The sequence below is a fragment of the Callospermophilus lateralis genome, chromosome 1 (genome assembly GCF_048772815.1).
Source record: "Callospermophilus lateralis isolate mCalLat2 chromosome 1, mCalLat2.hap1, whole genome shotgun sequence".
NCBI lineage: Eukaryota > Metazoa > Chordata > Mammalia > Rodentia > Sciuridae > Callospermophilus > Callospermophilus lateralis.
This window is the reverse complement of record NC_135305.1, coordinates 7,098,098-7,167,539: the sequence shown is the minus strand read 5'-3', so window position 1 is coordinate 7,167,539 and position 69,442 is coordinate 7,098,098. Positions and strand designations below refer to the sequence as shown.

General features: G+C 49.1%; 3 protein-coding genes across 10 annotated transcripts; all 3 read left to right on the top strand.

The window, feature by feature from the left end:
• The first annotated feature begins 16,142 nt into the window (after nucleotides 1-16,142).
• Repin1 (replication initiator 1) lies at nucleotides 16,143-21,255 on the top strand. Of its 7 annotated transcripts, none has more exons than XM_076832006.2 (3): nucleotides 16,143-16,273; nucleotides 17,036-17,162; nucleotides 18,535-21,255. In XM_076832006.2, the coding sequence occupies exons 1-3, from the start codon at nucleotides 16,235-16,237 to the stop codon at nucleotides 20,250-20,252; spliced, it is 1,884 nt and encodes a 627-aa protein (XP_076688121.2). In that variant the 5' UTR covers nucleotides 16,143-16,234; the 3' UTR covers nucleotides 20,253-21,255. The 7 variants fall into 7 exon arrangements, with proteins under 7 accessions (XP_076688121.2, XP_076688115.2, XP_076688152.2 ...); XM_076832000.2 differs by having other exon boundaries at nucleotides 18,532-21,255; XM_076832023.2 differs by having other exon boundaries at nucleotides 16,192-16,273; nucleotides 16,965-17,162.
• Nucleotides 21,256-25,259: 4,004 nt separating this feature from the next.
• Nucleotides 25,260-43,778, top strand: Znf775 (zinc finger protein 775). Of its 2 annotated transcripts, none has more exons than XM_076832045.2 (3): nucleotides 25,260-25,343; nucleotides 34,713-34,794; nucleotides 41,385-43,778. In XM_076832045.2, the coding sequence occupies exons 2-3, from the start codon at nucleotides 34,764-34,766 to the stop codon at nucleotides 42,977-42,979; spliced, it is 1,626 nt and encodes a 541-aa protein (XP_076688160.2). In that variant the 5' UTR covers nucleotides 25,260-25,343; nucleotides 34,713-34,763; the 3' UTR covers nucleotides 42,980-43,778. The 2 variants fall into 2 exon arrangements, with proteins under 2 accessions (XP_076688160.2, XP_076688170.2); XM_076832055.2 differs by lacking the exon at nucleotides 25,260-25,343 and adding an exon at nucleotides 25,511-25,645.
• A 10,281-nt stretch (nucleotides 43,779-54,059) lies between these two features.
• On the top strand, nucleotides 54,060-58,590 carry LOC143379449 (uncharacterized). Its single transcript, XM_076832067.2, has 2 exons — nucleotides 54,060-54,876; nucleotides 56,417-58,590. The coding sequence occupies exon 1, from the start codon at nucleotides 54,060-54,062 to the stop codon at nucleotides 54,669-54,671; it is 612 nt and encodes a 203-aa protein (XP_076688182.1). The 3' UTR covers nucleotides 54,672-54,876; nucleotides 56,417-58,590.
• The last annotated feature ends 10,852 nt before the right edge of the window (nucleotides 58,591-69,442 follow it).

Sequence of the window (69,442 nt, the reverse complement as noted above, 5' to 3'; positions counted from 1 at the left end):
TGTGCCCCACTCGCCTGGCTCTTGGTTAGTCTTAATGCTGCGTGCTGAGGCTCTGGTGCTTGGTGACCAGGAGCTTGGCCATGGCTTGCAGGGGAGACTGGGGCTGCAAGGACCAAGCTGTCCTGTAAAGATGGAGCAATGGTGAGGATTTCTGGGGCTAATAAGATTCCACTTTTAATTACAAAGTGTGATTTCATTGATTCGATTATTTAAAAAGACAATAATAAAACTAGAAATTAAAAAATTCTTCCCACTTAGCATTTTAAAAAGCAAAATACTTCAGGGGGCAAAGGATTCTAGATCGAATAATTGTCTTTCCCTGGGTTTTTGCCATCTCCAGTCTCCTGTCCATTTTTTTCTCTGAAATTCTCAATCGGAGTTGAACTTGGAGACTGATTTCTTGTTGGGCACAGTGGCACATGCCACAGAGGCTGGGGAGGCTGAGGCAGGAAGATCACAGGTTCAAAGTCAGCCTCAGCAATTTAGTAAAGCTCTGAGCAACTTAGCAAGACCCCCTCTCAAAATAAAAAGGACTGAGGATGTGGCTCCGTGGTTTAATGCCCCTGGGCTCTGTCCTGAGTCCTGGAAAAAAAAAATTAATGAATAAAAGCTCCATTATGCTCCTTATTTTGCATGTGGTTTTGGTTTTTCACTTTGAACACCACATTCCTCAAATGCCTGATAGAGAGCTTCCTGGGAGATGGGGTTTTGCCCACTGGTGGGCCTGTTACAGAGTGATAAGTAATAAGCCCATTGTTTGGTTCTGTTTGTTTGAATGTTCCAAATATCAGCATGATTTATTTGTCTTTTTTGGGGGCCAATACTGTTACCCAAAGGAGAATCCTCTGAGCTTTTGCCACAGCTGGGTTATTTGGAGCCAAGTAGTGCTGGGGGCTGAGCTCTGGGGGCTTGGGGACTTTGGCTTCACCCAGGGTTTCCTTTGGGCCTTTTGTCCTGCCTGATTCTATTTTTGCAGAGGAAAGCCCAGGTCTCCTGCAGGGGAGGTGGGGGTCGGGGGGAATGCCTACCATCCTACAGCCAGAGTTCAGTGGATGGAATTCTCCTGCTTGCTGCAGACCCCCTCCTCCCACTGCAGGAACTCCGCCTTTGCTTAGTCACCCTTGTTCCTTGCTCACTACCTTCTCTTTGTGGATTGATACCATTTTCTTCCTTTTATGGTAATTTTAATGGGGCTTCAGGAGGGAGTATGGATGAATACATGTGTGTATTGAACCATGTGTAACCAGTCGGTGAGTAACTTAAACAGACAAACTATTACTCTTTCTCCTGGGTGCCCCACCACACAAAAGAAATCCCTCCCTAAACTTTGGTGCCTTGCACTCAGCCCCATTTGAAAAGTCCTTTTTCTGTGTGTGTGACATGATAATCAGAGGTGCTTTGGAAACGAGAGTTGCACTGTTAAAAGTTAGAAATTACCTCATTGAAATTAGTCATCTGGATCTTCTCATTTATACACACACGCACACAAACAAGAAATCCAGATACAATTATTATTTTTTCTTTCTATTTTCTATTTTGCAATGCGGGGGTGGGGGGGTGGGATGAGTGGGGGTGGGAGGGATTGAACCCCAGCCTACTGCAAGCTGGCAATGATTCTTTGGCTGAGCTACAGCTGTAGCAATGTTTAGTATTTGAATGCGACAGGAAATGAAATTCAGATCTTACCAAATGAATGTACCTTAACATGAATATAACAACACAACACACACATTTAACATTTTAAAACATGCAATTACATTAAAAAATTCAACAAGGGGCTGGGGATGTGGCTCAAGCGGTAGCGTGCTCTCTTGGCACGCGTGCGGCCCGGGTTCGATCCTCAGCGCCACATATAAACAAAGATGTTGTGTCCGCCGATAACGAAAATATAAATATTAAAAATTCTCTCTCTCTCTCTGTCTCTCTCCCCTCTTAAAAAAAAAATTCAACAAGCTTATAAAATGAGTTTGCACCATTAAAACATAATAAAAGGGGGCTGGGGAAATAGCTCAGTCAGTAGAGTGCTTGCCTTGCATGCACAAGGCCTTGGATTCAATCCCCAGCACCATCAAAACAAAACAAAAAAACAATAAAAGTCAGCGTTATGAGCGGAAAATACTCCTGTAAATCAAAGTGGTCTGCTTGCTGGTACCTAGTGGAATGCTTGTAGATCCCCGCCTCAGCCCATGCGAGCTTGTCAAGGAACTACCACCAGGTGGCGATGCTGAGCACCAACCAAGTCCTTCACTCTAGGGAGTTCTGTAGTTTTTCAAAAAAACCAGGTTGTGGGATTATTTTCATTACATACTTGGGGCAGCCTATCGTCACTTATTGATTTGTGATTTAACCCTAAGAACTTCCCTCTTAACGGCATTCTGGCCACAAATCTTTCTGATTTGGTGCCTCGTTTCACATGCCACATATATTTGTTAGAACTATCACCCAGTAAGGAGCGTAGGCATTAGAGCAGCATTGGCTAGCAGGAGTCGCTGAGGGCAGTCTAGATGCTGCGAAATTAAATGCTTTTTAAGTGAAATCTTTTAAAATTAATTTTTATTATATTACTAAATATACTGTCATAAAATAAATAAAATGCATAAATTTGATATGTTAATTTAAAATTAACCTTAGTATATTATTTGTTGAATTAGCTATTTATTATAATGCTGGAGATCAAACCCAGAGGTTTATACACTGCCAGACAATCACTTGAGCCTCCTGAATGTAGTAATTTAATAGAATGTTATTGTGTAGTCGTTAAACGTCACATTGTTGTAATTGTTTTTTTTTTTTTTTTAAAGAGAGAGAGAATTTTTAATATTTATTTTCTATTTTTCAGCGGACACAACATCTTTGTTTGTATGTGGTGCTGAGGATGGAACCTGGGCCACTCGCATGCCAGGCAAGCACGCTACCACTTGAGCCACATCCCCAGCCCATGTTGTAATTGTTAATAATGCCTTCTTAAGTCCTACTGAGAAGACATTCTCTTCTCCTTTCTTAACAAAGTGAAGGCAAAGCCAAGCAGTGTGGCCTGTGCCTGTAATCCCAGTGACTCAAAAAGCTGGTGCAGGAGGATTGCAAGTTCAAGGTCAGCGTGTACAATTTAGTGACAACCTGTTTCAAAATAGAATAATAATGAGGGGGCTTGGGAATGTGGCTGAGTGGCAGAGCACCCCTGTGTCCCATCCCCAGTACTGGGTGAAAAAAGTAAGTGAAGGCAACTGTTTATGAGGACAATGTAGATTTCCTGGCCAACTTGACTGTGACCTGGATTTGGTCTTGGAAGCAAATCCAGAGGGCACAGAGTGAATCTAGGGTGACACCAATTCTTTCAAGTCACCAAAATGGTTCTACTAGAGGAGAGTCTGGGCAGGAATGAGCTACAGTTGGAGGTTTTAGTTGTTTGGTAAATGAGTACAGATGGTGTTCATAAACACCTGCCACCCACAGGAAACAAAACAGTCCACAGTGCACCTGCTTCTGCTATAACTCAAAGACTGCAGAAATTCCGTTTAGCATTTCCAAGACAAACTGGGCTTTCAGTAATGTTAAACCAAGAATGGCTACACACTGGCTTCTAAATCCATTTTGTGAATTAAATGGAGGAGACTATAACCAGATCCCAGTGGAAAGAGACATGGTACTGTAATGATAGGTGGAACTTTTTTTTTTTTTTTTTACAAGGCAGAAGCCTGCTGTGAAAGTGAGGCAGTGTGGAGAACCTCCTTCTAGAAGGATTTCAGATATGACACTCAGAGTAAAAGGTAAAAGGCACGAGTTTATGAGAAGGGATAAGAAAGGGAGAAGGGAGACACTCTAAAGGGAGAGTGGGTTCTCTCAGGGAGGAGAAGGGTGGGCTCCTGCTCTTCAATTGTATGGAAGTCCCAGGGAAGCTTCCAGAGTCCTGCCAATCCACCTTCTGACTTTTTTGGGGGGAGGGATAATGGGAATTGGACTCAGCAGTGCTTAATTACTGAGCTACACCCTAGTCCTTTTTATTTTTTATTTTGAGACAGTGTCTCATTAAGTTGCTTAGGGTCTTGCTACGTTCCTGAGGCTGGCTTTGAACCTGAGATCCTCCTGCCCCAGCCTTCCAGGCTGCTGGGATTACAGGCATACCCCACTGCCCCTGGATACCTTTTGACTTTTGGCTGACAGCATAGGAAATGCATGGACTGCCTCAAAGAGATGCTGTGTTGCTTACCGGAGAAATTGATGCCCCCTGTTTTGTTTTTTTTTAATATTTATTTTTTGTTTTTCTGGCGGACACAACATCTTTGTGTGTATGTGGTGCTGAGGATCGAACCCGGGCCACATGCATGCCAGGCGAGCGCACTACCACTTGAGCCACATCCCCAGCCCAATGCCCCTTGTTTTTTATCTCAATTTTCTGCCCCCTTAGTTTATTGCCCTTTGAATAGCTCTCAGCAAGCTTTCTTTGTGAGAATCATGGTGTTTTAGTTGCCAGGATAACTGAGGGTTGTGACAGATTTGGTGATGAGGGTCCAGTTAGTCTAGCTAGAATAATGTTCCAGACAAAACAACATGTTAAGTAAGGTCCTGACACCTAAAATCAGAGCCCTTCAAGGAGGAAACTTAGAGTTCAACATTTCATCCAAGTTCCTGATTTTTGCCTCACTCATGCATGTACCGATTTGAATTTTCCTCTATGCAAACGTGTGACTAGCTGGATAATCCCAGCAGTTTAGGAGGCTGAGACAGGGGAATCGCAAGTTCAAGCCAGCCTCAGCAATTTAGCAAGACGCTGACTCAAAATAAAAAATAAAAAGGGCTGGAGATGTGGTTCGGTGGTTAAGCACCCCTGGGTTCAATCCCTGGTACCAAAACAAAAAATGTGTTGCTGCTCCAGGGTTGGGGCCTTCCAGGAAACTGAGGCAGCTCAGAGCACCTCCCCCCGCGCCTTGGAACTCTGATTCTTGAGATTGAGTCAGAAAGATTTCTGACACGGCTCAGAGAAACAGGCATTGGTTTATTAGAAGGAGGGGAAAGGGGCCACTCAAGGGAGAGCGTGGGTCCTCTCAGAGGACAAGGTGGCGCACTACTCTTGCCCTCCAGTTTTACTGGGAGTCCCAGGGAAGTTTCTAGAATCCTGCCCAAGTCCACCTTCTGACTTTTGACTGACAGCCTAAGAGCTGCATGAATACCTTCAAGAGAAGATGGTGTGGTGCTCATAGTTTTTTTTTTTTTTGTGTGTGTGTGTGTGGTGGTGGGGTAAGGGATGGAATCCAGAGGTGCTCTACCCACCCCATTTTATTTTTGATTTTGAGATAGGGTCTTGCTTAGTTGCCCAGACCAACCTAGAACTTTATATCCTCCTGCTTCAGCCTCTGGAGTCATTGAGATCGAAGGAGTGCATCTCTGTGCCCAGTCTGCTGGTGTCTTTACGACAAGACATAGATTTGCAATTTAGAGGCCTGCACCTGCTGAAGTTCAGCTCCCCCTTCCCTGTGACCTGGGAGGTTCGGTTCTACCTTCCTTGATGATTTCATCTCAAAGAGATGGCTCCTAGTCCTCAAGAAGGACCTCCGTTAATGCAGCCAAAGGCTTATTTAGCTTAAATTTTTTTTCTTATGTATTACTTAAATGGACAGAGAAGATTTCATAATCATGTGGATTTTAAGTTTTCTAAAGTAGATGCTTTAGCCAAAAGGGGTAGAGCTAAGAGTGTCCTTTTTTCACCAGGGAAAATCAAAACTTGCCTTTCTTATTTTTTTGCTTGTATTTGCCCTTACAATTATCCTGAATTATCTGGGTGAGCCCTGAGTGTAATCCTGTTTGTCTTTGAGAGCAGACAGAGGGAGGTTTGAGGACAACAGAGATCAGAGTGGCAACAGGGGGGCGCTAGATGCTGGCTTTGCACATGGAGGAAGGGCCATAAGCTAAGGGCCACAAGGACCGAGGACGTGGCTATAGGGCAGGAGGTTGTATGGGGTGGCAGCTAAGGGGGTGTGAGTTTGCAGCTATTGGGTGCCAGGCTGTAGTGCATACATGGGGCTATGGAGGCATGCGGATGCAGTTGTAGAAGCAAGAAGGCAAGGAAAAGGACCGTCCCCACAGCCTCTGGAGGGAGCAGGGTCCAACAGAATCCTTCCTTTTGGCCCAATGAAATTGACTGTGGACTCTGAGCTCCAGATCTGTAAGAGGATAAATGTTAAGCTTCCAAATTGGTGGTGACTTGTCACAGCAGCCCCAGGAGACGGGGAGATACTGTGAGGAGAGGAGACTGAGCCAAAATCTGAATCCAGGGCCAGTGAAGACCAGAAGACCTGGAGGGAGATCACCTGGGCAGACGCATCGACTCCAAGGGCCCCACAGTGGCTGGGGCCGTGTCCAGCAAGGATCAAGGGTGACCTGGATGGAGTTAGAGAGGCCAGTTAGTCATGTAGACTTTACAAGTCCTGGAAGCCATTTGGATACTATTTAAAATGTCATGGGAGCCATTGAAATCCTCCAACCAGGAGAGCCATCCAATCCAATTCATATTTAAAAGGATCAAAATGACTGGGTACGTGGCACATGCCTGTGATCCCAGTGACTCTGGCAGCTGAGGTAGGAGGATTACAAATTCAAGGCCAGTGTAGTGAAACCCTCAGGAATTTAATGAGACTGTCTCAAAAAAAAAAAAAAAAAAAAAAAAAACCAAAAAGGCCTGGGGATGTGGTTCAGTGGTAAAGCACCTGTGGGTTCAATCCCAATTGAAGGATCAAATTAATTAAGTGAAGACTAGTGGCCTCTTTGGGTCAGAGAGGAGGCAGGGAGACTGGAGGCAGCTGCTGTAGAAGGCCAGGTGCTAGAGGCTGCTGTTGACCATGTGGCAGCTGCAGACAGCAAGAGACTGAGCAGGAGTGCTTCACAGCTCCAGGTACCTACATACTAGTCTCCTCTGCAGGAAACCTGAGCTCTCTACCTGGTACCTTTCTGAACAATTTTTTTTTTTTTTTTTTAAGCAAAAGATAGGCTCTGGGAACTAGATATGCAATGGAAGGGTGACTTGTGCCACTGAGTTGTGAAGATTGACATTTGATCTCAACCCAGGGCTTCTCTTTCAGCATTTGTCCTTGCCATGCATTATGCATGTTCTCATGCATTTAAAGCTATTTTAAGAACTGCAGAACTAGGAGCACTTTGATCTTTTCCTTAAGAATTTTCATACAACCTTGGAAAGTTAGGAGCTTAGTCTGTTCTCTATTGCTATAACAAAATGCCTGGAACTAGGAAAATTGATAGAGGAAAGAGGTTGATTGGCGGGGGGGTACTGGGGATTGAACTCAGGGGCACTCAACCACTGAGCCACATCTTCAGCCCATTTTTGTACGATATTTAGAGGCAGGGTCTCACTGAGTTGCTTAGTTCTCACTTTTGCTGAGGCTGGCTTTGAACTTGAGATCCTCCTGCTTCAACCTTTCAAACCATAGGGATTACAGGCATACGCTTGATCTGGTAGCCATATCTGGTGAGGGCCTCATACTATTTCCTCTTATTGCCCTAATCACCTGTTATTTGCTCTGCCTCCCTATACCACTACCAGAGTGAGCAAATTTCAACCTGAGTTTTAGAGGGAACACACTCTAGAAGGTCGTAGTAGGGGCCTACTTCATTGTGCCAAGGTGACTATGGGAATTTTTTCTCAACCCCAATAGGTTCTAAGTTAGAACAGACCCCTATAACAATCCAGAGAAGGACAGACTCAAGTACTTATTTATTTATTTACTTAGGTGCTGGGGACTGAAGCCAGAGGTGCTTTACAACTAAGTGACATCCCCAGCTCTTTTTATTTTTTGAGACAGAGTCTCACTAAGTTGCTGGGGCCTTGCTACATTGCTGAAACTTGCCATCCTCCTAACAGCCTCCAAAGTTGTTAGGATTACAGGCTTGTGCTTGACAGATTCAAGTTTATTAGTGCATTTATTTCACATGTGCATGGAAGACACCTAGAAATGAGTCATTCTCAAAGAGGTGGCTTTGAATTCCAGCGGATCCAGCATCCTTAACCAAGAACAATGACTTTTCAGAGAAGTTACAAGACAAAAGAAAAGGACTTGGGTTTTCAGGGCTGGTAACCTGTGTGAAGGCAAGTTCACCCGCAGACAAAGGTGGGTTAGTAGGCAAAAGTTCCTTTGGTACTGTCCCCAGGCCAGGAGGGTCGAAAGCTATCTTAAATGGCTAACCTATTCTCCCTGGTGGGGAGGTGGGCAACTTTTGTCTTTGTAAATGATTGTCCTGTTTGAGTCAAATGAACAGAGAGACTTCTGCATCTATTTCTTAAAAAATATGGGCTGGGGATGTGGCTCAAGCGGTAGCGCGCTTGCCTGGTATGCGTGCGGCCTGGGTTTGATCCTCAGCACCACATACAAACAAAGATGTTGTGTCCGCCGATAACTGAAAAAAAAATATTAAAAAAAATACACATACATATATATTATATATAAATAAAACATATATATATGTATATGTGTGTATATATGTATATATATATGTATATATATGTATATATATGTATATGATACTGAGGATTGAAGTGAAGCCAGGGGTGCTTAACCACTGAACCACACCCCCAGTCCTTTTTTATTTTGAGATAGGGTCTTGCTGAGTTTCTGAGGCTGCGCTCCAACTTGTGATCCTCCTGCCTCAGCCTCCCGAGAGCCACTGACATTACAGGTGTGTGCCACCATGCCCAGCTTACATTTACTTTTTTTTTTTTTTTGGTACCAGGGATTGAACTCAGGGGCACTCGACCACTGAGCCATATCCTTAGCCCTATTTTGTATTTTATTTAGAGACAAGGTCTCACTGAGTTGCTTAGTGCCTTGCTTTTGTTGAGGCTGGCTTTGAACTCGCCATCCTCCTGTCTCAGCCTCCTGAGCCACTGGGATGTGTGCCATAGTACCCAGCTTTACGTGGTTTTTTTTTTTTTTTTTTTTTTTTTTTTTTTTTTTTAATATATTTTCAGTTGTAGATGGACACAATGTATTTTATTTATTTATTTATTTTTAGGTGGTGCTGAGGATTGAACCCAGTGTCCCACATGTGCTAGGGGAGCGCTCTACGACTGAGCCACAGCCCCAGACCAGCATTTACTTCTTAATTGCCCTTAGCTAAAGGATCCTTCTCGTTTCAGTGTGACATATTCTGGTCTCCCCTACTGCTTTCTTGAGCTGTTCTTTAGCTGGGAATACTCAAAGATGCCGGATTTTTAAGTGTGGCATGTTTGTCCTCCATGAGGTCAGTGACAGATGTGCTTTCTGCCTCCTCTTGACCTGTCTGTGGAATGTGAGGGCCTTGCTGCCTGCCTTAGGGATGCTCAGAGGCAGGAATTAACAGGAATCACTACAGTAAGCTGTTAGAGGACGATTCCCTGTCTGCTCTCCTGATCCCTGGTCTCCTCTACCTTTGCAACAACTAACCATTCAAAAACCACCAACACGCCTTTGGTTTTATTTTGTATTAAGTACTAACCCAAGAGGATATTTCCAATGTTAAACCAGAGTTAATTGGGCTGGGGATGTGGCTCAAGCGGTAGCACGCTCGCCTGGCATGCGTGCGGCCTGGGTTCGATCCTCAGCACCACATACAAAGATGTTGTGTCCGCCAAATACTAAAAAAATAAATATTAAAATTCTCTCTCCCTCTCTCTCCTCTCTCTCACTCTTTAAGAAAAACAAAAACAAACAAACAAACAAAAAAAAACCAGAGTTAAAAGCATCTCAGTGTCTTTTCTCATTGTGGTAAAATAGCATGAACCATTTCTGTCTGGGTCACAACCTGGCTTCATGGCAGATGGTGGGCACTTGTTAAGGTCTGTAAACAAGTCAGGATGGCACCTGGTATTTTGCCAGAGAAATGTTAAAGTCTGTAAACAAGTCTGCATGGTGCCTGGCAAAATGCCAGAGGGAGTGGTTTGTGAAGTAACAAAAGGGAGCCATTAAGTCTGGAGATTCCTTATTGGTTGACTGCTGTATCTATTTTATGCTAATTAGATAAGCTGTGTAAAATGTATAAATATCACTCCTGTCCTACAATAAACGGCTCCTATTCCTGCTGCATCAACACACACAAGTTATTCGTCACCCCCCCCCACCCCCGTTATTTTGCTGCAGCCAGCCGCTGATTAAATATTTGCTGGATGCATGAATGAGTCCTGTGGGGAGGTCTGAGGCTGAACATCTGCAAGAGGTGCTGTCTTCCCCACTTCTGAGACAGGGCGGCTTCTACACAATCCAAGGTGTCTTCCAAGAGTGTTTTGGAGACATCTTCTGCGGCCCCTCACATGCCTCACCTATTTAGCCATCTAACCCAATAGAGGGACCAGGCTCTGCTGGAGAAGAGGGATCCTCCCAGGGCCCTTTTACCTTTTGCTGTCCAGAGGGCTGTGCACCTCTGGGCAGCCCCATCTTTCTCCAGCAGGCATATCAAAATCTGGGACAATCCTTCGGGCTTTGGGCTTGGCCATTTGGCAGGTTGCTGGACCATCCCTCTGTCGAGAGGACATTTAGAAGGGCAAAAGTCCAAATACCAAGGTCTTAAAGTTCTGGCTGGCATAAAAGCTGAGGAATCCCTCCACAGCTCCTTTGCTGTTCCTCTTCTCCCTGTGGAGCTGGAAAAAGGAGCTACAGAAGGGTGTGAACTCCTGACTGTGCAAAAGACATTTCTCCTCAGGGGAGCTAGAAGGAGGAGTAACACAGGCCCTGTCTAAGTTAAGAACCTTTCTGCAGATGAGAAGTCCATGAAGGAATTCTGTCTTGGGACTCTTGCAGGAATGTAGGAATCAAGTAGACCTGTAATGACCAAGTAGCACTGGTGCACACACTTTCTCATTAACCACAGGCATTTCACATTTACTTGGTGCTGTCCCAGCACTTGGTACCTTTTCCATACGTACAAGTATGGTGGTTAAGAGTGAGGCTGAGCTGGGTACAGTGGCGCACACCTGTAATCACAGCAGTTCAGGAGGCTGAGGCAGGAGGATCACAGGTTCAAAGCCAGCCTCAGCAAAAGCAAGGCACTAAGCAACTCAGTGAGACCCTTTCTCTAAATAAAAAACAAAATAGGATTGGAGATGTGGCTCAGTGGTCGAGTGCCCCTGAGTTCAATCTCCATCCCCCCAAAATAAAGAGTACGGCTGAGTGGCATTGTTTAGGTTCCAACTAGCTACTATCTGCTGTTTGGCCTTGGACAAATTCTATAACATCTCTGGGTCTTTGTTGTTTCTTTTTTTCTTTTTTGGTACCAGGGATTGAACCCAGGGGCACTTAACCACTGAGCCACATCCCCAGCTCTTTTTTATATTTTATTTAGAGACAGGGTCTTGCTGAGTTGTTTAGGGCTTTGCTAAGTTGCTGAGGCTGGCTTTGAACTCAAGATCCTCTTGCCTCAGCCTCCCCAGCTGGGATTACAGGCATGTGCCCTGCGCTCTGCAGTTGTTTCATTTGTAGAATGAGGATCAGAAGAGAATGTTTTGTGTGAAGTATTTATCACCATGCCTGACACAAAATAAAGACTCCCTAATTATTAAGTATTATTACAAGCCATTTAGGTAAAAACCAGAAGGTCTACTTACTGTATTGTTGGAAGGAAAATCGTTCTTCTGTAACCACCAAACCAGACATTTGTTCCACAATATACTGTGACCATATTTTCTGAACCCCCAAACCATATAATCTGGCAGAGATTTTTTTTCATATTTGTGAATTTTATTTCATGGGAAGTATAAAAGTCATGCATTTTAAAAAATATTTATTTTTAAGTTGTAGTTGGACACAATACCTTTATTTAATTAATTTATTTTTATGTGGTACTGAAGATCGAACCCAGGGTCTGCACATGTGAGGCAAGAGCTCTACCGCTGAGCCACAACCCCAGCCCAAAAGTCATGCATTTTATCTACAAAGAAACAATTGACTATCAGAGGTAAGATCATACTCAAATACATGGAGAGACTCGAATCTTCATTCTCTCCAAATGCTAGCAGGGTTTTTAAAATATTGACAAGAAATTCTAAAGTTCATTTGGAAAAAAAGTGAGTGGGTCCAGCCAAGAAGTTTTGAAAAAATAATTAAAACAAAAAACCCAGGTGCAGCGGCCCAGGTCTGTGATCCCAGCTGTTCTGAAGACTTCTGGACAGGAGGCAGCATGGGGAACTAAGCAAGACCCTGTCTCAAAACAAAAGCACCCTGGGTTTAATTCTCAGTATGGACACAAAAGACAAAACAAGGGCTGGGGTTGTAGCTCAGTGGTGGAGTGCTTGCCTAGCATACATGAGGCACTGGGTTCGTGAGCCCAGCACCACATAAAAAAACTAAATAAACAAAATGAAGGTATTGTGTCCATCTACAAATAAAAATATTTTTTAAAAAATACAGAATCTGGGCTGGGGATGTGGCTCAAGCGGTAGCGAGCTCGCCTGGCATGCGTGCGGCCCGGGTTCGATCCTCAGCACCACATACCAACAAAGATGTTGTGTCTGCCGATAACTAAAAATAAATAAATATTTAAAAAAAAATACAGAATCTGTACGTGGAGAAAGAATGACTAGGTACTAAAATTAATTTTCTGTGGAAAAAAAAACTACATCTAGAATGTAATTTGGGGATGGGCATGGCTTCTCTACATAAATCTAAAGGGAGAAATCATAAAGACTGATAGGTTTTAGCACATAAAAACGAACCGTTCTTCAGAAATTAAAAAAATCAAGGCTGGGGATGAAACTGCTGGTTACCAGTTCTTCTTCCTCGCATGTTGAAGCACGTGGAAACAAGCATATAAAGCAGGATTTGGGCTGGGGATATAGCTCAGTTGGTAGAGTGCTTGCCTTGCATGCATAAGGTTCTGGGGTTCGATCCCCAGCACCAAGAACAAAACAAACAAAATATAGAGCAGGGTTTGTTTAAAAAGGGGTAAAAGACTTCTCCTGGGAAGGAGAAAGGGGCCATAGCTGGTATCCTGGTTTCCTGGTAAGTGAGTGCCTTCTGCCCTATCTATTATTTATTTAGGCTGTGGGGGGTGTGTGTGTGATGGTACTGGAAATTGAACTCAGGGGCACTCAACTACTAAGCCACATCCCCAGCCCTATTTTGTATTTTATTTAGAGACAGGGTCTCACTGAGTTGCTTAGGGCCTCGATTTTTGCTGAGGCTGGCTTTGAATTTGCCATCCCCCTTCTCAGCCTCCCCAGCCACTGGGATGTGCACCACCCTGCCGGGCATTCTGCCTTTTAAAATATGTCCTAGGCTTCCTTTGTTCTCCTGCTCTCTTTCCCTTATTTCTATCCTTCCTGCATATGTGACTAGGCCCAGGTGATGTTCAGTGGGATGGCCAAAAGGTGAGAAGCAGATGGGCTGGAGAGGCCAAGGTGGAGAGATCTGGGCAGGAAGGGGGTGTAATTAACAACTTTTAACTCTGAAGACAGTAGTATTTCAATCCCTCTCCAACTTCCCAGACCCAAATTGGCCTCCTTGGTCTGACCTGATTTTATTTTTTTTTATATATATATATATATATATATATATATATATATATATATATTTTTTTTTTTTTTTTAAGAGAGAGAGAGAGAGAGAGAGAGAGAGAGAACTTTTAATATTTATTTTTTAGTTTTCAGCGGACACAACATCTTTGTTTGTATGGATCCAACCCGGGCCGCACGCACGCCAGGCCAGCGCGCTACAGCTTAAGCCAAATCCCCAGCCCAAATTTACCTATCTATATTGACTGCTTCTTTTAATTCTGGCTTCAGGGACCTGGGCCAATGGTAGAATGCTTGCCTGGCAGGAGGAAGGGAGGCACTCTGGGTGGGAGGTGGAGGGATGTTCAAGTAGTTTGAGAAAACACATTTGCAAGACAATAGTTAATACTTGCACTTTATGCACAATCCCCCAAACAGTGAAATCCACTTCTCAGCTTACTTTTTTCCTTTTTTTTTTTTTTTTTGGTGGTGCTGGGGATTGAACCCAGGGCATGTGCATGTGAGGCAGGCACTCTAACAATGGAGCTGTATCCCCGCCCTCACCTTGCTTTTTTTTTTTTTTTTCCTTTCTTTCTATTTTTTTTTTTGCAGTGCTAAGGATCAAACCCAGTACCTCTCCTATGCTAAGCAAGTGCCCCATCACAGAGCTACATCCCCAGCCCCAAACTTTCCAAATTTTAAAATGAACAAACAGAAAAAAAAAAAGAGAGCAAAGGGACAAAAATTCACAAAAGATACAACACAAACTGGCAATAAATAACCATGTGAAAACAATCCAGAAAACAGGTGGTAGACCCACCTGTAATTCCAGAACTTGGGGGGCTGAGGTGAGAGATCACTTCTGCCAAGGAGTTCCAAGATCAACCTAGGCAATACAGCCAGGCTCAGTCTCAAAAACAAAACCAAACCCCAAACAAGCTAATTAGAAATCTAAGAAACACAAATCAAAACAATGAGAAATAATCATTTTAAATTAAATTTGAAAAAAATCTCCAGTGTTGTCAAGGCTGTAGAAAAAAAATAGCCACTTTTCAGGGAAAACTCATACATTTTCCTGTTAATTTAGAAAACTCTTTAAAAATATGCCTTGTTTTTGACTCATCACTTCCCTACTTCTAGAATTTTGAAAAAAGAAATGAATCTATAAAGGATATTAAAAAAAGAGAAAATTTGTTAGAAATTTATTTGTACATTTATGTAGCCTTTAAGAATCGTTATGTAAAACAAAAAATCTCTTTTAAAAAACTGGAGAAAAACTTTTTTTAAAAACTCTTTTAAAAAACTGGCTGGGGATGTGGCTCAAGCCGTAGCGCGCTCGCCTGGCATGTGTGCGGCCAGGGTTCCATCCTCAGCACCACATACAAACAAAGATGTTGTGTCTGTGGAGAACTAAAAAAATAAATAAATATTAAAATTCTCTCTCTCTCTAAAAAAAAAAAAAAAAAAAAAAAAACGAGAAAATTTGGGCTCGGGTTGTGGCTCAGTGGTAGAGCACTGTCTAGCATGTGTGAGGCACTGGGTTCAATTCCAGCACTACATAAAAAATAAATAAAATAAAGGCATTGTGTCCACCTATAACTAATAAAAATATTTTTTTTTAAATGTGGAGTAAATTCACGCTAATGGGTTAAGTGAAAAAAAGGCAGACTTTATACCAGGCATCACCCCAATTATGCCAAACATGAAATAAACATGCATAGAAAACACACCGGAGGATACATATCAAACTATCAAATGCAATTGGAGGAGGTAGAAAGCATGAGGGATCTTGATGTTCCCTTATTTCCTATTTATGCAACAGATTTTAAAGTGTTTTAAAAATAATGGTACAATTCAAAATTTGACTTTGTTGAAAGCATTAAAGGAGAGGAAATTGTATTAGGCTGGAAACCCCAGGAAGTGTTTTCTTTGGAAAGCCAAGGCCACCTGCTAGTGGGTGAGTCACTGGCACAGGTTTACACCTGCCTCCGCAGACGCCACACTGGCTGCTGCGCATTTCCAACCGAAATGACCCAGGTGCGCAAATGACCACCTTAGTCGTTGCCCTGCGTCTGACCCGAGGCCACAGGTAGCCAGGCAACTCCTGCTTTTTCTTAGTATTGGAAATAGAGGGCCTTTTAAAGTTCACAAGATCTGGCCTTCCCATTCATTCTCCACTTTGGAACAAATCCGAGGCCGCAGACCTCAGGTGCGCCGCTGCAGTCCCGGGTCCGCCGTGCGCCGTCGCGCACACTGAGGCCAGGGGTGCGCGGACGCCGGGAAGCCGCAGGCAGGCGCTGCCTAGGCGAGGCCCCAGGCTCGACGCTCAGGGGGCAGCAGGCGCTTCTCTGAAATCTCCCTACGAGCTTCGAGCCCTTAATCCTTGAGTGGGGACCAACCAGACCCAGTGATCACTGGCCGGCCACGCGGCCGCTCAGGAGCGCGCGTCCCCTGCAGGGACAAAGGGTCAGGAAACTTGAGCCCCTGCTCTCCGCCGAAAACCCTGGCTGGTGGTCGCCACAGCAACCGGGTGCGGCCCTCCCAGGCAGGCCCCCGCGGCTGGGGTGCAGAGGGGTGACCCGGCCCCGCCCCGCCCCTAGGCCGCGGCCGCCAAGCCGGCGACTGACCCTCGGCAGCTCCTGTAGTCACGTGGCGCTGGGAACCCGGCGGGGGGGAGGTTGGGGACGGGCCTGGCAGTTGTGAACTCGAACCTGCCGCTGTCGCCGCGGCCGGGCTGGGAGCGGGCCGCGGAGGCCGGCCTGGGGCTCCATGGACGGGCGCGGCGCCCCTGCAGAGCCTGCGGGAGAGGTACGGCCCGGACAGGGGCGCGGGGGGCGCTGCGGGCCCGCGGGGGCGGCTCCACCTGCGGGGCGCGTGACCGTGAGTGTGCGCGGCTGTGGGTGTGCGGGGGGCCTGCGGGCGGGGGCGAGCGCACCTGCGCACAGGCTCCGCGGGCTGCGCTGTGCGTGGGACCCGAAATGGCTCTGTCGTAGGAGAGGGACCCGCGTGCCCGCGAACGCGGACGGAGGGCACGCACCAATACAAAAGCGGGGTGTCGGCCTTCCACCACCCTGGGCCGTCCAAGTTGCCGAAGGGGATTCTGGCCCAGTCCTGGTCACTCTGGCGCGCCCTGGGCAGCCCCATGGGAAACAGGCCTGGAATTCCTGTAGGGAGAGTGGGGGAAGGGGAGCCAGCAGGGATTCCAGAGTTACTGCTCTGGGCCGGCCTTTGGCCACCAGGAAAAGACCCCTGCCACCGAATAGAGAATTCGTTTTGTGACCTTACCGGGGGAGGAGGTGACTCCCCAAAGGCAGCAATGCGCTTCCTTAGTGAAGAGCGACACTCATTTGAACATTCAGGATCCATTAAGGTCACTGTCACGCAGGCTGTGGGGCTTAAGGCTGGAGCTGTGGCTTTGTTGGGGGAGGGTTGGACACTGGTGAGGACACAAAGATGACGCCCCAGAGCCTCACATATGTTTTCTCTCCCCTCCCCACAGGTAAGGCTGGCCTCTCTGCAGTCAGAGGTCTGAGCTCTGCCATGGGGGTAGGGGTGTCTTTATTGCTGCAGTTTTCTCTGACATCTGGGGGCTATCGGAGTGTGGGCCGAAGCAGGCGCTGCAGCGGCAGAAGTATCCCCAAGAACATCCCCAGGAAGAGCTGGAAAAAGCCTCATCCCCAGCTCTGCAATCTTCAGGGTAGAGTCTGGCCCTTGTGTTCCCAAACCACCATACAGCCCCAATGCTCAGTCCTCCCTATCGGGGCAGAGGAATAGGGCCTTTGGGCGAAGGACCCCTTTCTCATCTTCCTGTGTGCTCATTCAGTCCTCAGAGGATGAGTCATGTCTGTATCCCCTAGAGAACAGACTGTAGGGAATTTAGGGACTATGTCTGGATGGAGCCTGTGAGCAGGTACCAGAGGTCCCTTAGGAGACCAACTGCCATCCCAGCCGTCATTCTGTGTAGGCGGCTCTCCAGCAGGAATCCGGACACCCCAGAGCTGTGGAAGAACTGAACATGGGCAGCCCTTGACCAGGTTGGGGCAGGACTAGGCAGGGGACAGAGATTACCATCTCTTTCTTTCCCCCTCTTTTGCCCCACTAATCCCCAGCACCCCAAGGGAATCAGAGCCAGGGATTGCTCCCTCCCCCCAGGGCAACGGTCTGTGGGTGTTCTTTGGATCAGGAGAGCTCTGCTGTGTACTAATAGTGTGTGTGGGTGGAGGAGGACAGGCGGGCAGATTGTGGGCAGTCTGGACAGGGGGTGGCCTGGCATTAGTCTGTGCTGGGAGTGGTGCCCCAGGCTCCCCTCCTGTCACTAAGAAAGGCTGTTCTCACTCTCCAGGCTGCTGCCCAGAGAAGCTGAGGTTGGTGAGGCTTAAACTGCCTCCCCTGTGGCCTTGCAGGAATGAAAGGTTATAGCAATTTATTTTTGCAACATCTTGCAAACTCAGGTCTTTGAAAGGAAAAAACACTGCCCTGAAACTGTCCCTCAGTCCTGGTTGTGCTCTTGGTTTACAGTGTCACCTCAGGCAAGGCCCATCCCCTTTTGCTGCCTCACACTTGCATCATCTGTCAACCAAGGCACTCAGTGACTGCTCAGCCAGCCTCTCCAAGTTGCTCAGAGCTCAAATGTGGCAATAGGAAATAGCAGACACATGGAGAGGCCACAGGGAAGGTTTGAAAAGGCATAGGGCACTGTAGGGAGATGTGACCATATTTTCTGGTGAGTCCTGTGGCTGGAGTGTTTGTGCAGCTGACCCTGGAAGTTTACTCACCTCCTGACACTGGGGTAGCTGTCACAAGGGGATTCCAAGAAGTGTCAGTATCTCTCCCTTCTGAAAGCCTCCAGGGCAATAAAGATACAAGATAAATATCCTTGAAATGTTACCTAGAAATCCAAGATTGAAATAAATAACCTACAAGGAATTAAGAGAGTTTAGATTGGTATCAAGGGCTCTGGGAGTCCATAGAGGGTGGGCTGCTCTTGGGGTCTGGGGTCTCCTAGGAGGAAAGGAACTGGGGTGGAAGTCTTGGTCTCTGGAGTGACTCTGCTTTTCCACCCTCAGCAGAGGAAGAGCCAATGCTGGAACGGCGCTGCAGGGGCCCCATGGCCATGGGTCCAGCCCAGCCCAGGCTCCTTTCAGGGTCCTCCCAGGAGTCACCTCAGACCTTGGAGAAGGAGTCCAGCGGGCTGAGGCACCAGGGCACTAAACTGGCCCAGTCAGGCAGTCAAGCCCTAGGCAGGGCCCGTCGCTGTGCCCACTGTCGAAGGCACTTCTTGAGCTGGGTGGCCCTGTGGCTTCATACCCGAAGGTGCCAGGCGCGGCTCCCTCTGCCCTGTCCTGAATGTGGGAGGCGCTTCCGCCATGTCCCCTTCTTAGCACTGCACCGTCAGGTCCATGCTGCTGCCACACCAGACGTGGGCTTCACCTGCCACCTCTGTGGGCAGAGCTTCCGAGGCTGGGTGGCCCTGGTTCTGCATCTGAGGGCCCACTCGGCTGCAAAGCGGCCCATTGCTTGTCCTGAATGTGAGAGACGCTTCTGGCGACAAAAGCAACTTCAAGCACATCTGCGGCGGTGCCATCCCCCTGCCCCTGAGGCCCGGCCCTTCATATGTGGCAACTGTGGCCGGAGCTTTGCCCAGTGGGACCAGCTAGTTGCTCACAAGCGGGTGCACGTGGCTGAGGCCTTGGAGGAGGCGGCAGCCAAAGCTCTGGGGCCAAGGCCCCGAGGTCGCCCTGCTGTGACCGCCCCGCGGCCTGGTGGGGACGCCGTGGACCGCCCCTTCCAGTGTGCCTGCTGCGGCAAGCGCTTCCGCCACAAGCCCAACCTGATCGCCCACCGCCGAGTGCACACTGGCGAGCGTCCCCACCAGTGCCCAGAATGTGGGAAGCGCTTCACCAACAAGCCCTACCTGACCTCGCACCGTCGCATCCACACTGGCGAGAAGCCCTACCCGTGCACTGAGTGCGGCCGCCGTTTCCGGCACAAACCCAACCTGCTGTCGCACAGCAAGATCCACAAGCGGTCTGAGGGCTCCGCGCAAGCCACCACCGGTGCCGCGAGCCCCCAGCTTTCAGCCGTGGTGCTGGATCCCTCGGCAGAGCCCGGCCCTGAGAAGATTGTTCCGGAGCCCGCGGCGGAGCCTCCACCTGAGGCCCCCTTGGAACCCCCACGGGACCAGGCCCAGGCGACCCCATCCCTGTACAGCTGCGACGACTGTGGGCGCAGCTTCCGGCTGGAGCGCTTCCTGCGCGCGCACCAGCGGCAGCACACCGGGGAGCGGCCCTTCACCTGCGCCGAGTGCGGGAAGAACTTCGGCAAGAAAACCCACCTGGTGGCGCACTCCCGAGTGCACTCGGGCGAGCGACCCTTCGCCTGCGAGGAGTGCGGGCGCCGCTTCTCCCAGGGCAGCCACCTGGCCGCCCACCGGCGCGACCACGCCCCGGAGCGGCCCTTCGTCTGCCCCGACTGCGGCAAGGCTTTCCGCCACAAGCCCTACCTGGCCGCCCACCGGCGCATCCACACGGGCGAGAAGCCCTACGTCTGCCCCGACTGCGGCAAAGCCTTCAGCCAGAAGTCCAACCTGGTGTCCCACCGGCGCATCCACACGGGCGAGCGGCCCTACGCCTGCCCCGACTGTGACCGCAGCTTCAGTCAGAAGTCCAATCTCATCACCCACCGCAAGAGCCACATTCGAGATGGCGCCTTTTGCTGTGCCATCTGTGGCCAGACCTTTGACGATGAGGAGAGACTCCTGACCCACCAAAAGAAGCATGATATCTGAGAAGGGCAGCAGGGGCTGTGGGGGACCGGAGACAGGCCCTGGGCTCCTTCGCAGCAGGAGTGTGGCAGTGGGCTTGAGTAGCTCCTGTTGGAGCTGGTGACAGAGAGGGATGCGAATTCAGAAGGGAAAGGAGGCGGGAGTGAGCTGGGCCCTGTTAGTGAGGGAGTAAACCCGGATGGCCAGGAAAGCCCCTTCAGAGCCGTGTTTCCAACATTCACCTTGACTGTTCTATGCCCTGGAAAAGTAGCAATAGCAGTTCCATTTACCCTTAGTGCCCTTGGCTACAGGAGCCACCGGTGGGAAGGAAGAGTCCATCCTCTGGTGTTAACGCCTTAATGTCCCAGTCTTTATTATGAGTTACTTCAGGTCACTTTTGAAAATAGGTGTGGTACAGTCCTTAGTAAAGGAAAGCTCCTGAGGAAAAGTGGACCAGCTGGATATGCCTTGGAGAACCTGCTGGCCTTGTCAGGCAGCTGGGGCCTCTTCAGCCCAAGAGGTGAAACTAAGCTGGTTTTACCTGTGCCCCCTTCCTGATGCCCCTGCTGAAATCCCAGGCTTGCAGAGGCACATCTACTGCCAATGATTCAATCCTCTTCCTCCCTGAAGATCACCTTCCTAGGCGTTTCCTCCTTGGTCTGTCTGGCTTTATCTAATTGGCCCTTCCAGGGCTGACCTCTTCCACTCTTTCCAAAGCTCATTGTGGAAGGAAGGACTGGCCCACTGATGCTGGAGGGTCAGCTGAAGGGAAGATCCTGGTTGAGTGTCCTTTTCAAGATTTCCAGCATGTGGATATTAGCCTTTCTTGGTGACAGGGAGCTCCCACCTCCTGAGGCCCTGGTTCTATTGTAGGATGATTCTAATTGTTAGAAATTCTTCCTTATAATGATCGAATTTTGCTTTCCTATAATTTCTATCTATTGGGTCTTGTTCTGTTCTCTGGATCTAAACAGAACAACCACTTACCCTCCTTTTCAGACTAGAGAATAAAGATTTGGTTTTAGAACTGGTGGCTGGGGAGTGTTCCTTTCCCTGGGGACTGTGGAGTTGGAGGGAGGAACATGGCTCTTCTTCCTGGGAAGGAAGGGCTGTGTGAGGCTTTGGCAACAGCTGAGGGCTTCTACACCCTCCATCTAGTCTTTTCCTGAGGAGGTGGCCAGCAGACCAGAAAGCTGGGCTCAGTCCCTGGGTGGTGGGCCAGCGTTCCAGTTAACTGAACCAAGATATTGGTTCCTGCTAGGTTGTGATGCACATGTTTAACCCAGTGACCAGAGGCTAAGGCAGGAGAGTTGCAAGTTGGAGCCCAGCCTGGACAACTTGGCAATATCCTGTCTCAAAACCTAAAAAAAGGGCTGGAGGTATAGCTCAGTGGTAAAGTGCTTCTGGATTCCATCTCTAGTACCCTCCTCGATGATACTGGTTTCTGGTCACTGACCCACTGAGGTGAATCCAGGGCCACCATTGTCATTCTCACCACCTTGGCCTTCCAGTTACTTCAGCTAGCATTGATAGTCCTTTTGGGGGACAGTGGGACATACAGACTTAGGTTAGACTTGCAGCCCCTGCTGGAGGGTTGACAACATGACAAAGGAGTCTCTGGAAGGACAGGCAATTCTGAGCAGTAAGGACAGTTCCCAGCTAGCATATTCCACACACATTGGGCGCAGATCCACATGGCCAGGTGTTCAGCCTTCTTTGAGGCCAGGTCAGACTTATCAAGTGCCAGTTACCAGGAAAGAAAGGGAAAGATTTGATTATGTCCTGTGGGATCTCACTGGCTCACCTGCTGCAGGTCCTTCACTGTGTCTTCCTCCCATATGGGGAGGAATATGGGGATTTCCTACATATTTGAGTGTCAGCCATCAACAAGCGCATTTATTTTTGCTTATATTAGAAATCTCTGCACTTATCCCCAGCACCCAGCACAGAGTGGTGCTTGAGAATAGCCACCATTTGCCTATGCAGGTGGCACCCCACAGGGAAGTTCCCCTACACTGACTCATGTGATCCTTGTGCAGGGGGTGTCTTGTTTGCCTTTTCAACATGAAAACATTTGCTCGGGGTCATGTAACTGGCAGTCACCACAGGTGATTCAAGCTCAGGTCTGTCTGGCTCCTGAACCTGTCCCTTTTCATCACCACCATATACTTTTTGGATACATTGAGTTTGCTGCTGCTTTTGGTTAAGGTAAGTATTAAATGCCTACTATGTACTTGATGTGATGGAAATGGGTTTCAAAGATCAGAACTATTGTGAGGTCTCCAGACCCTTGTGAGACTTGGGTCTGGAGAGAATGAACATAGGTACAAGTGGAGAGATGGACCGAGGCGAGTAGGGCTTAGTGTGTGGGATGGAAGCCAACACCTTCAAAGCTTCATATTGATTTGGGGAGTATTTGGGCCACTTGGAAACCTGTGTAGTTGCTGGGTGTGGTAACTCATGCCTGTAATCCCAGCAACTTGGGAGGCTGAGGCAGGAGGATTTCAAGTTCAAAGCCAGTCTCAGCAACTTCACAAGATCTCAAGCAACTTAGTGAGACCTTATTTCAAAAAAAAAAAAAAAAAAAAAAAAGAAAAGTTGGGGCATTGGGGATGTGGCTCAGTGGTTAAGTGCCCCTGGATTCAATCCCTGGTATTAAATCAAAACCTGTGTAGTTGAAGGCAAGTTATCTGTCAGAACCTGAGAACACAGGGCATAGTCTCAAGAACACCCATTGGCCATCTGCCTCTTTTAGGGAGTATAGAGGTTCCAGTGGGCTGAGGGGAGAGGGAATCAGATCAGGGGTACTAACCTTAAAATTTTTTTTTTTTTTTTTTTTTTTTTTTTTTTTTTTTGTGATGCTGGGGATTGAACCCAGGGCCTTGTGCATGTGAGGCAGGCACTCTACCAACTGAGCTATATTCCCAACCCCAAGAAAAATTGTCATCTTAAAGGGACTTGACCTGGGTGTGAGGATGGGTATTGGGTGTCCTGCGTTATGCTGCCCATTGTTTTGGGTTGAGTTGGTAAGGAGAGGTCTGAAGGACAGAGAAGGGCACCTAGATGGTCTTGAGGAAGCTGGGAAAGTAGAGACAGTGGACTTGCCTCTGGTTCCTTCCTGAGTTTTTCTGAGGAGCCAGTGGTTCCCAAGCCCTTGCTCAGCATTCGTGCAGACAGCGGTCACAGGGGAGGGCTGGCCAGGCAGGAGGGGTCAGAGCTGTCTCAGGAACTTCCCTTCTCTTCTGAGAAATTGGCAGTTTTTCTTTCTTTTTTCCTTCTACACAAAAGTGTTGAATTATCTTTTTAAATGTTAAGTAATGCAGACCTGTTTATAATTTTAATGTGCACCTCCTACCCCGCAAGTGTTTCTCTACACTGTGGTAAGAGCTTGGGGTCTTCCCCCAACCTGTTTTCTCTTAAAAAGCCTTCTCTTATTTTATTTTTTAGCTTAATGAGAATAGGTTCTCAGATGTGCTTCATTCTTTCTATCCCTGAAATGCCCTTGGCCAAGGAATGTCAATTTGGAGAAGTCTTTCACTCTGTAGAAGAGGAAACAAGCTCAGAATGGAAGTGACCTCACAGGGTCAGTCACACTAGCTGCTGGAAGACCTGGAACTACAGTGTTGGTCTCTGAAGCAGGACTGAGTCCTAGGAGCCTTTGTGGCTCCTCCTCCAGAAAGTAACCCTGTGAGGGAGACCCTGAAGGGTAGACTGCTAGTGGAGAGCTCTGTAGGGTGTGTTGGGTTTTATGAAGCACAAGTGCTTCTATCCTTTATAACCAAATATAACTGTCAAGGCCCAGTAAGATATGTGGGCAACTAGAAAATTATTAACTATTTTACAGATGAATAAAATCAAAGTCCAGAGACAGAAAAATAGCTTTTGTGAAAACTGTACTTGAAGCAAGTGGCAAAATGAAGAGAATCTTGACCCTCAATTTCTATTGCGCTTCTGAGACTGAACAGCAGCTAGGCCTGAAGCAGATGCCTCATCCCGGGTTGACTGGTTAAGGAACATCAGTCCACCTCCTTCACAGGGCTGTCAGAGAGCAGCCCCACTTCTGTTTGTTTGAATCTTGCCTCCATAGGCAATTTCTCATCAGCTCTGCGAACAATCCTGCCAGTAGGAGTTGACCCAGTCTTGTCCCCTTTGAGGAATAAGTGAGAGGGATTTCCTTCCAATTGGGGCTACATTTTCCCAGAGGGCTCTGGGAACTGTATACCCTAGTTGTCCATCTAGACCAGGTTAGCAGCTGGGAGATGATTCCATTTATCACAGCCCTAGTGAGCGCGGTGAAACTAGACCTGGTAACTTAACCCGATCAGACCCTGTTTCCCCAGCTAGAAACCAAGGGGTTGAATGCATCCGTTTCCACGGTCTCGCGTGGAGCGCCCTAAACATTATCACCAGGCACTGCTGGGGGTTCCCTCTGCACACGCACGCACCGGGCACGTGCACCTTCCTGCGATGTGTGCAGCACCACCCAGGGAACACAGGTTCTCAGGGAGGAAAGAAAAAGGACGACAGAGTAACACGAGCTCGAGGGGAAGTCTCAGAGCCGGGGCTTCTTTGTGGTTCGGGATGGTTTCCCTGTACAGACACCAGTGGCTGGCAACACTCGGGGCGCTCCGAAAACGTTTGCGGAGCTGATACCGAACCCGTACGCGCGCCCTGAGTTCAGACATTAATACATGCGAGTACGGGAAGTGGGGCGCGCCGAGGCCGATAGCTGGTCTCAAGGGCAGGACGGACAAGGGCGCCGTGATGCCGCGCGGTCACCAGTGGCTGGACCGCGCTTGCCCTCCTCCTTACAGCCCCCGGCGCACGCGTTTGCTGCGCGCGGCCGCGCGCCCGCGGGGCGAGGTCAGCCCCCCCGGCTATTGGCTCTGGAGAACAAAGGGGCCGCCCCGCGGGCTGCTTCGATAGGGCCGGGCGTGTCATCTGAGCCGCACAGCCAATCGGGTGGCCGGACGGCCTGGGGGACGGCCAGGACCACCAGCCAATCAGGTGCGCGTGCCCTCCCCGCCTGCCCCGGGACTGGCCAGGGCCGGGAGCCCGGTGCCCAAGTCGCCCCCGGGGTGGCAGTTCCCGTTAACCTTAGCTACAAAGTCAAAGGTATTTATTTCCCCGGCCCCCTCCCTCCGAGTCCCTCTGCATTTAGGGCGGGGAGGGGCAGTGCGAAGGATGGCCCGGCGCCCGGCCCCGCTTCTCCCGCGCTGCTCCACCCGGCCAGGGCTGGAGCGGAGGGAGGGGGCGCGGGCCTCCGGGAGCCGCACGTCCCGGTGCACCGGGCCCCAAACTTTCTCCATCCCCACACAGCCGAGGGGGAAAGGACCCGGCCCGGGGTGGGGAGGGCCGCAGGACAGGGCAGCGAGGTCAGGAGGGAGGCCCGTAAGCATGCGAGGGAGAACCTAATGGTGAGCGGAGGGTCGCCTGTGCACCGCCCCTCCTGACCTGGTCCGTTGTTCTGAGTTCCCTGTCTGTGTCCACCTCCCCTGTAGATCAGCTTCTGGGGGCCAGTGCTCTTTGCAGAAAGACTCATAGTAGGTGCTCAATAAGTGTGCGATTAAATGAGCGGGGTGGTGGGGGGTGGAACCGGAGGTAAAGAATAGTGAGAGGAAGGCACCATAGAAGTTGCAGCTGTGTGCATGGTCTTCCCAAACCTCTGTTCCAGGAAAATGAGCACTGCTGTCAGATCTCGGTGGGTTGGGATGGGCTGGGAGGGGGCTTCTTCCTCTGTAAAGGTGGGGCATGTAGAGATGCTGCCTCCTTCAGGGCAGGATGGAGTGCGGCTGGGGTTGGGTGTGGTCTAAGTCCAAGGGTTGGAGGCTTGGAGGCTAGTTGACAGTCCAGGCTCCGCCTTAATGTTCTTTTCGAATCTCCGTGTTCATCTACAAAATGAAGAGATTAGATGTTATTTGTTCTCTTTTAGCACCAAGATTCTAATTCTGAGCTTCTAATCTGTTTTAGACTGAAATTTCTTTTATTTGAATGTACCCTTATAACAAGGCTTAGTAATGGTTACAGTGCGCACGGCCTGTAGTGGGTACCAGGAGATGGAAGCACCCCTGTGTTCCTGTGTTAAAATACTTCAATCTTGTTGCAGAGACAGAAAAAGGTCTTTTTTTGGGGGGAGGGGGGATCAGGGCAAGTGATGAATTGAACCTAGGGCCTTGCATATGCTAGGCAAATGCCCTACCACTGAGTTCCTTTTTTATATGTTATTTTGAGACAGGGTCTCGTTAATTACTGAGGCTAGCCTCGAAATTACTATCCTTCCTTAGCCTCCTGGGTAGCTGGAATTACAAGCATATGCCACTACTAGATCCAGAGAAAGTGTTGATGATAACAGTAATCCCATGGATATGGTACTGGATTGAATGGTGAATAGGTTAAGCAGAGGAGTTCCTACCATTCTCTTGTAGCAGAAAAGATTTCTTGGGCAAAATGATCCCTGATCTGGGCTGAGAAGAGAAGTCAGGCAAGTTCATTCCAAGAAGAGTCATTGGTGGGTATGTGAGGACTTGAAAAGCTCAAGCTCAGGAACTGGATATTGGGAGATGGAGTATGTTGGGTGCAGTGGGAGAGGTGACCACAGGCCAGGTTTTGGCCTTGACAAGAAATTTTAAGCTAAATCTGAAAGTATGAGGAAGTCATTGAATGATTTTAAGTAAGGAAATAATGTTCAAATTTCAATTTTAGAAAAGTTGGTTTGGGTTCTGTGTGGCAGAAACAGAACTTGGCAAAGCAAGATAAACAATAAAGCATTGAAGTCATCCAGGTGAGAAGTAGACTGGACCTCAGGCAGGGGCAGTTGAACTTGGAGGCATTAAAATGGTGCTGGTAGGACCCAATGACCTGTTCAGTTATGGGCTGTTGGTGTTTTATGGTAGGGAGAACTGAGGATGTTTGAGTAGAAGAGGGCAAAGTGAGTCATGAGGAGGGCACAAGGGTGCCATTGAGAGGGTTCTGGGCAAGTCTGATGCTGGGGTGTGGGGATGGAAGCCCACATGGTCAGGGCTAGAAATGGTAGAGGGCTTAGCAACAGGGACACATTGAAATCCATATCCAGCCCTCTCCTCCATGCAGAGTTGGTGGTACAGGCCTCTGAAGATTCCAAAGCAGCTGGCAGGAGTCCTGGCTTAGGAAGGGTGAGCACCAGGGTGTCGTTTTCCAAGCAGCTTGGGCTTGGGAAGTGTGGGAGTGGGTTGATCTTAAAGGGTAGTAATGGGAGAGAAAAGACACTGTCCAGTCTGTAGGATTCAGGCAATGTGGTCTTTTCAAATTGTCTCATTTGATGCTCATAACAAACCCATGGAAGGGATGTTTTTAGTCATCTGCATTCAGAAACCTGAGGCCCAGATGGCTGAAGTGACAGTGAATTAGTGACATGGGGCCAAGACTCAGGGCTCCTGATTCCCACTTCAGACTGTGATGTGGTCCTGATGTGCAGCTGTGGGGAGATCTTCGCTGCTTTGGGGAGTGGGCTTCAAGGGGGAGTCTTGGGCTGACGATCCAGCCCTGTGGCAACTCAGAATAGAGCTGGCCACAGGAGAAAGGGCCTGCTGCTGCCCTTGGGCCAGGCCCTGGAGGGTGTCAGGCTGAACTGAGCAAAGCCTAGTTGTTTCCCCAGGACTTTCTGTCCCATTGCAGCTTCTCCATAGCCCCTGCTGGCCTACACCACCCCTCACCCCAGCACGGGTCACCCAGCAAGTCACTGCTCAGAGCTCACTGTGGTGCCTCCAGTCCTGCCTCCCTGAGTTCTGTTTCTTGGACCTGTAGGGGTGGCCCTGAATATTCAAGGACACGTGTCATAATGGATTCCATTTCTGCTTTCCTTAGTGTGCTGTGTAATGATTTGTGTTGACATCGTTCTCGACTGATACATTTGTGTGTCTGTGGATCTGTAGGTGTGTCTGTTTAAAAAACTATTTCACGGGTTGGGGTTGTGGCTCAGCAGTAGAGTGCTTGCCTAGCACATGCAAGGCCCTGGGTTTGATCCTCAGCACCACCTAAAAATACATAAACAAAATAAAGGTATTGTGTACAACTAAAAAATAAATATTAAAAAAACTATTTCACTTTCTCTGTATTTCCATATGCAATAGATTCCCATTAATCCTTGGGGATTCATTCCAAGACCCCCAGCGGATGCCTGTCACTGTGAATCCTATATTTACTGTTTTTCCCTAAAATTACTTGTGATAAAATTTAATTTATAAACTAGGCAACAATAATAGTTAACAATAACTAGCATCAAAGAACAGCTGTAACAGTTTGTTGTGATAAGTGTTTCTAGAATGTTGTTTCTCTATGTATATCCTGTTTTGTTCTGGCCTGGTTGGCTGTGTGTGCGTAGCTGAAGCAAGCTTTGGAAAGCCAGCTGTGGCCAGAGGGGACCACTGTGCAGTGTGGCAGGTGGTCTCACATACATCAGTATCTCCATATTTTCGCATCTTTGAACTTTTGTTGAATTTGAAATGCAACTGAGCCTGGGTGTGTTTGTGTGTGGTGTTTATATCAGTTTCCCACATGCCTTTGATTATATATTTTAAATGAAAACTTCGCTGCTCTTAACTGAAACTCAATTCTCAGGCAGAGAACATTGGCTATCCTGAGGGATTTGTTGTAAGTGACAAGGGACAGGGGCCAGAAAAGTGATCTCTTCAGAGTCCTCCATTTGTTTAATTAATTTATAGAACTCAGTATTGAGCACTTTCTGAATATCAGGGATCAGGAGGGACAATGTCCCTACCTTCTTGGATCTTCCCTTTTGGGAAGACAGAAATGACCTTGGTTGTCTATTAGGGTAGCATTAGACTCACGTGGCTGTTGAGCACTTAAGTGTGGCCAGTGTGATTGAGAAACCCAGTTTTAAATTAAACTTATTTGAATTTAAATAACCACTGTGTGTATAGAAGCCAAGCCCCTAAAATGAGGGTGGCAGTTTCAGGCCATCTTGGTCACAGTTGCCTTCAGTTATGCTCCTTCTCTTAGAACCCCCCATGGTGTGGGAAAAGAACCCTGGTAAGGGCAGGCCCCAGCTCAGTTTGGTCCCAGCTTCAGCACTTGCCGGCTGTGTGACTTTGAGCAAGCCTTGGTTTCCCTAGCTGAAGGACGACATGGACAGTGCTTGCTTAGTGCTTGGTACCCAGTCCATGTTCACTAGCAGTTCTCTTCCTGTCTCTATTGACCACCCTCCTGCCATAGCCAGGTCAATGTCAAGGTGTTCAGGGAGTCTCCAATGCCCTCCTCAGGTAAATGAGGGTATAGGAGATGCGCACTTGTGCCTCTGAAGGCTGATCTAAGAGCCTGCCTGGCACCAGGGTGCAGACCTGGCTGTCCCCTTGCAGAAGCTGTCCTGCATGCTGGGGCATGCCAGGGCATGCTGGGAAGGTAGAAGCACCACCAGGTGGTGCCCGCGAGGAGGAGAGGGCAAGGAAGGTAATGCTAGAAATGGAGGCTTGGGGCAGGTGTCTCCTGCCTGGGTCTCCTGGGAGAGCAAAGGGTGATTGGTGTAGGTGGAAGGTTGATGGGGTGAGGACCTGGTGGGGCCTCAGGATGAGGGCTGCTCAGCTCAAAGCCTCAGCTCCTGGTGAAGGCACTGTGGTCCTGCCCACTGGTGACAAAGGACGTATGAGCTGCATTCAGTTCCTATTCCCTACCTGGGGCCCTGAGTGTATGGCAGATGCCTGTGGTTTGGGAGGAGGTGGGGGGTGTGGCCTTGCTCCTTGCCCCAGCTGTTGCCTTCCCTCTTTCCCCAAGTTTCTGCTAACACCAAAGCCCCTTTGTTACCTCCTCTGCCCCCCAGGCCTCACCACCTGCTGCAGGCCACAATCCACTCTTTGTGTGGTCTGCAGCTGGCCGCCAGGGCCTTCCCCTTGAGGAGGTTCTCATCAGAACTGCAGCCCAACCCCTTGCTGGGAGGCTGGGTTATGGGCAGGTGGTAGGAATAGGAGGTGACCGGCCTTGTCCTGAGACTCATCCCCTGTGTGTGACCTGATTCCCTGGTACTTGGTACTTAAGGAGAGTGGAAGGGAAGGGTGGCCCGGCCCAGGTCAGGGCCCACGTGTACTAGACTAGGCTGTGGAGCCTTGCATCCTGCAGGGCAGCCTGTCCACCTGATGCCTGGGGTCTCTCTTGTCAGCCAAGTGATATGTCAGGGCTGGGGATGAGGAGGGACAAACCAGTTCACATGGTGGAGGGAGAGAATCTTGGGCATTTGTGGTGGTGTGGAGGATCTAGAAGGGTGTCCATGTGGAGGGACTGCCTTGGGCTTGGCTTTCCCAGGGTGTGGTCTCCAAACATCTCCCACTTGAGCACATAGGTATAGTGAGTCCCCAAAGCCATGGCTTATCCCCATTCCTGACCTGTGTGTCCCCCTTGCTTCTCACTTCATGTCCTTGGGCCCATGAGGCCCCCTCCTTCTATTAACAGTTCCATTTCTACCTAGACCACAGGGCTGCTCTCCCTCACACCCTGGGGTGGCTCAGGACAGAAGCCCAGGGCAGGGAGGCACAGCTCTGGGCAGATCACCAAGAATCAAGGCCCTTCTGCCACCTGAGGCAGCTTTTAGGTCCTGGAAGCTTCTGGAAGCTGAAGTAGATAAAGCAGGGCTCTCTGGTTTGAGTTAGGAACCTCTGGATGTATTGGTACATTAAGTCCTGTCCCTCTGTCCTTGCCTCAAATTCATGGCCCAAGCTCTGACCCCTTCAAAGTCTTCCCACATCGACGTGGCCTGGGCCCACCATCCTCTGAGCCTCTTTAAGTGGATATTAAGTCAATTGGCAAGAGGTTCTCCAAGGAGTCGAGTGCAGAAGCCATGGAAGGAGCCCCCACTCTCAGCGGGACCCCTCCTGGGGCCTTGCTCTCCCCTTCCTGCTGCCCACCTCTCCCAGGCATCTCCAGTATTGAGGGAAGAAAATACAGCAGGGGTGAGGGCAGACCCCTGTTGGGGAAATAGAGTTTAAGAAATCTCCGTCACCCAGAAAGGCCTTCCACAAAAACAGAAGAGAAAGAAAATAGTTTTTTTTTTTTTAATATTTATTTTTTAGTTTCAGATGGACAGAATATCTTTATTTTATTTGTATGTGGTGCTGAGAATCGAACCCAGTGTCTCACGCATGCTAGGCGAGCGTGCTACCACTTGAGCCACATCCTCAGCCCAAGAAAATAGTTTTTTATTTGTTTGTTTTGATTGAATAAGCGTTGGAAGAATGTGATGCCTTTCCTGGCACTTGCAAGATGGCTGGGCAGAGAGCACTCGCAGCTTGGTTATAGCCAGGCAGGGGCCTTCTATCTTGCACATCCGTTCTCAAGATAAATCATAGCTGCTCTTCAAGAGCATGTGACACTACCATGTCTCATCTAATTCAGCCTCATTTTACCTACTTATTAGTGTGACTATTTGCTATCTAATTACCCTTACCCAAAGGAAAAGTAAGCTTTTCATATTTTTTTAATATATTTTTTTAGTTATACATGGACACGATATCTTTATTTTGTTTATTTATCTTTTATGTGGTGCTGAGGATCGAACCCAGTGCCTCATATGTGTGAGGCAAGTGCTCTGCCACTGAGCCACAACCTCAGCCCAGCTTTTCATATTTTTATGACAGGAGTTAACTTTGCAGCTTGGAGCCAGGCACCATCCAGAGCCAGGCTCCTGCCCTTGCGTGGAGAAAGGCCTGCCTCCTGCATGTTGACTTTTCAGAAGGATGGCTCCCAGGTCCTCAAGAAAGACATCAAGGCCAGGCACGGTGGCACACACCTGTAATCCCAGCAGCTCGGGAGGCTGAGGCAGGAGGATCACAAGTTCAAAGCCAGTCTCTGCAAAAGCAAGGCACTAAGTAACTCAGTGAGACCCTGTCTCTAAATAAAGTACAAGATAGGGCTGGGGATGTGGCTCAGTGGTTAATCCCTGGTACCAAAAAAAAAAAAAAACACCAAAAAACCACATTATGTTGTGAAGTTGGCAAAAGCCTTTTGGCTTCAAAAAAGACTTATGTATGTTTCAAAAGGGACAGAGCCAGAACTTAACAATGAGAAGTTTCTGAAGAAAATACTCAGTCCTTCTGCACCTCTGTAATCCCAGTAATTCAGGACCCTGAGGGAGAATTGTAAATTCAAGGCCAGCCTGGGCAAACTGCAACCCTGTCTCAAAATAAAAGGCAGGGGATGCAGTTCAGTGGGTTCAATCCCTAGTACCATAAAAAAAAAAAAAAAAAAACAAAAAAACCCTCCAAAACCAAGAAGGTGTCTTTCACTCTACACCAGGGAAATTAAATTTTCTTTAGATTCCTGTTTACCCATATACCCCTCTCTTACCTTGTCAGAGACCAGATCCCAATTTCGGTAGATATGCCCAGAACCCTCAGGAAGGGGACTCTGGGGGAAGGGGGTCTCAGTAAGGCTCTCCTTGGCTGGAGTGGGCTTTCTGGTGAGGGGTTGCCAACCCGAGGTGGCCAAACAGAAGCTTTGACTGAAGCCTGGCAGAGCCTCTTCCCAGGCGGCTGAAGCTTGGGCTGCGAGTCTCTGGGGGCAGCTTTGGAGTCCTTGCCGTGCTGAAGGGTACAGGAGGATGAAGCCAGGTGTGACCACAGGAGAGACCGTGGGCACTGGCGTGGTGATAAAATGAGCCGGTGTCTGAGCGCAGTCCCCAGCTGGGCAGCATATTTGTTATGTGCCTCTCCTGGGGGCTCTGTCCGGGGTTTTGGGCGCCTGGGGACAGTGACGAGCACATCAGGTGGGAAAACCGCTGGGGCAACGTGGGTGCAGTTAGGCTTGTTGCTGGGTACTGAGGTGCCAGGGGAGGCTGCTCTGGGAAGGTGACATTGAGGAAGGAAGAAGCTCAGGGCAGCCAGGCAGAGGATGTGGGGGCTTCAGAGGGGACTCCCAGGCAACAGCTTGGGGCGTCCAAGAAGCCATGCGATCTGCCCCCAGCCATGTTTCAGGCAGGAAGGGAGCCAGTCAGGAAGTGTTAGAAGACCACAGCCTAAAATAAAGAAAAGTGATGGTTGAACCAGGGACCTGTGAGCTAGCACGCTGTCTAGGGCGACCGTGAGATGCCCTGGCAGGGTTCCTGACTAGCTTTGTTCTGGAACATGGATGGGGACTCTGAAAGATGGGCCGCTGATGAGGAAGGGTGGGGGCCCTCTGCCTGCTGGGTGCCTTCTTGACTAGGGCCCGTCCTGCGCAATCTCTGACCTCAGCTGAGGTTCCTTGTTTCTCACTTGGTGGCCTTCACTTGCCACCTTTCCCGTGTTAGGGGTGTGAGGCTCTGGTCTGGGAGTCAGGAGACCTGGGTTTTTGTCCATTTGTGCCATTCAACCACCTCTGTGACTCTGGACATGTCGGGGACCCTCTCTGCCTGGTTTCCTCTTGGTTAATATAAATTATGCCATTTTGCCACTTTTGACTGGGCAGAGAGGCGGAGTTTCAGGAGAGGGAGAGGTTAAAAGTCCAAGTCTGAAAGACTGGCTGTTGGGCAGGACCTGGATGACACATTCTACCAGGGACAGTACCTCACAGGGGCACCCATACATTCCAAGAGATTATTTTGTTTTGGGGGGAAGAATGTTGAAATTGTTAGTGCGCTAAATTGATTTATTCTTGAAGGTCAAGCTGAAATTGTACCTCTTCCATGAAGTCATCCCTTGTCGCGGCAGTTCAAAGTATGATGTCATGTGTCCATGATCTCTCTCTGTCTCACATCTTTTTCTCTCACTTCCTAAAATTCTCTTTAATAATTCAACAAGCATTTTTTTGCCCTGATATCTGTTTATTTATTTTCTAGTTGTAGGTGGACACACAATATCTTGATTTCATTTTTACATGGTGCTGAGGATTAAACCCATTGCCTCACACGAGCTAGGCGAGCGCTCTACCCCTGAGCTGCAGCCCCAGCCCTTGCCCTGATAGTTGAACACTACTGTGGTATCTACCTATATTGATGCATTTAAGTTTATTTTATTTTTCTAATTTAGGATTATATACTACCTCCTAAAATAGGTGATGGAAGGACACAGACCAAGTCTTTTTCTTCTTTATCTCCCCAGGGCTTTGCTTTTTGGTAAATGTGTGCAAATAATGGTGATTTTCTAAGATCTACTATTTCCTTAGGGGTTATGTAACTTTATAAAATAGCTTTATTTCAGGGGTGCTCATAATTGAAACTATCAATTAAAAACAATTTGCCATATGCTTTTTCTGTTTTCAAGTTTGTCAGGGTATCTAATTTAAAACATGGAGGGGGCAGGAAGGGAAGCCAGAATTTTTAAAAACTGTAAAATTGCAGTGGGTGTTTAAAACTACATAAAGTAGACTCCACAGGCCGGTGCTGTTAACCCCTGTACATTTCAACTGAGGTCCTAGAAGAGGGCTGAGAAATAGCGCGAGGTCTGGGATGGGAGAGGGTCCGGAAGACCGGCTTTCATCCTGTCCCATAGGCCAATTCTCTTTATTTTGCTCCCATCTCACTCTCAGATGGCAGGGCGGATACCTGGCCAGCACTGATGCCGTGAGAGGTCTTCAGGGATGGAAAGTGGCCTGCCTGGTGACAGCACAGGTAAGAGAGAAAGTGGCTTCCTCCTGCCCCAGGCCTGCCTGCCTGTCCTTCCTGGAGCCAAACACAAGTTGCCGCCCTGAGCATCTAGAATGTACAGTTTCAGGGTGGAGACCTGGACCTGAAGGTCATCCAAAGACTAGAACAAAGAGACTGTGGGATTAAAAAAAAAAAAAAAAAAAAAGACAAAGCCCAGTCCATTAACTTGCCAGGCCAGGGGAGACAGAGGCATGGCTGCAGGAATTGAGATGTTTTAAGCTCTAGCACTCTGGGTAGGACAGCTGCTTAGAGCAGACTCTGTTGTTTGTTGATCAGCAAACTTCTTCAGTTCAGCCCAGGAAAGCTTCCTGGGGTCACTCAGAGTTCAGGGTCTTTCTTGGCTCAGAGTTGGCTATGATGAAACACAGCCCTCAGTTTTGGTATCTGCCTGGTAAGTGCTGTCAGGAATGGAAATTTTTTCTGTTTGGTCATGTGTTCTTGGCAGGAGCCCTTCTGTTTAGCCCTGTGCTGGGGCTGCAGCAGCCCCTGGCACCTGTGAGGAGGTCTCCCAGCTCTTTTATTTTTTCCTGTGCAGGGGATTTGAATCCAGGGGTGCTCTACCACTGAGCTACATCCCCAGACCTTAAAATTTAAAAAAAGTTTTATTTTGCACCAGGGACTCACTCATCATGTTGCCCTTGACCTTGCAATCCTCCTGCCTCAGCCTCCAGAGTAATGAATTACAGGTGTGATGCCACTGTTGCCTCTGCCTGTGAGCAGCTCTCCCAGCCACTCCCCGCCACCCCTGCTTTTTGTTTTTTTAGTGCAGGAGATTGAACCAAGGGCCTTAGTCTTGCTGGGCAAGCCCCCTACCACTGAGCTACACCCGCAGCCCTCCCAGCTCTTTTTAAAAATTTCTTTTGAGACATGGCCTTGATAAACTGCCCAGGCTAGTCTTGAACTTGTAATCCTCCTGCCACAGTGCCCAGCTCTTTCACCAGCCCTGTCCTGAAGTGGTGGGGGCTGAAGAGTGGCTGTATCCCTTTCTCCCACCAGCAATGGGGTCCCAGGGCAGGCTTAGCCCAACTTAGGAATCCCCCCCTGGGCAGAGTGTGACTGGTTTTCTTATCTCCCTATAGTGGTTCTATAGTCCCCAGAGCCCATGACCCCTGTGGAGAGAACCACCTTCCCTCCCAGAAAAATCATTTCAGTGGACTTAAGACTGAGACAAAAATTATGCCATGACTGGGTAAAAGATAAGCGTTAGCAGCAGGCTCCAGGAGGGGCAGTGTCCTGTGTGGAAACCACCCATCCTGGGCTGGGTCTTGATAAGGACCTTTAGATGGACAGGCTGGCCCTGTTCAAGTCTCACTTGGCACCTGAGAGCTTCTGTAAGACATAGACATTACGGTGATTATGCAATCACCGTGAAGCCTAGAGCATGTGTGCGAAACTCTTGAGGACACTTTGCCTGTATAAACTCCTCAGCCGCGAGGTGGCTCTGACAAAAGGGGACGTGGAGACTACCAGGGCCCTCTTCCTCCCTCGGGCACTTCTGAGGCAACCCTGGGGCTGTAGGGAAGAGGGAAAATGCTGGCACAGATATCGAGACCCACTCCTAGGCTATAGCCAGTTCTTACCTGGCCAGACTTAAGGGAATGGTCTGTCTGAGTGCCACATTTTTCAGATAATTGAGAACTTACCTCTTTTAATTTTTTTTTTCAGTGCTAGGGCCTGTGTGCATGCTATAGCACTGAGCTACATCCTCATCTCCTCTTTTAATTTTTATATATGTTGTATATCCATTTTTTTTTGTTGTTGTGGTAATTTAATCCAGGAGTGCTTTACATTATATACATAATGTAAAATTTATCAAGTTAACCATTTTTAAGTGTACATCAGTATCATTAAGCACACTTACAATGCGGTGTAACCATCCCCATCATCTATTTCCAGATCTTTTTTATCACCCAGGAACTCTGTACTCATTAAATGATAATCCCCATTTAACATCTTTTTATTTTATCTGAACCATTTAAGATTTAAAAGATGTTTTTTATGATGACTGAGGACTATAACCTGCAAGCCAGAGGCTTTGTATCAATACCAGACCCCTGAAGGGATATATCCCTGGGACAGGCTGAGGGCCTAGCACACCCTGTTCCTCAGTCCCAGGACCTCAGGGGACCTGTGCTAGGTTTATATTCTTGTGCCCATTAGCAGGTGTGAGAACTCTATCCTGGAGTTCTGAGGCCTTCAGGCATAGGGACATCTTTCTGGCTGTGGGTAGAGAGGGGAAAGCTACTTTGTTGGATATTAAGGCCAAGTTTTACCAAGCAAGGCAGTAACTTGGGGTGGGGGGGCTCTGGGTTATTAATGGATACTGTGTCACTCAGGGACAGTGGTCCCTTCTTGTTTGAATATATCTTGTATTCACTACCAGGCTGCCAATTTGGATACTTAGTCCCTTAAATACCTTCCCAGGCCACATTTCATTGCAGCTAAGGAAACACTCCTATAATCAATTAAACTCATTGCACTTGGGTGTTCAGTTCCTGCCAAAAATAAATTTCTTTTTTTTTTAATATTTATTTTTAGGTATAGATGGACACAACACAATACCTTTATTTTTTTATGTGGTGCTGAGGATCAAACCCTGGACCTGCCCATGCTACACGAGCGCTCCACCGCTGAGCCACCATCCCAGCCCCAATGATAAATTTCAATCACCACTTTCATTTTCAAATTGTTACTTTCACTAAAATGATTTTTCATGACCAAGCACCAGGGGAAGCATTATGAAGTTATTTTGCAAGGAGGGAAACTGGCTCCTTAAAGGTACCTTCCATGATATCCTCCCCCACAATGACCCTGAGGCCATGCGGAGGGGCGGGGGTTTGGCCCTAGAATGAAAGACTACCAGATTATTAGTGAGGGTTTTTTCTTTAAAATATTTAAGGATTTAAAAATTATATATGAGTGTATGTTATGTATATATACATACAAACACACACACATACACATTTCTGGAACTGGGGATTGAATCCAAGGATACTTAACCACCGAGTCACATCCCCACTCCTTTTTATTTTTTATTATTATTTTTTTTAATATTTATTTTTTAGTTTTCGGCAGACATAACATCTTTGTTTGTATGTGGTGCTGAGGATTGAACCTGGGCCGCACGCATGCCAGGCGAGTGCGCTACCACTTGAGCCACATCCCCAGACCTCCTTTTTATTTTTTAAAAATTGTATTATTTGAGGGCTGGGGTTGTGGCTCAGCAGTAAAGCGCTCGCGTAGCACTTGCGAGGCCCTGGGTTTGATCCTCAGCACCACATAAAAATAAATAAATAAAGTATTGTGTCCAACTACACCTAAAAAAAATTTTTTAATATTGTAAAATATATTTTAAAAATTATATTATTTGAATATCCTCATATAAATTCAAAAGATACAAGCCAGTGTGGTGGCACATGCCTGAAATCTCAGGGACTTGAGAGGCTGAAGCAGGAGGATTGAGAATTTGAGGCCAGACTTGGCAATTTAGCAAGATTGTGTCTCAAAATAAAAATGTAAAGGTCCAGGGGTATAGCTCAGTAGTAGAGCACTCCTGGCAGTACCTCACACATAACAGAAAAATTCAAATGACAGATGAGGTAAAGATCCCCTCTACCTTCTCTAGCCAGTCCTATCATTTCAGAGGACAAACACCATTTTCAGGTTTGTACACAGCATCCTGGGTCATGTAAGTACATATGTATGTACATAGAGACATGCAGTTTTATGTTCATAAATTGGGTCAAATAATTCATGTAATTTTTTCAACTTGTTTTTTGCTTTCTCTTGAAATGTTTTAGAATCTTTTCACATTGGCATATATAGTTATTTTCCATTTTTTTCAATTATCAGTTACAACCCATATCATGAACAGAATGATAATTTTTTAAAACTGTTCTTTAGATTGTTATCCATTGTTTACTAATTAGGTTGTTATCCATTGTTTGCTAATTACAAATTGCATTTCAGTGAATATTCTCAGCACTCCTTTTTGTATTTGCACATATTTCTTTGTGTGCACATGCGCATGCACGTGTGCGTATGCTACGGGACTGAAGCCCCCGGCCTTGTGCATGCTAGGCATGTCCTCTTCCACTGAGTGACATGCCTGGTCCACTGATATGTATTTCTTAGGATAAATACCTAGAGTGAAATTCTATATAGAAGATTCTATACACTTCTGATTTTAACAAGTCCTGTCCAATTATCCTTCAAAAAGTCTGAACCCCAGGATATGCTCCCAGAATATACCCTCAGGATGCCCTTGTGCCTACTTGCTTTCTCATGTTTCTGTGTATATTGTGTATATATTCCATCTTTTCATTTTACTATGCTTTTTTTTTTTTTTCTTTTGGTCCCAGGGATTGAACCCAGAGGGGCTTTACTGCTGAGCCACATCCCCAGCCATTTATTTTTTATTTTTTATTTTGAGATAGGGTCTCACTTAATTACTTAGGGTCTTGCTAAGTTGCCGAGGCTGGCTTTGAACTTGCTATCCTCCTGCCTCAGCCTCCTGAGTTGCTGGGACTACAGGTGTGTGCAACCACACCCAGCTTCTATTGCCATTTTAAAAAATGATTAATTTTTGTACCTGGTAATCTTGCTGGATTTTCAGTGGATTCTATTGTACATTCTAAGTTAAAAATCATAAGCAAAGCTCAGTTGCCTCTTCTTTTCCCATATTTATATATTTCTTTTTTCTCCTCGGGCTTTGCTGGTTTCTCAAGTATGAGTTGAATAGTGTCAGTGATAGTGAGCACCCTTATTTTACTGCTTCTAATCTTTTGTCTTTGGTTGTAGTGTTTGCTGTAATTTCTGGTATACATCTTTTGTCAGGTTAAGAAATTTTCTTATGTTCCTAGTTCGTTCATTTATTCATTCATTCATTCCCTCCTCCCTTTCCTTCTTTCCTCCCTTTCCTTCTTTCCTCCCTTCTTTACTATTTCCCTCCCTCTTTTCCTTCAGAAATGATGCTAAATTTTAGCAGATGACTTTTTCCCACACCTATTGATATGGTATGAGGTTTTTTACTTTTAATACAGTCTGTCATGATTCTGTCAAGCCATCTTTTCTTTCCTGGGGAATATCCCAGCAGGATTATAATATGTCATTCTTTTTAATGCCGCTGAACTTGCTTTGCTAATGTTTGCATTTGTCCAAAGAACAGTAAACCTATAATTTCCTGCCTACCACCACTTTTGTCTTGTTTTGATGCTAGAGTTATGCCGGACTTAATAGACTTTTCCCTCCCTGCTACTCCCCCTAATAGTTTAAATAGCAGGGACTAATCCTTTCCTTGAAGTTTTAGTGGAGCCTGTTTTTGCGGTCATGTGGCCTATTCCCTGTCGTGGGGCAGAATCTGGCTTTCTCTTCAGTCTCTTCTGATTATTTATATAATCAGTTTTTCTACCTATCCTTGGGTTAGCTTTAATTGATATTTTCTTGCAAAACCATCTTTTTTACAAAGATTTTCAAAATTTTTGATATAAAGTCAATAAATAGTATTTTAGGATTTTTCAGAATCCTTTCGGTACTTTTACATTTCCTTCACTTAAAATCTCTGTTTTTACCTTTGTCAATACCTTTCTTCTACTTCTTTGGTTTTATTTTGTTGTCTCTATAATGCTGAAACCTGTTGTTTTTTTTTTTTTTAGACTTTATTCCTTCTGTGTTCACAACTGTTTGCTTTCATCTCCCTTTTATGGAATGAGAGCCTTCATGAAGTATAACATACATACTCATATAGTGAATACACTCCTGTAATCAGCACCCACGTTGACAGAACATTGCAGGAACCTCAAAACCCATGCCTCCTTCACGCAGCCATCCTTAGTTTGGCCAGCTTTGGATCTCCGTGTAAGTGGGATCATAGGGTCTGTATTCCTTAGTGTCTAAAGGAGGCATTTTCATTTGGAGTTCTGATGTTTGAGGTAGGCACAGAAAGTACCTCTGGTACCATAGGTGTGAAGTGTGGGCCAGGAGCAGCATGTGGGACTCTAGTGAGTGAAGTGGCCTGGGTGTAGTACAAAGGCAAGGCAACCCTGTTTCTGCAACCCCTGTTTCCCGTGTTGAGGCCTTTTTGGCCTCCATTCAGATCTGACCATTTTCTCCTTGTTCCCTTGGGCCAGAAGATTTCATTGGATGTTGTTGTTTTTTAGTTGTAGATGGACACAATACATTTTATTTATTTTTTATATGGTGCTGAGGATCGAACCTAGTGCCTCACACGTGCTAGGTAAGCACTCTACCACTGAGCTACAACCCCGGTCCTTGGAGGGTTTCTTTAACCTCCTCTGCATCTCCTGGGCCTTGGGGTAGAGAAAGCAGGGTGAGATATTTTTTTTTCCTTCACAATCCACACCTCAGCCTGCCCTCTCCGTGTCCTTTCTGCCTTCCCCTACTGCCTTTTATTTCCCCTTCCATTTAAAAATCTTTGCCTTCCTTCTTCCAGCTTTTCTCTTCCCTCTCGCACCACTTGCTCTCTCTTGCTCCTTCTTTGCACTCTGGGGAGCAGCCAGTGACCTGTCTCCATCCTCTCCCTTTGCCCCTGGCAGGAGATGAGCTGGTGATGAAGATCAAGCAAGAGAAGCCAGAGTGGCTGCTGCAGACACAGGCCGTGCTTCCCGAGAAGGACAAGGAGAACATTTTCCAGCAGCATCGGGGCCTCCTGCCATGCCAGACCATGGGGCGACCTCGGGGCCTGGGAACACAGGAAGAGACTGGGGGTCCAAGGTGGGTTCCTCCCACTGAGCAGGATGGGCTGCTGGCAGGCCGGGCTCCCGGGGCTGCCCCTGGCCCTCTGAACCCCACACTTTCTGCTGGAGAGGGTCACTTTGTGTGCGTGGACTGCGGGAAGAGGTTCAGCTGGTGGTCGTCCCTGAAGATCCACCAGCGCACCCACACCGGAGAAAAGCCGTATCTCTGCGGTAAGTGCGGCAAGAGCTTCAGCCAGAAACCCAACCTGGCCCGCCACCAGCGGCACCACACGGGCGAGCGGCCCTTCTGCTGCCCGGAGTGTGCAAGGCGCTTTAGCCAGAAGCAGCACCTACTCAAGCACCAGAAGACCCACTCTCGGCCCGCCACCCATGCGTGTCCTGAGTGTGAACGTTGCTTCCGCCACCAGGTGGGCCTCCGCATTCACCAGCGCGCACACGCCCGGGACCGCCAGGGCTCCCGCGCTGGTCTGCATGAAATGCTCCGGGAAGCCGCTGTACGACGGGCCTGCCGCCTGCGGCCCGGGACACCACGGGGCCGTCCAGAGTGGGCCTGGCTGGGGCTCTGCCAGGGCTGGTGGGGCCAGCCAGGGGCCCGGACCTCCGTCCCTGGCCCCTCGGGGCCCGGGGAACAGCGCCAGTTCATCTGCAATGAGTGCGGCAAGAGCTTCACCTGGTGGTCCTCGCTGAACATCCACCAGCGCATCCACACGGGCGAGCGGCCCTACGCGTGCCCCGAGTGTGGCCGCCGCTTCAGCCAGAAGCCTAACCTGACGCGGCACTTGCGCAACCACACGGGGGAGCGGCCGCACCCGTGCCTGCACTGTGGCCGCAGCTTCCGCCAGAAGCAGCACCTGCTCAAGCACCTGCGCACGCACCTGCCGGGCGCCCAGGCTGCGGCGTGCCCCAGCTGTGGGCAGAGCTGCCCTAGCCGAGCGGCGCTGCGGGCCCACCAGCGTGCGCACGCCGCTGCCGAGCGCGGGAGCCCTGAGCCTGGTGTCCAGGACCCGGAGCCAGGGGCAGAGCCACAAGCTGAGGCCCCTCAGGACTTGGCTGTGCAGCCCCGCAGTCCCCAGACGCCACAGGGGGGTGGGGCCGCGCCGTGGGGCCGGGGGCGCGGGGGCCTGGCCGGGCCTGGGGAGCAGCGCCAGTTCATCTGTAACGAGTGTGGCAAGAGCTTCTCGTGGTGGTCGGCGCTCACCATCCACCAGCGCATCCACACCGGTGAGCGGCCCTACGCGTGTCCCGACTGCGGCCGCCGCTTCAGCCAGAAGCCCAACTTGACGCGGCACCAGCGCAACCACACGGGCGAGCGGCCCTACCAGTGCTCCGCCTGCGGCCGTGGCTTCCGTCAGAAGCAGCACTTGCTCAAGCACCAGCGCGTCCACCGCGGAGCCTTGTCGTCGCACCCCGGCCCCCAGGAGGAGGCGCTGTAGTGCACCGGCGCTGCGCACGGCAGAGGGGATTGTGTGTGGTGTGTGTGGGGACTGGGATAGCCTGAAAACTGGCTCTTAACAGGTCCCTCCTGAGACCCCATCAAAAGGCAGTACCTTGAGGCTCCGAGCCCCAGAGAACAGCATTCCAGAAGTATCCCAATTCCAAAGGGTGCCTGAAAAAATGCCCAGGGTGTGTTGAGGGAGGAATTAAGATCAGCACTCCTCACCCAGGAGCCTGGACGAGTTGATGATGGGCTGCACCCGTCTGTATCCCAGGCCTTAGGAACCGAATGAAGGGGCTTTTTGGCACCCTCCAGAGGCGAGAAATGTTCCCAGGATAGGTCAGCTGTAGCACTGGCCTGTCACACCTGGGCTGCACCATGAGCAGGGGGCTGGCTGTCCCTATGGTAGAGTAGAGACAGACTCCAGAATACCAGGAAAGGAGCAGAGGTGGTGGATAGGAGGGGACAAGCATAATCCCAGCACCAAAGCTAGTGCCACATTTAGTGGCATCCAATAACTATTTCTGGAGGGACTGGGGGCTTGGTCCTTCTCCAACCCTGAGTGAGTACTGGGTATGGCTGGCCTGGCCCTTGAACTGGCATATGCGTGATGGTCAGGGAGGGGAGTGCAAGTGGATGATCTCAGCTGAGATTTGGCCACTTGGGGAGGTGACTGTGCTGGAGGGAGCCACCATCTTGCTTCTGCTTCTGTCCCCAAGTGGGTGGGTGGCTGTTACTGACTTGGATCTTATCCCTCCTGGGTTGCAGAAGAGAAAAATGAAGAACTGAATATTCCACCTGGTGTCAGTGTTCTTTCTGAACTCCCTTGTTGAAGCTGGCGTGTGTGTGTGTGTGTGTCTGTGCTCCCAGGGATCTGTCTGTCTGGCCAAGGGCACGGAGCTCTTGCCACATGCACAGCAACTTCCCCACTGCCACTTCTTCCTGGGGCTGGAGGGGAGTTTTCTCTGTCCCCTCTCCTTCAAGTCTGCTTAGAGTCTTCTCACATACTCACCCTACCCCGCTTCACCTCTTGCCCCCTGGAAGTCACATCTTATGCTCTTTGAAAGCAGGGTTGACTGAGATCCTGGTGCTGATAGAAGCCAAGGCTCCAGATCTTTTCCTCAGAGGAGAGGGAATTGCAGAAGGTGTTGTTGCAGTTCCAGGGTTGGGTAGTTGAGAGTGGAAGGAAGATGGAAGGACCCCAGCATGGCTCTTAAGGAGAAAGAACTGTACCTGTTCATCTTCTGGGGGCCTGGATCCTTCTCTGAATGCTGAGCAATGCTACCTTCATTGGGAGCTGCCAAGGTTCAACCTGGCTGGTTTCAACCTCTCTTCAAATCTAGTTTAGGTCTTTTCATGTGGGAAAAGCTCTAAGATGGGGAGGTGATAGCGAGGACAAGCAGGGCGACTGTAGCTGTTCAGCCTCCCTGCTATCACAGTGCCAGTGAGGCATATGCTCAGCCAGGGTTGCTCATTTCTGGTCCAGCTGTTGATCACAAACCATGTAGAAATTCCACAGTTTCAGGGTTATCACCCACTTGAACGCTCAGTTCTCAGGACCAACAGGAAGCCAAACTAGAAGGCTTTGCCCGCACCCTTGTGACCCTCACCAATCTTAGATGCTCCCCTGCCTTTCTCTAATGCCCTGCCTTGCCCTGCCCAGGGAGCATCTGGTTCCTGAATCGTATCAAAGCCTATTGTAACCATGGGAGGCTCAAGGGTCATTCACTTCTTCCTCTTTGCTACTTAGCAAATCCTGAAATCAGTCTGAACTCACCTACTCCAGGAAGGCATCCCTGGGATACCATGATTCATTCCTGGGTTAGAGAGCCACTGCCTATAAAGTCAGACCTAAAGAAACACTGGATCCCTGTAGAATTAGGTGCCCAAGGGTTGCTGCAGACAGATACTGAAGAGATCAGACTGGCAGGTGTATCTTACAATGAGAATGTGTCCTCTTCCACAAATGCCTTGTGTTTAAATTGCGGCATTGGCACGAATTGAGGTTAAATAATTGCATGTCTCCCCTCTTGAAAATTTATGAGGATGTCTGTTCACTTTCCCTCGGTGACAGACCCTCAAAAACTGGTGCTTTGGGTCACAAGGGGGAAGACCAAATTCCCCAACGTGGTGTATTATTGCCAAGTATTCTAGTTGACCAGGTCAGGGGACTGCACAGCACCGTTCACTAACAAGCCTACTGTGTATCATGTTAGACTTTTTAGAATACTGTGATGAATAAGATGTCTCTCCCTTGAACTTCATGGATCTTTATTTTTTGTACCAGGGATTGAACTCAGGGATTCTTAACCACTGAGCCACATTCCCACTTTTTTTATTCTTGATTTTGAGTGAGGGTCTCACTAAGTTGCTTGGGCCTTGGTAGGTTGCTGAGGCTGGCTGTGTACTTGGAATTGTCTTGCCTTAGCCTCTCAAGCTGCTGGGATTACAGGTGTGTGCCACCATGCTCAGCTGGAAAATAATTTGGGTGTAAACGTAGCTTATAATAATCTATGTGGTTAACACTTGGACAAATTGTTACCAGCCCCAACCCTCTTAGCAAGGCTTTCTTACTGATTATTTCACTTAATCTCACATGGTCAGTGATGTGGTCAGGGCAGGAATATTGCCATTTGATGTATGGAAAATGGGCTGGGGCAGTGTGACTTGTTCACCAGGTCATGCTGCAGATTGACAGCAGGTCCCAGGCCTCCTTGCTAAGCCTGAGCTGCACCCACTCCCACGATCATTGGTCAAGGATGGCACAGTATTGTCAATTTCAGTTTTCATTCCCTTTCATTTTAAAGTGACAAATTTGAGTCAGAATATTTAGGAAGAGACATATCATAAATTAAGAAAGTCAGACTTGCATGCTTGTAAATCAAGCAACTAGGGAGGCTGAGGCAGGAGGATCTCAAATTAAAAGCCAGTCTTGGCAAGAACCTGTCTCATAAAAGAAAAAGGGCTAGGAATGTAGATCCATGGCAAAGCACCCCTGAATTCAATCCCAAGTACCAAATAAATAAGGTAAGATTTATTTTCTTAGTGCTTTATGATCTAAGATACTGTGGAGTATTGCAGAGATTAAGAAGTTGCTTAGTGGAACAAAAACAGCCAAAAGTAATTAAGTAAAAATCTTGAAGGATTTTCTGCCCCTAGGTATGTAAGTGCAGATCTGCAGTGGGGACCTGTGGCCAAACTTTCCACAGGCCACATGAGTTTGGTGGGGCTGAAGTTCCTGGAAATATACTTGTTATTTTGTTAGGAGCAGGTTGGGAACTAATAAAATTAACCTAGGACAATAGCTTTGACATGCAATGTGAGGGTCAAGTCAGACTCCTTGGGGGGTTTGGTGCCCACCACCTAGCTCCAGGACTGCTGGACCCAGCTGCGGTGGGAGCTGCTCAGGGGAGTGGCTGCTCAGCAGGTGCAGGGGCACTGATCAAGGGAGAGAGCAGTCCTGTGCCCAGCAGGGACTTGGCAGGGCAAGAGGTGCTTCTGAAACTTTATTATTTTTAACGTGGTTTGAGTTTGGTAAAGAAATATCTTTGACCTTTTGGCAGGAGGAGGAATGTTGGGGCCCAAAATAGTATGTTCTCGAGTGTCGCTTTTTATCCTGGACACAGGCGGTGGCTGTGAAGAGAGGGAAATGAATGGTACCCTTGGTTGTCCCTTAGGCTCAGGAGGCGTTGGAATCGCCTAGGTTACTCAGCTTTGGAGGGGACAGTGTCCTAGGCCAGCACTGCCCAACAGCACATTTTGTGCTGATGGAATATTCTGTATTTGGGATATCCAATACCATAGCCACGAGCCATATGGTTCTTTTTTTTTTCCTTATTTTTGGTATTTGGGATACCCAATACCATAGCCACGAGCCATATGGTTCTTTTTTTTCCCTTATTTTTGGTATTTGGGATACCCAATACCATAGCCACGAGCCATATGGTTCTTTTTTTTCTTATTTTTGGTACCAGGTACAGGGGCACTTAACCACCAAGCCACATCTCCAGCTTTTATTTGTATTTTATTTAGAAACAGGGTATCTCTGAATTGTTTAGGGCCTCACTAAGTTGCTAAGACTGGCTTTGAACTTGCAATCCTCCTGCCTTAGCCTCCCGAGTCACTGGGATTACATGCATGTGCCACTGCACCCAGTGCCATGTGGCTCTTAACATTTCAAATGTGACTGGTGTGGCTGAGAAATTGAATTTTAGCTTAGCTTAATTTTAATTAATTAAAATAGCCACACGTGGCTATTGGATGGTGTAGCCCTAGGATTGACGTTCCTATTGGCAAAAAGCTAGAAGGCGGTGTGTGTGTATGGCTCAGTGCTTTGCCTAGCATACGCATGCCCTGGGTTCTGTCCCCAGCATAGCAAAAAAGCAAAATAAAACAAAAACAAACAACAACAACAACAACAAACTAGAAGACTTGCCTTCTCTCCCCTCCCACTCTGTGGCCCAAATCTAGAAAGATTTTTGGTTTCTTTGTTGGGAATAGTGGATAGAGTCGGTTCTGGGGTAGAATGCTATCTTTGCCCTTTAGACTGTGGGACCTTGGAAGGTGATCTATGTTAAGCATATAGTATAGTGCTGGGCACACAACAAGCACTCAATAAGTGGTAGCTATTATTTTATTATTAAAATAATTACAGTGGCCTATGTGTGCCTACTTGTAGAGCAAGAGATGAAAAGGTTTGTTCTCTGTTTAGCTCAGTTTCCATAAAGAATGAGCTGTCCCCATGTCAAGTAGCTAAGTCTGCCACAAACTTAAGGGCTTGGCTGAATTGGTGTCATAGGTCATGTCTCAGCGTTTTTTTTTTTTTTTTTTTTTTTTTAATTCTAAGGAAAGAAAACTTTAGAGCAGCTGAAACATCACACTCACGGTTTCATCTAAGTTTCCACAGCCCATCCCAGCCCTTAAAGTTGTGGCTGGGGCTAGGACATTGCACTGTTAAAGTAGCTTTCTCACATGCATTCACTCATTCACTGACTGAGGACCCATTATATTCTGGACCTTTGAGATACAGGGATGCTAAAAAACAGTTCTTGTCCTTTGAAGTTCACAACCTAATGGGGAAAATAACAGTGTGTTAAATTCCAAATTTGAGGTCATTACCAAGTGCTTTAGAGTGAGGTATTAGGGATGCTTCTCCAATTCCTGGGGATAGAAGAGCTCATGGTGAAGACACAATGGAAGCCCTGGGGACTTGGCCTCATGCAGGAAGAGCTGGAGGCTGGCCAGAGCAATGGTCTGGAGTTGCCTGGGAGAGGCCCAGGGTCATCTGTCCATCTGGTAAGTCCCAGGGTGGAATAGTGCAGGGCCCTGTGCAGGGCTTTCTGAGCTGATTTCTTCTCTGCCCATATGGGGGTCATGGGCCAGCTACTCTCCAGAGTGCCTTGGCTGTGAGCAGCCCTGGACTTTGTTAGGGTCTAGAGTCCAGCTGCCACAAGGACTGGGGGTGACCTTATGTCAGCTACTGCATTCCCAGAGTGTTTCTACATTATCCTTTATCACAGCATGTGAGAACAGGATGGTCAGCTGGGGGAGAGGAGGGGAGCTGGAAATCACAGGGTGGCAGAGCAGAGAATGGAGGCCTTTGGCCCTGGACATCTCTCACAGAGACCCAGGGTTTGGGATGGCATCATCTGCCTCCCCCTCTCAATCTAGCTGTGTTCTTTTTGTTTCTATTTTGGTTCATCTTACCTAGAAAAATGCTGCTAAAAATATGGGTGCCATCCTCAGGTTCATTATTGATTTTGCTTTTGAAAACTTCAGTCTTCACTAAGTGTCCCCATTTCTCTTGTGGCCTGCAGAGGAGATGAAAACTGGTTGTCCTGGCCAGTGACAACTTCTGCAACAGGAGCTGGAGCACTGGGAGGTGGTGCTGTCCTGTGAGCAGAGAGGCAGACAGGGGCTGTTTTCAGAGGTCAGGAGGCCCATCGGGACTCTCAACTTGGCCCTGGTAGATTCAATTCTTTGGCTTCCCAGTGTCCCCCTCCCTATTGCTTCTCTTTAAAATACCAGTCTCCTTGGAGGTCTCATTCATGTGCCATCGGCCTGAGTGAGGTGCTCTAGAGGCCTGAAGTAGGCCAGGCTTGACCTGCTGGGACAATCTGGTCCTCAGGGTAAGCTGTGAAAGCAGCGGTACCTGGCCTCCAGGTCTGGTGTCCTGAGCAAGGTGCTGATTTTACTGCCTAGTGGCCCCCTGCAATGCTTCAGTTCTCAGGCTTTGAAAAGCACACTGTGGAGCCTGGATCTCCCAACGCTCTCACGAGGGACAGCTCCACACTAAAGTTACATCCACCATCTGCTGGAAGGGGTCCCCCTGAGTCCTGGGGAATCTCAACTACTCCCTTCGTGGGGCAGCTCCCAAGGGGCCCAGAGCTGAAGCCTACTTAATGTCCCTTGAGCCCTGGTAGCTTTACGCTCTCCCTCCCAGGCCCGCTCAGTGCCATCATATCCTTTGTGTTTGTCTGCAGGTCTTGGGCCTAGGGTGGTAAAGAGGACACAGTCACAAGGCCACTCCCATCTGGGCTCTGCCACTCTGTTTCAAATTTCATTTTATTTGCCCATCTATAAAATGGGATAATGATACCTGCCCAATTTAGACTGCTTATGGTTATTGGAAGTTCCCACGAGATAATACATGGGAAAGGACTGTGTAAAAAGCAAAGGCTCCTACTAGCAAGCAGTAGTGTTAGTAAATGGCAGTGGGAAAATGGAATTTCTCCCTGCTTCTCACAATTGCTGCTACTTTGGGTGTTGTAGGCAGCTCTTTTATGGGCTATCTGTGGCTTGACCACTGTGGGCCAGTTGTGTGGAGGAGGGGCTCCAGATTTTTATTCCTTCCCCTGGTCATCTTAGTGATTCTGTCACTGGAAAGGAGGTTTCCCAGAAAAGGGAAGAGAATCTCGACTCCCTGGCAGGTTCTTCTCCTTATTTATTTATTTATTTACTGGGAATTAAACCCTGGGGCTCTTTACCATTGAGCTATATTCCCAGCTTTAAAAATTTTTTATTTTGAGACAGGGTTTCGCTAAGTTGCTGAAGCTGGCCTGGAACTTGTGATCCTACTGCCTCAGCTTCCCAAGTTGCTGGGATTATAGGCATGTGCCACCATGCCCAGCTCTGGCAGGTGCTTGATTTAGGACACAGAAAGGAATTTAGGACACATCAGAGAAGGCACTAAGGCTTATTTAAGAAAGACAGACATTTATTTAAGAAAGTAAGCAACAGAGTTGAATATACAAAGGGAGAAGTTCAGATGCTGGACAGTGAGAGATACTTTGGCCTTGAGCTCTTCATTTTATTTATTAATTTATTTTTTATAACTTTTTTGGTAACAGTAGGCATTGAACCTAGGGGGACTTTATCATTGAGTCAGATCCCCAGTGCTTTTTAGTTTTTCTTTTAAGATAGGGTTTTACTAGGTTGCCCAGTTTAACGCCCAACTCTTAGATCCTCCTTCAGCCTCCCAGGTAGCTGGGACTACAGGCATGTGCCACTGTCCTGCTTATGCTCTTTTTAAAGGAAATTGTGTAAGCGGTATACAAGAGAATTGTGTGGGGGTGATGTCAGCATGATGAGCTCAGTTTTTTTTTAAATCATGGAGCACAGGGCAATTCCCTGTGGTCTGAGTCTTTCAGGATCTCTAGGTTGATGTCAGCCAGTGAACAGAGAACTTTTGAAAAATACCCACCCATACTGTAAATTAAAAAAAAAAAAAAATATATATATATATATATTTTCAATCTTTTCTCCCTCAATTAAAAAAAAAGTTTGTTATAGTTGCATATTATTAAAGTTTTTTTTTTTTTAGTTGTAGTTGGACACAATATCTTTATTTATTTTTATGTGGTGCTGAGGATGGAACCCAGGGCCCTGTGTGTGCTAGGCAAGTGCTCTACCAATGAGCCACAATCCCAGCCCCATATTATTAAAGTTTTTAACAATATTTTCCCCTTGACTTTATTTAGCCTAAAGAAAATATATTGTATAAGCCAGGCCTATAATCCCAGGGACTCAGGTGTCTGAGGCAGGAAGGCTGCAAGGAGGCCAGCCTCAGCAACTGAGTCCCTAAACAACTTAGTGAGCCGCTGTCTCAAACACACACACACACACACACACACACACACACACTAATAATAAGGACTGGGGATGTAGCTCAGTGGTGCAACACCCCTGGGTTCAATCATCATCATAATCATCATAATAGTTGTATGAGCTAACAATGTATGTAGGCATTAATCATCTGGACTCACAATACTACTCTAAGATTTAAGGCTTTTACAAATTTAGGCCTGGAGGAAAACAGGCTTGTAAGGTGAGGGTGTTAATAGGCCTTCTTGGATTTAGAGTTTCCCCCTTCCCTGCTAGTTCCCTTTCTGCCTATCCTTTTTTTCCATCCGGCTTCGGTAGCACCCGGGCATATAGCTTTGAGGGCTTGGATCTGCCCTCATAACCCTCTGCGGCTTCCTGCCCACAGAGACTCTATGGGGCTCCTGCGATGACCCCTTTCTCTCTCCTGCGATGACCCCTCTCTCTCTCCTGGAGCTCAGGGACAGCCATGTTGCCTCCAGCGCCCCCACTCTGTCTCCTAGTCGCTGGGAGACAGGCGTCCTATGGGCCTGGCCAGGCTATTCCAGCCCTGGGAAAAGGGAGATTGAAGATGATGCTCTAATTACCGAATTTGGACCTGGGGAATTCTGAAAGAGGAATGGCTAGGGCGGGGGCCCTGGAGGCTTGGGGTGACCCGCCCCGCAGGGCTTTCTGGCCCTGGAGCCGGCCGGAGCCGGATCCCCTCTCCTGCCTAGGCGGGCGAGGCGCTTGCAACCTTCCTTTTTCCCCCAGCCAGGGTGTTGGCGAGTTAGACCTCCCAGCCTCACGGGGCTGCTGTGCGGCTGCGACGACGTTGGCGACTGCGGCGCTGCGGCGGAGACGAAGGGCTCGGGAGGCGGCGCCATGTGAGTCCCTGGCCAGGGCCTTGGCCGCGGCGGGAGGTTACCGTATTTATCCAGGCCATTGCTGGACCCTTGGGGGCGGGTCACTGCGGGCGCGCTACCGTATTTGCCCGGAGCCGCGCAGTCCTTTCCAGGAGTGGTAGTGCCACGGCTTAATTACGTATTTATCCAGGGTCGCGTGGTTCCGCGGGGGGCGCTGCGGACTCAGGGGTGGGCTGCGTTCACCCTTGGGGATCGGGGGCTTGCCGCGGCCTGGGTGGGGTGCGGCAGCTGGGTGGCAGCCTACGTCTATTCGTGGGTGGGGGTGCGACGCACAGTTTGCCATCTTTCTCCAGGGTCGCTCGGGTCCCCCGAGATGGCAAGGCTGTGCGCGAGGGTCGGGTGAGGCGGGGTGAGCTCTTTCGGTTAATGCAACTCTTCAGCAAGAAGGACGTGGAGGGGGGCTTGCTGATTTTTCTGGGGGCGGGGGAGGAGGGGCGCGGAGGCGCTGCGGGAGAGTTACCGTATTTGCGTTGGGCGGCGCAGACTCTAGAGGAAAGAGCTGTCGCTGGAGACTGGAGGAGCGGGGGTGCAGCCTGGGCTGTGAGTGTGCAAGGGGTGGAGGAACTTGGGGGAGGGACAGGGGCCGTGGCCTTGGACCCTCTAGGCGGGCGGAGCCTCTGTCGGGGTTGGAGCCGGGAGGAGTGGGGAGGCTGCCCAGTGACAGGCTGAATTGATGGAGGGGACTTTGGTGGCTTGGGGTCTACCGCCAGTGGTACTTGTCCCCCAACTCCCAGGGTGAATGATTGCCTGTTCCCCTGGAAGACAGAAGGGTGTCCCTGAGACCCCACTCTGCAGGCGGATTGACTGAGGCTGGAAGTGGGAGGGGCCTGCAGGGTGGTACAGGGGAACAGCCAGCGAGCTTCCCTAGTGAGATGGGGGGTAGGTGGAGTTGTGGGTTGTGCAGAGCAGTCCCAGTGCCCTGAAGGAGTTTTTTGGGGTACATGGGAGTGGTGGCAGTAGACAGTGCCCCTACAGGAGCAGTGGTCCTTTGGGAATAATTGGCTCTGCCGTGGTTGGGATGGTGGTGGGGGTCTCCTCTCTACGTGTGTGTTGAGGAGTGCTTGATTATCAAGGAGCTAGTGCATTGAGGAGAGCTTTCAACAGTGAATCTGGAGACTTAGGGCGTAGTACTGGCTCACCTTGCTGTGTGACCTTGGGTAAGATTATTGACCTCACCAAAACTCAGTTGTTCCTTTTGTAAAAATGGAACTTGACAATCCTGCTCTGTTCCTTTCTCAGGGCAATGTGAGAACAATGGGAAATGATTTAAGAGGAGCACAGTGGTCTGGAATAGGATCCTTAGGAGAAGCAATGTGGAGGAAACCAGATGCTCAAGATGTTTGTTGAACTCGAGTGTTGCTCAGTCTTGGGCCAGGCTTTGCTGTGGGGACACTGAGAGGAATAAAGCTGAGACCTGGCTCTGGGAACCCTACTGGTTCAGTGATTTGCACACCTTTTAAACACATGCCTCATTTTGATAAACAAAGAGCTTCTCCCTTTAATGTTTAATCCAGTGAGGTCACTTTCAAGTCCAGAATTTTATTTTTGTTTCCTGCTTTAAGTTTTGCAAAAATATCTTTAAATCATGAGTGATCACATCCTTCCCTCCAAGTTTGGGGTGCACCTCCCACCCCCTCTCCTTGAGAATCTGCTTAGAGAGGTAAGGTGTATCCAGGTGAAGACTACAACTACTAGGAGCTCATGGATGGTCCCCATAGGCATTTATTGCAGGTTTTATGGGTAGCAGGAGAAGTGCTTGGATAAAAGAAGGCAGCTCTGTTGGTAAGGTGCTGGGGTAGGGGCAATCTGGTGAATGAGGGTCACCAGGGTGGGCAACATAGCTCAAGGAGAGGCTGTAGGGGTCTGGAAGTCTTCTGGGAGGAGGTGGCATTTGAGATGAGCCCAGGAAGGCAGGTAGAGAAGCATGAAGGGGTTATTTGGGCTTGAACAACGACATAGAAGGGCGAGTGCTGGAGGTTTTGGGAGGTGAGAGGCTCCTCGGGCTGGGAGTTGCCTGACCCCTTCTTTCCCTTCTGCCTTTCCAGGGGCTGGTGATTGCAGCTGGAAGTGTCCATGACCGAGCTGGAGTCCTCCGGGGGCGGGTCCCCTGTGGGGGACGGGGAGGAGGGTCTGGGGGACGAGCGAGGCCTGGTCATCCACCACCCTGCCGAGGAGCAGCCCCACCGCTGCCTGCTGTGCGGCCAGACCTTCTCGCAGCAACCCAGCCTCGTGAGGCACCAGAAGGCGCACGCCGGGGCGGGCCGCGCGGCCTCCTTCGTGTGCCCGGAGTGCGGCAAGGCTTTCAGCGTGAAGCACAACCTCGAGGTGCACCAGCGCACGCACACGGGGGAGCGACCCTTCCCCTGCCCCGAGTGCGGCCGCTGCTTCAGTCTCAAGCAGAACCTGCTCACGCACCAGCGCATCCACAGCGGCGAGAAGCCGCACCAGTGCGCGCAGTGCGGCCGTTGCTTCCGGGAGCCGCGCTTCCTGCTCAACCACCAGCGCACCCACGCGCGCATGCCCGCGCCGCACCCGCGCCGCCCCGGCGTCTTCGGGGAGCGGCGGCCCTACTTCTGCCCGCGCTGCGGCAAGAGCTTCGCGCGCGAGGGCTCGCTCAAGTCCCACCAGCGCAGCCACGGCCACGGGCCCGAGGGCCAGGCGGCCCACCTAGGCCGCGTGCTATGACAAGCACGTGGCCTGCCACCCTCAGCTGCCTCCAGGCCCAGAGCGGCGTCCCGGGGCCCTGGAGATGGAGCTGGGCTGAGGCCCTCTCTCTGGACAGGATCCCGGGAGAGGGACAACACTGGCTTGGGGTGTCAAGCTCAAGACCGGATGCAGCTGCTTTGGGCTCCTGCGTTGGTTTTCCTCGGGCTCTTGCAGCCTTAAGCAGGTGAGGCCTGCAGGGCAGCCTGAAGCCCCAGAAGTCCAGAGGTGTCAGGGGCGGGCGGGTGAGTGCGTGGGGAGCAAGCTGGGTTTGTAGGACTGGTTATGACGAGCTGTTTACCAAATCGTCATCCCCAGAATGTCAGAGTTGACAGCGACTTGGAGAGGGCCACTCTCCACAATCCCCAGGTCTAGTCTCAGTCCCAAGGCCTCCTTCACCCACTCTGTGGTGTCCTTGAGAAGTCATTGCACTTCTGTCTCAGTTTGTTCATCTGTAAGAGGAGGATCAATTTGAGAGTCTCCTCCTCTCTGGCGCATTGTGAGGATTTGCTGTTAGGAGAGAGTAGCATCATGTGTGTGCGCTGTGCTGTGCTGTGCTGTGCTGCACTCTCAGAAGGAGGCATAGGTGAGGACCACAGCCCAGTCACTCATGTGTGACTGATGCCTACACAGGATATGGGCTGTAGTGGGAACAATCTGTGAAATTTCTGGGAGAGAGGTGACTGGAGTCACTTGGGGGAATGCCATGGCTTTGAACTGGCCCTGGGGATGAATAGGCTTGCTCCAGAAGGGCAAGTATGTGGAAGGATTTGGGAAGTGAGGTTTTCTTAGTGGAGGTTCTGATTTGCCCTAGGAAGGACTTTGTGGTAAGGGAGGAGGGACCTTGGAGACTTTTAATGAGAACCTAGTGGGCTCAGACCTGTGCTTTAAAGGCACTGTGAGGACAGCTGGAAGACCCAGACCCTGGGGCCAACCAGGCAGAAGATGAAACTCCAGCTAAGATGCTTGGCTGAGGTCACACAGTGAGAATGGGGTGAGCCGGAACTTGCCTCCAGGACCTCTGATTCCAAGTTCGTGCTCTGAGGCACAGACCTCTTCAGCTGGTTGGCAGATGTAGAAATGGCCTTCTCCAAGCTTGTCCCAAGTCCCAGTACTCAGCACAGTGGGTAAGGTCAGGGCTTTGTTTTGGATTCTGGACCCCAAGACCCTTCAGCTGTACTGCTGAAAAATACAAAATGGAGCTGAGAGGATTCCAGCATGTGGCTGGGGGTCATGTGAAGGAGCCCAGGCAGGGTCATCACTGGGTGGTGCAGATGCCTGAGGGCATACGGATGATGGACACTGCTGCTCCCAGAGCCCTTGCTTCCCATTCAAGTCTGTGCTGAGTGCTGGAGACCTGTTCCTTCTTCCCTCTGCCCTCTCTGTCCTTCCTCAGTGCAGTGTGGCTCCTCAGAGATCGATTTCCCTCTGCCTGCTACCTTTGGTAGCTGTTGCAATGTGGACTAGCACTTCATGGCAGAGAATAAGATTAAGCAGGGTCCTGGGACAACTGGAGCCAATCACCCAAATGTCCTGACCCCAAGATGTCCCATCTGTAAATGGGATTAATAATTCTCGTCTTGCATTGTAGGAGGTTAAGGGACTTACTGAAAGCCCCAGGCAGATGCAGCAGGGGCAGCTAATGTCCCTTCTAGCTTTGGGGGTGGATGGGCAGGGCCATGTTGTAGCACCAGACCTGACCCTGATCTCTTTGTTTCTGTGAACAGATGTGAAGTGAGCAGGACCTCATGGCCCAGAAGGTGCCGGGCACATCTGGGCACAGAGACTAGGAATGGAGTCCCATGGGAGCCTGCATGGCACTACACCCTGGCATGAGGACACGTCCTCTAAGAAGATCTACCTTGGGAGGTGCCCTGCAGTGACCTGTAGAGGTGACCTGATGGAACCTGGAATTAGAGGCCAATTCCAAAACCTGGTGGGAAAACCCCTCAGGCCTCGAGGGAGTCACAGCAGGGGCAGGCCTCCTGCTGGCTTCCTGGCCACGGATCTCTACTCTCATGTGGCTGCAGGGATGGCATCTGTGGCCTTTCTGCTCCTGCCTGGTCCGCCAGTCAGCTAAAATTCAGAGACAGGAAGTGACTAGTCTAAGTTAACACAGCAGGTCAGTGGCAGGTCAGGCTTGAGGGCAGAACCTTGCCCCTGTGTGAACCATTCCTGCAGGCTTCATTTCCTTTCTGAGCCAGGAAGGTTGTTAACACTTTGGGGTCACGTGGCCCTTTGAAAATTTGTGAAAATTGTGGACCTTCTCTCCAGGAAAACATGCATACTCACTTAGACTCAAAAATTCCAAGCAATTTCAGGAGCTGCTGGACTCCAGACAAAGAACCTCAGCCCTGGAGGCTTCATCTGCCACCCTTCCCTTACCTGACACACAGCCCCGAGCTAAGGCTGCTGTGCAAGTAGTGTTTCTCTCTCCCCTGACCTCGTTCCCTTGTTTGGGAATAAAGAATTCTGAGGTGGAGATTCATATAGTCAATCCCTTCTCTCAGACACCAGTGCACCAGATTTCTGGAACCTAATTTCCCTTCCCCTGACGTCACTGGAGATTCCCTGGACTGGTTTGCTCCTCTGCATTTGTTTCATGTTCTGCCAGCAGGATGCTGGCTTGTGAAATGGAGCCTCTGCTAGGCCTGGGCTCTGATTTCACTGGGAGGTGTCAGGGAAGCTGGACTCTGAGGAGGTAGAAGAAGCACCAGTAAGCCCACCCAGGGAAAAGGAAACCGGTCACACTCAGACAAGGCTCCTGCCCCACCAGGGCAGCCCCAGGCAGTGTCATGTGGGAGAGCTGGGGAGGAAGACGCTAGAGCCCTGCTACTGGTGCCTGTGGCTGGTGGGAGAGGCAGGTGCAAAAGCTGGGGTGCCCCAAACAGATGGGTACAAGAGGAGGGACCAGGCTCCAGGCCGGCTGCAGAGCTTAGTCTTCACACCTGAGCAGGTCATCCTGGAGCCCACAAGGCTCACCTGCCTCCCCAGAATGAACTCCCATCAGAAAAAATGGGACCCACTGGGTTGGGATGGAAGCCAATGGATTCCTGCCCTGGGTTCTTGCTGCTCCCATCCCCCAGACAGTTTGGCACATAGGTTCTTCCTGGACACCTACTGTAATAGGATTGCAGAATGCTTGGGGAAATAGAGAAAGGGGAGCCACTCCCTGCCCTGGAGGCTTCCATGTAGCTCTGGTCCTTGGCCAATCTAGGGAGAACCACAACAGCACACCCTCTCTCTGCTAATTGTTCAGCTTGTCTCCTTGCCGTACCTGTGCTGTGCCTTCCCTGGTATTGCTCGGAAACGTCCCCCTTCTATCCTCCTCTCTATTGAGCCCTCCTTATCCACAGGGTTGGGCTTCCTTCTCTGTATAGGACCTGTGTGAACATACTGTCACCCCTGAGTACACTGTGCTGTCTAGTCTTGTGCTTCAGTTTCCTCTGTGTGTATGTGCGTGCACACATGTGTGTCTTGAGTCTCCAACTAGACTGAGCTCCCTGAGGGCAAGGACTGTGTCATTTCTTTTTGAACCCCGGCTGGTCTAGCACAGGGCTGGACTCATAACTCTCAGGAAACACTTGTCAACTGGCTGATGAAGCAAGTGCTGGAGTGTGGGGGGTGGGGATGGGAGGAGCGTGAGGGGAGAGGGCATATGAGTTAACTAGTGGGTGCGTTTTATTGGGCTGTGGACTGGCTCCCCTGGGTCAGTAGTGGACTCTGGAGGCCTCAGGTCTTCCACTACTTGGAGGCAGTGGATGCAGGAGGAACCCCCACCCCCACCCCTGCCCATGACTATGCAGGACTATACGGAAAGGGTCGTCCAGGCTGGCTATTTTTGGAGGTCACTGACACTTACTGGAGCTGACCAAGTGGAATAAATGTTCTCTTGACATCAGTTGGTGTGAAGAGTAGTCCTTGGGGCTTAGCTGGGAGCAGGATAGAGGCTGCAGTCTTAGCCACCATCATTTCTGGAAGGTTAGATTCAAGGTAATACGGTGCCCAAAGACTAGAGAAAACAAAAATCTGCCAGCTGTGGGGTGCATGCCCGTAATCCCAGTGGCACAAAAGGCTGAGGCAGGAGGATCTCAAGCTCAAGACCAGCCTCAGCAAGTTAGTGAGGCCCTAAGCAACTTATAGAGACCCTGTCTCAAAACTTAAAAAAGGACCAGGGGCGGGGCTGGGTTTGTGACTGTGGCAGAGCGCTTGCCTCACACATGTGAGGCACTGGGTTCAATCCTCAGCACCACATAAAAATAAGTAAATAAAGATATTTTTTAAGAAAAGGACCAGGGAGGTGGCTTAGTAGCTAAGCACCCTTGGGTTCAATCCCTAGTACCAAAAATAATAAACAAACAAAAAAAACATGAATTAATGCAGTTCTCTCTGCATGTGGAAAGAGAGTGCTGTTTGGATTTGGGTAACAGGTATTAGCAATCCTCTGACACCAACAGCTTGCTGAGCCCATGGCGGGGCCAGACCTGCTGAGAAGCCTTGGGGCAATTCTCATTGGCACCCAAGAGGTGGGCCACAGAGAGTGCTCAGGTCAGGAGACCAGGCTCCAGGTCTGGCCCACTTCCAATGAGAGGCCAGCCCAGTCGCACCTCTCCTGGCTGTCCCTGCTCACCAGCTTCATAGGGTCTCGAGAAACAGGCATGCTTATTAATGATGCTTGTGCCAGCAGGTCATCGTGTCCTTTCTGATGTGGGACCTGCAGAGACCGTGTCACTTCACAGCCAGGCCTCCTGCCACCAGTGACCCTGGGACTTGGTTAAGTTTGTTCCCTCCTGTTAGTGGGGAGCTGGCTCACTCAGCACCTTTGCTCTGTTCCTTGCTCTCTGGGATCTGCAGCTGCATCACTGACTCCTCAGTCCGGGGCCTGAGTGAGTGGGAAGACACTCAAGAACAGCAGCCTTGAACCCTGCTTTGCTGGGGGCAGGGCTCACGTTTGACTCACAGGTGCTTCTGAAGTGGTCACGGCCTGGCTTGTGCCCAGCCTGAGCTGGGCTTCAGCCTGTTACCTAACCCAGCTCAGTGGCCAAGGAAGTGTCATGTTATGAATGACCAAATCACGTGTCCCCCACTGAGGGACTAAGTTCCACCTGGAGCCTTCAGTTTAGGAAAACCAGAGTTGGGGATAAAACCAGAGCTGAGAAGATGGGGGGCTTGGACTCCAGGAGGACCAACACCCTGCAACCAGAGGGGAGAGAGCAGATGTGTGCCTCTTGGGCTGGCTGATTAGGCGTCACCTGGGAGCCAGGTATTGGTCCCTTCCAAATCCCAATCAGAAGCTGCATTTTAACAGGATCCTGGACAGTTTGCCTGTCATCACAGCTTGTGAGCTCTGCACCCCACCTTCCCACCTCCCTGAGGAGGGCCCTATGGCCCAGCTGTCCTTCTAGCCCTCCTGCCTGGAGGGAGAAGAAGGAGATGGGCAAGTTTTCGAGGTGTAGAGACAAGAGGCTTCTGCCTTCATAGGGGTCCAGATGCCAACCACAGCCATTGGCCCCTGGTTCCAGGACCTGGAGTACAGATCACACCTCGGTTCATCCCCAGTGGGCACCTGGTCTGCTTTAGGGAGTTTGCTGGAGTACAGGAGGGAAGGCCAAGGAAAAGGCCAGTCCTGGCCAGAGAGCCCGGGTAGAGCACCCCACCCTGTCCTGCCTCCCTAGGTTCCCATCTCCACCCTCCTTCGGCCTCCCCCAGCCATCTCCAAACCTCACTGTCCTCACCCCAGTGATGCCTAGGTGTGAGGTGGCTTCCGTGGCTGCCGTTGGTGTCCTCATTCCTCTCCAATGGCTGTGAGTGGTGCCCTCGTGGCTCACAGCTGCTTTCCCCAGCTCAGCCTGGCAAGTGCGATGATGTGGCGGGGGCCAGCTCTGTGGCATGTGTGCCCAGAGCCCTGTGGGATCAGACAAGCTGTCTTGCTGGGACACGCTGCGGCTGTGCTATGCCCTGAGCTGCTGCAGCCACTCTCTTGCTCCAGACCCCCCAACCCTCTTGTTCCCACAGTGAGGGTCCTCATCTCAGGGGAGTACAAAACCCAGGCATCCTGCCTATGGGAGGTTGGGACCAGCCTCTTCCTTTGGTGGCTTTGTGTGATGCTGGTCACCCGTGGGCCTTCAGTGGAAATCTGCCAGGGGGTTCATGGATGGCAGGTAACCATATCCTTTGTGACCAGCCAGGCCAGAGGACCTAAATGCTGACATGGCAGCCCTTCACCAGGTGCCCCAAGCACCCCTCCCTACTGGAAACAAGGGACAAGGGTCAAGTTCACAGGTCGAGGGCTGAGGTCCTTAGCACTTTGCACCTGTTTCCCATCCCTGACCCTCACGGGGCCGCCTACTGACAGCTGAGGGTCCTTTGGGGTTCCTCTGAGTGCCACCCAAGCATGTTTGGATGGTGAGGAACAGAGACCCACTTGGGCTAGAGGTGGGCTGTTCAAGGGCCTCAGGGATGTAGGGGAACAATCACATCCGGCTGTGCAGCCAGGCCTCCCGCAGTGGGCAGCAGAGGCCCCCAGACAGTGCTCCTCCTCCTCTGGTCTCACCACCATCTCTGCTCTGTGTGCGGCAGATGCTTTAGGAATGGAAACCAGCCTTTTTCTTTCCTTTTTTAAGCAGGAGATTGCAGTTGCTAGCAGTTTCTAGCAGCAGACACAGAAAGTCACCTTGAAGCAGACCTCCTTTGTTTCTGGAAGGTCATCAGTCCCTTGCAGTTAAATCAGTGCAGAAGCAATGCCCACCGAATACCACCACGTGGTCTCGGACTCAGGGAGTGTTTCAAACACAGCTGCTCCAGACCAGGGCGAAGGTCTTCTGCTTCCTGATGACCCACGGTGCAGAGGCCGCTGCAGGCACAACAACTGGGATGGGCCTCCGGGTGTGAGAAGGACCTGGAATCCTCTCCCTGCTGAGGAGCTGAACTGATCCTTCCCTGGTGCTTGGACACCTGCAAGGGGACGAACAGAGTCCCCTGAGATTGGATGTAAAGCTTGTGGATTCAAGACACCTTTGTTTACAGCATCAGTGGGAATTGTTTCCACATGTGGGACAAGAGAGAGTGACATGGTGGTGCAGAGGGGTGGGAGTGGCACTGGTTGATGGACAGAGGTGACAGTAGCTTCTGTTGGGTGTCAGCACACCCAGAAATTACTACAAGGGGAGAGTGGGGGAAGACTGGAGGAAGACTATATTATAGAGATTGCGGAGAGTCTCAGTATCTATTAATTTTGATTTTGTGGTACTAAGGATTAAACCCAAGGGACCACTGAGCCACATCCCTAGTCCTTTTTAATACTTTTATTTAGAGACAGGTCTCACTGAATTGCTTAGGGCCTCACTAGTTGCTGAGGCTTCCTCCTGCCTCAGCCTCCCAAGCCACTGGAATTACAAGTGTGTGCCACCGCGCCTGCTCAGTCTTTATTTGATTATAAAAAGAAACTTATTTCAGGCTGCAAGGCAGGACCCAGTGACCCGGCCTCCTGCTTCTCCTGTACCTGCTGCTTTATCACCCATGCCTGTCCTTCTGTCTTCTGCCATTGCTCTTGGCTGTGATGGGGTTCAGGACACACCACCCCAGAACATGGCACCTTGGCGTTTGAGAAACCTGTAGAATCTGGAAGGCTGCTCTCACCGCCCCGGGCCTTCCTCCTCTGATGTGGCCGTCAGAGTTTCCCTGGCCTTCCTCTAGAGTAGGTCGTAACCCTCTCATTATGGAGGAAACCCCCATGCCCAGAGGAAATGAGGGTCACGCAGAGGCTCTGGGAAGAGCCTGGACCCACAGGCCTTGCTAAGTCCCCTGCCCTGTGGTTGATGGGGTCGTGCCCTTTGACCTGCTGTCTCACTTCTGCACAGATTGTTTTGTCTGCATTTCTGAAGGCTCCTGTGTCGCAGAAAACATGGTGTGAGATACATCCGTGCGCTTTCTCTTGTCCATCTGTCTTTCTGTGGTGGGGCCCCAGCCTCGGGCCTACAATGGGCAAGGAAAAGACACTTTTTCTCCCTGACGTCATCTGCCTGGCTCTGCTCCCTCGGGCCCCCTCGCTGTCCTGCAGCAGGCTGAGGTGTCTGGTGGGTGGTGTCCTTTCTCCACCACCTCCTCTTTGTCATGAGCCTCTGGGTGGCTTTCCTGGGCTCAGGCCCGTGCCCTGGCCCCAGACCCACTGGAGGGTGACAGAAGCCCGGGGTGTAAACCCTGGCCCTTGTCCAGGAGGGAGCGAGGAGCCTTTTCCTCAGAGGGCGGGTCTGACGTGCTGCTCCTGCTCCCTGTGCAGCACCACTGTGTTTCTGTGTCCTCAGAGCCTTAGATTCACTGCGCAAGTCTCTCCTTTGGTAAATTACCCCGCATGGCTCAGCACTCTACTGTTTTTGTTTTGTTTTGCGATTCCAGGAATGGAACCCAGGGCCTCATGATGTGGGCAAGTGCTCTTCCACGGAGCCCACCCCAGTCCCTGTCCCAGTCCCTGCCCCAGCCCCCTCCCCAGCCCCTGCTGTTCTCTTTTTCCACTGGAGTTGTCTCAAGATCCCATTTCTCATGTGTTTTTTGACAAATTGTCCGTGTGCATCGTTTCCTGGTTCCCTTTTGAGTGTGCAGGCTCCTGGAGGGTGGGTGGGATCTTGCAGTCGGGGGCCTGCAGCTCTGACAGCGGAAGCTCCTGGTGGACAGGATGCTGACTGCTTGCAGAGAGGTGGGTTTTGGCGGGAGCACTGCCCTGAGCACAGTGCTGGGCTTGGGACAACAGAACATCACTGTTGAAGCTTCCTTCAGCTTTTATCACCTCCTCCTGGTTGGCTTGTTGGTAAGTCACTGCTCCCTAATGCTTGGACAGTGTAGAAAATGGAACTGTTGCTGGGTGTGGTGGCACATGCCTGTAATCCCAGCTGCTAGGGAGGCTGAGATAGGAGGATCATTAACTTGAGGCCAGCCTGGATCATTTAGCTAAGACTCTGTCTCAAACATAAAAAATAACAAGAGTTGGGAATGTGGCTCAGTAGTGGGTGCCCCTGAGTACCTGAAAAAAAAGAATTTTTTTAACGAATAAATGTAAAGCCAAAGTGTCCCTCTAATTGCTGGCTTAGTGGCATCAGACAGGCTCTAAATGTAGTGTTTTCATAGTCGTCCATTCATAAATATTTTTCAATTTCCTTTATAGTTTTTTTTTTTTTTTTACTTGAGTTATTCAGTGTTTTAAAGCCCTGAATGTCCCAAAACTTTTTTTTGCTATCTTTTGTACTGCAGTTGACAGTATGTAACTGTATATTGTTTTGATAGCAGGGACTGAAACCAGGGACATTCTACCACTGAGTTACGTCTCCAATCCTTTTAATTTTTTAAAAATTGTGAGACAGGATCTCATTAAGTTTTTGAGGCTGACCTCAAACTTGCAATCCTCCTGCCTCAGCCTCCAGAATGCTGCCAGGCCTGGGTGAACCGCATATTTCTAAAAACTAGAAGAGCTGGGTATGGTGGCCCATGCCTGTTATCCCAGGGACTTGGGAGGACTGCAAGTTCTAGTTCAGCCTGGGCAAATGAGACCCTGTCTCAACAAGGAAAAAAAAAAAAAAAAAAGGCAGTGAGCTGGAGATGTATTGGTACAGTGGCCCTGGGTTCAATCCCCAGAATCAAAAACCAGAAACAAAACCAATCTGAATATCCCTAAAAGCATTTAGAGTACTTGAGTCAGTAGTAAGAAATATAACCTTCACTCCCACAGTTAATTAAGATAGGAGGCCCAGGTCCTTTCACTGGGGTGTGTCAACCTTAATGAAGAAATGAGCCTTCATATCCTAACAGTTCTGGGGGTGAGAGAACACTCCTAAACTCACTTACTGAAGCTAATAAAACTTGAAAACTAAACCAAAAAAGGAAAATTTTAGGTGAATCTCATTTAGGACTGTAGATGCAAAATTTAAAGCAAAACGTTAACAGGTTAAAACCAGAACTATGTTTAAAATTATATCATGAGCTGGGCCCTGTGGCACACGCCTGTAATCCCAGCAGCTCGGGAGGCTGAGACAGGAGGATTGTTGAGTTCAAAGCCAGCCTCAGCAACAGCGAGGCAAGGCGCTGAGCAACTCAGTGAGACCCTTTCTCTAATTAAAATACGAAATAGGGCTGGGGATGTGGCTCAGTGGTTGAGAGCCCCTGAGTTCAATCCCCAGTACCTACATAAATAAATAATATGCCTATTATTATAAAAAAATTATATCATGTTCAAGAAAGTTTTATCCCACCAATACAAGGGTGGTTCTGGGACAGGGGTCCACTTTATGCTTTGACTATGGCCCTTGCTGCTCTGCCACTGAGGCTTATTTTTAAACTGAACTTGTTGCCTTCTCTTTGTCTCCCCCTCCCCGTCCCAAGTCTCCTCCTCCGTCATCTCACAAGCAGGACTACCTTTCTTCCTTATCTAGGCAGCGTTAACTGTTCTCAAACCCAGCACAGGAATGAAGTAATTTAGATGGATTTGGGGGTGGCAAAACCAGAAGATCTAGGAAATGACTGTCTCCCAAACTAATAAGTGACTTACAGCTCCAACGGGGACACCTGGAATGCAGCCTTTACATCACCTCTTAAGAAATCCCCTGTTGCCCTGAGGGGCAGACTCAAGCCTCTGGGACAGGAGTCCCCTGTGCTTCTCCTTTGCTAGCAAAGCAATAAAACTTCTTTCTCCTTTTTCTCAAGACTGGGCTCTTATTACTGGATTGGCATCAGGGACCAGGACCAAGCCTTTGGCAACAGTTCATGTCAGAAAGTTGGTTAAAGAAAAACCCACTTCAGTAATCAAAGGAGAGACACCCCATAGGATCAGCTCCGCCCACAGACGAAGCTTCTGCCAAAATCAAAGTTGTTTTAATGAAAAAGCAAAAGGAGCCTGAACACGGGGCTTTCCGCGGTGACCTCAGTTGGTCTTTGCCCCAGCGCAGACCCCTGGATCAACAACAGGCCCACGTCCCCGTGAGCACGTGGTGAGTTAAAAGATTGTGAGTGGATTGTGTTCTGCAAACCTAACCTCCTGCACAGCGCGGCCACCAGTGAGGTCCCGAAGAAGAGTGTCCAACACGGACAGCGTCTGCTGCGATCACTAGCTTGGGGAAAAGGTCAGAGCCCCCAATCTGAAGTTTCTACTGAATCCTTATCACTTTTCTCCAGGGCAAAGTGCGAAGATTGTTAATTTGAATGATCCAAAGCCCAGGGTGTCTGTATATCTTTCCTGTTCATTTTTGATCTTTTAAGAACTCACTCTCCTCTCCCCTCCCTCTTATTTATTTTTAAAAATGAATTCTCTAGATCATTACTTTCCTGTGGCTGGGCTTTTCTTTTTCTGCTGCTTAGTACCTGGGAGGGAACCTCACAGCCAGCAGGTGCTGTTAGGTTCTCGCTAAGTTGCTAAGTGGCTGAGGCTGGCCTCAAACTTTCCATCCTCCTGCCGGGATGACAGGACACGGGGTCCCCCTTCCTTCTTCAGACAACGGTGACACAACAGATATGCTACGGGGTTGGAGAATTGGAACTTTTTTTCCTGGACGACTGTCAAACTTGCCATCTGCTGCGGCAGTGGAGGGCTCCAGACCATCTTCCAGGAAGAGGTGGAATAGAAGGAGTGAGTCCCAGAGGCTCTTCCCCTCGGGTCACACCTCTGCTTCTTCCACTACCTCCTCTTTTCTTCTGTGAAATGAATAAAAACCCAGAATTTAAATAAGTAATAACAAACATCAAAACAGGGAGGAAAAAAAAAGAAAAAGAAAAGAAGAACTCACACTCTCCTGAGAAGCCCCTCTGCTTCGCTCCTCTCTGTGGAATTTTCTGGAATGCTTGCCTCCTAGGCCTTCCCGGGGTCTTTCCTGTCCTGTGGTATCAGCACAGCTGTGGTCTTTCCCAGAGGCCAGATCATTTTTTGTTATTGTTGTTATTTCTTTTGGTTTTCTCACTTTTATTTTTTGGGTACCTGGGATTCAACTCAGGGACGCTTAACCACTGAGTCACATCCCCAGTCTTTTTTATTTTTTATTTTGAGACAGGGTCTCGCTAAGTTGCTTAGGGCCTCACCAAGTCACTGAGGCTGGCTTTGGACTTGAGATCTTCCTGCTTCAGCCTCCCGAGTCACTGAGATGACAGGCCTGTGCCACCGATTTTGTTACATATTCTTACTGCACACAATATGATGATATAATTTGGTCAATATCACCCCCACTGTCTTCCCTTGCCCTTCCCTCCCTCCTTCCTAGTTTCTTTCCTGTACTGATCTCTACGATTTTTATGAGATTCCCACCCACCTTTCTTTCCCCTTTTCCTATCTAGTTTCCACATATGAGAGAAACTGTATGACCTTTGACATGAGTTTGGCTTATTTCTCATAATGTTCTCAAGTTCCATCCATTTTCCTGCAAATGACATTCTTTCCTTCTTCTTTGTGGCTGGATAAAACTCCAATGTGTATATAGGCCACATTTTCTTTACCCACTCATCCTTTCATGGACACCTAGGCTGGTTCCATAGTTTGGCTATTGTGAATTGTGCTGCTATAAACATGGGTGTGTCACTGTAGTAAGATGACTTTAATTCTTAAGGATAAATACTGAGGAGTGGGGTAGCTGGGTCCTGCGTGGTTCCATGCCTAGTCTTTTGAGGACCCTCCCTACTGATTCCCATAGTGGTTGCACTAATTTACAGTCCCATCAACAGTATAAAAGTGTTCTTTTTTCCTCCACATCCTCCCAGCATTTTTTATTGTCTGTGTTCCTGATGACCACCCTTCTCGATAGTGTGAGATGAAATCTCAGAGTAGTTTTGATTGACATTTCCCTAGTTTCTAATGATGTTGAGCATTTTTTCATCTATTTGTTGGATGGCCAGATGTTAAGGGGGTTACAAAACCATTCACCTCATGGTGGGGAAGCAAAAAAAAGAGCAAGAAGAGGGTGTGGGGTCCCACTATCCCCTCAGGGCACACCCCTAATGACTGGAAGGCCTCCAACTAGCACACAGCCTCTTAAAGTTTTCTCCCCCTCCCCCAGGCCATGGACATCCAATTTGTGAGCCTTTGGGGGCTATCTGATATCTAAGCTACAGCCAGGCAGGATGCACACACCTGCAATCCCAGCTATCTGGGAGGCTGAGGCAGGAGGATTCCAAGTTCTAGACCAGCCTAGGCAGCTTAGCAAAACCGTTTTGTTTTTTTTTAAAGACTCAGTGGTAGAGAACCTCTGGGTTCAATTCCCAGCACTAAAAGAAAATAAAAGAAATGCAAACTATAGCAATTGCCATGTTTATTTATCTGTCTGCTTGTTCATTACCTATCTCCCCCTTCAAATGTGAGCTCCAGGAAGGGAGGGACCCTGCCTCAGCTGCCCACTCCAGGCCTGGCACACCTCAGGCTCTGAATAGATGCTCACTCTATTAACTGGCTGTTTTCTTGGCCTTTATTTGGGCGGACTGAAGAAGATTGGTAATATGAGAAAATCAAATCTATTAATTTTTAAAATGGAATAAAAATACTTTTGAGACTATCCTTACCAGTTAATAAAGTGGGAAGACTGCATTGTGTAGACATTTAATTGAAGACTTATTGATCTCAATCCTGCAGTTTTCTTTTGGTATTTTAGTGTTGAAAACAGCACCCAGCTGTCATGATTTTAGGAAGGCACAGACTCCCTGCCCCAGTGCCTGCTGGAAAATAGACCTGTTTGGGGGCAATTGGGCAGGTTTATGCTTCCAACGGATGGAATTTATTTCGCTTTTAAACTGCAAGTGGTGTGAAATTCTTCATCTGGGTGGGTGAGCGTGTGAGCAGGCGAAGGGAATCTTTCTAGGCTGAGTACCATCCCAGGAGTGACAAGGGGCTTCGGGGAGCCGGCGCCAATGGGAGAGTGGCGCCCTCTAGCGCACATTTTGAGATTTGGTGTTTGTGAGTTGGATCCTGGAGGGGGCTGTTTCCTCTAGAGCCTTGAGGGACCACAGTTTCAGGACATATTTGTTGATGAATGAATGGGCAGAATCATGAGCTTCTGGAGTGTTCTAAAGAAGGGAGTCATAAAAATACGCTGTCCCTTATAGATGAAATGAAGGTTGTTGGCTGATTCAGAGGAGACAAAAGGAATACAGAGATTTCTTTCCTTTCTGGTTTCAAAGAAAATTAAAAGGAAGCATGGAGTAACTTTACAATGAGAATTAGCCCAAAAGTCAGTAATGAAAATTTGCTCTAGTCGGGCGTGGTGGCACACACCTGTAATCCCAGCGGCTCTGTGGAGGCTGAGGGAGGAGGATGGCAAGAGACCAACCTGAGCAACTTAGCGAGACCCTAAACAATTAGTGAGACCCTGTCTCAAATATAAACAAAGGAACAAACAAACAGACAAACCAAGGGGCCAGGGATGTGTCTTAGTGGAAAGACTTGACCCTGGAATCCCCAGTACCAAAAAAAAAAACAAAAATTTTTTTTCTTTGCTCTAAAAATCGTAAAATATATAAAAAATAAACAAACAGCAATAACAACAAAACCAAAACTATCCCAAAACATTTAAGTGGGATGCCTCTCCTGACCGTCCGTGCTGCCTCAGGAGAGAGGAATGGTCTAGTAATAGCTGGGGGACAGCTAATAACAACCCCTGGAAAGCTGTGGGCTGCTCTCATCTGTGAAATGTGAAATCCGAAGACGCTGTTGGGGAAGTGTGGGCCCCACTTGGACATTTGACAATATGGTGGTGTGAATTCTCCCTAGTTGTAGTTAGGGGGTCGTGCCCTGTTGG

What these genes read in the sequence shown, in the direction of transcription:
- Repin1 (XM_076832000.2), top strand. Translation starts at nt 16,235, where the DNA reads ATGGACGGGCGCGGCGCCCCTGCAGAGCCTGCGGGAGAG. An exon ending in CTGCAGAGCCTGCGGGAGAG is followed by an intron (nt 16,274 to 17,035) that starts GTACGGCCCGGA and finishes TTATTGCTGCAG; the next exon opens with TTTTCTCTGACATCTGGGGG. An exon ending in CCAGCTCTGCAATCTTCAGG is followed by an intron (nt 17,163 to 18,531) that starts GTAGAGTCTGGC and finishes TTCCACCCTCAG; the next exon opens with CAGAGGAAGAGCCAATGCTG.
- Znf775 (XM_076832045.2), top strand. Translation starts at nt 34,764, where the DNA reads ATGGAAAGTGGCCTGCCTGGTGACAGCACAG. An exon ending in CCTGCCTGGTGACAGCACAG is followed by an intron (nt 34,795 to 41,384) that starts GTAAGAGAGAAA and finishes TGCCCCTGGCAG; the next exon opens with GAGATGAGCTGGTGATGAAG.
- LOC143379449 (XM_076832067.2), top strand. Translation starts at nt 54,060, where the DNA reads ATGACCGAGCTGGAGTCCTCCGGGGGCGGGTCCCCTGTGGGGGACGGG.